Genomic DNA, 60,948 nt, shown 5'->3' with positions numbered 1-60,948 from the left:
GGGTGAAAAGTATGTTTGTTGTACGGTGTGTTGCCTAGTGTGGTGTAACCGTAATTGTATTTTGAAAGTTGAATATGGCAACTGTAACTGTAATTAACTGAGCCAATCATGTATAATGGGTAACTTGATTGATGTAGTCAATTTACCCGAGCAAGGAATGGTTATAATATCGTTAGGACCCAAAGACATGTTTTGACTGTCTGTGCTGGTTTGGTCACTTGATTTTCCAACAGATAGCCGACGTTGGGTCAATGCCGAACGTGACGAGTCGCAACTGTCTGCACACTTGTTTATACAACTACGCCGAGCAAACTAAAATTGGCCAAAGTTTGAACGAAACAACAGTTTCCCCATGTAATTGAATAGTCTGTTTACAATGCGCGCAACTTCGCATCTCCTTTCTCCATTGTGTTTGCCTGGCGCGAAAAAGGTAGCAGCTTGATGGTTGGAAACTCTTGTTTCGCCCGACTCGCAAACCAGTAATGTTTTTGCAATTCCTGTTGCAACAGCTGCATTAAGATTGAGAAATATTTAAGTTAAGTTAGGTGTATGTGGTTACATAGCTAATGCTTTATTTGCACTGTGGTGCTTTAGGTATACGGCAACTGAGAGTTTGTGCAGTTTAACTTAAGTATATATTTTGACTGATACTAAAGGGAGATGTGGAATCAAACATTAAAAGAAGTGGACGCGAGTCAAGTAAAGGTAAAGTGCAGTTTCGAAATACTCGCGTATTCTAAATACTTGTTTATGATCATAGCACTGTGACCACTGTTTTCACCCACTTCCAGATGTTACTGCTAATAGCGTTTGTATAAGTTGTGTGAAAATATCCCAAAAAATATGTGTCACTAGTTTGTCAAGTCTTTTAGAGCTGGCAGCGGAATGCAACATAAAATCAAACATTCAACACCAATTATTAACCAGCAGTTTGTACACTGGAAAAAATATTGTTTTATTATAAGTACAAAACTACATTACTTTAAGTCAGACTAAAATATTTTTTTTAGTCGCCTAACTATTAGTTCACCTTTAAGTGCACTTAGTATAATGCATTTTTTAGAACATTAGACTTCTTAATATAGACATACTAAATTTAAGACTAAAATAATGATATTAATGCTCTGTAACTGCTCATTGACATGACACATTGCCACATTTCCCCAAATTTATTCACAGCAAATCAAATCGCTTTTGCAATGAAAGTACCAGTTTGGAAGTTGTAGTTGTTCCTAACAACAAACACTCCAAAAAGCCATACAAAACTTTTGCCTCCCTGGGGTATTGAACATCCAGAATGTAATATACAGCAAGAAGGGACAAAAGTGAATAGAATAGATCACCTCTGTCAACATAACAAAATACCCACTTGTCCACCGCGACTACACCGTTTCCGGGAGCACATGGTGATCCTGGGTATGCTAGTATAGGCTGTTTAGACCGTACATGCTCCACATTTCCATTAAACTCAATTACATACATTTTGGAGCAAAATGCCCTGTGCGAACACATATTTTTTAACACATCGCTAAACAGCATAAATTCAGTGTCAAATGTTCCTTTTGCCTTTCCAATCAGTTGTTCATAAGAACTTTTACTGAACTTTATTAACTCTCCCTCAGGCTTTTCCATGATATAGGACAGTTCTTTAATACACTGCAACACATATAAGCATGTCAGATACAGCCAAGCATAATATATATATTGCCTTCAATGTGACAGCAGGAAAATCATAATGCAAAAATGTTGCAACATTAATTTGACAAATTATTTATTTCCTATTGTTTGTTTTGCATCATGTTGAAAAGTGACCTTCTGACTGACATTGTGTTTTGTCTAAACATGCTACAAGAATTTATTGGGGCTTTGACCTATGATGAAGCAATTTAAAAAGATACCAAAATGAACTCACTAACACCACTTGCAGCCCCTTGTTGGGGGCAGAATGCTGTGAAGCAAAAAGTTTACAAGTTTTTGTAAACTACACAAAACCCTGATAAAGGTTTGTCATATGACAGTCAAAATGGTTAATACATTTTATAATGCTTTTTTGCCGCAAGGTAAGTTTCTGATTTTTTTGCCTATTTTTAGCAAACTTTACATGATATTTGTGTCTTAGTTTTTTATAAAAGACCCAAATAAATTTTACCACACAACAATATCCGAAGACTAATTGTAAATGTTTGTACATACCTCTGAAGCTTTACAATATGGAGGAAATGTTTCAAGAATAGTTTGTGCCCGGTCCTTTCCTGAAATTGATTTTATTAGTGATCGACGTTCATCATAGGGCATACTTTCAGCCATCAATTGTGTTTCTTCATCATCTAAACTGGGTTCTTCTTCATTAAACAAAGTGTCATTATCATGTTCCAAAATGCTTTGAGGCTCATTGGATTCATCTGAAACATTCTTTATTGGTGAGCTATGAAGCCATTGTAGAAGACTGCTACTTTCATCATTTTTGCTATCAGTATTTTTTGTTTTTTTCAGGTTGTTTTTTTTGCAAGCCAAAGATAAATGTTGCCGATTCTGTGTGGCCATGTTATTAAAACGCCTCCTTAAAGACTGACTTAGATAGCTATGGGCAGGAAACCCAGCTCCAAGATTTTCATATTCCTTTGTTAAGCTAATGGATATCATCTCACGCTCTTTCGAAGTTGGTTTTCTTCTAAGGTATGTCTCTATAGACACCGCAACAAATCGTATAATTGCCAAAAAGGCAGAATAGTTTTTTATGAACTCCTTTCTTGGGGTTGCCAGCAAATAATTTTTAAAATCAGTTGACAAAGGAAAAGGTTTAGGTATTCCTTCAGGATAACATACTGGAATTAATTTGGTTGTGCTGTCTAAAACGGGTTCTTGCTTATAACGACAGAAAAATGTCATATGTCGCCTGTTTTCAGGCTTAAAGTTATCGGTTTCATTTGATGTTTCTTCTGAAGAGTTATCATCTGTTTGTGAGGTTGTTGGTGTGCTTGTAGAATAACTTGAGATTGGAGAGCAACTTGACGGGGTAAAACACTACAAAATAATAAATAAAGTTTATTGAAAGAATGAGAATTTACCAAATAACTGTTTTATAGTGCAAACAAAACTTCACAAAAAAACAGTTATTCAGATATAAACTTTCACTAATTCTGTTCTCTGAACTAAAACTGCCAGCACATGTAAACTAAATTTCTTTTCACTCACTTTTTTGCCCATTTCTAAAAAAAACTTTTTTTTGTCTTCTAACAGCAAAATTTGTCTTCTAACAGCAAATGGTACCTGGTGAAATTCAATGGCCAATTCTTTTTCGTTTACTGGCAAGTCTTCCATATTTATACCTGACGCTGCAAAGTGCAAACAACAGACCTCATTGAAAAAGCCTACTTCAGAACTTAAAAAACACACACTTGCCTGTAATTGCAGCTTCAACGGCAGGACCGTACCCAAGGCGGACGGCTTCTTTTGCTAGGTCTGCCATTTATATTTCGTAAAAACGCGTGACGCAAGTCTCAACCAAAACCGAAACGAAAGGACGACGCGAGTATTCGCGCCCACGTGAATACATTGCCACGTGATACTGTCGCGGATGAAATACCTGACGTAATAAGACAAAATTATTGCCAAATTAAATTGCAAACAATATTGCGGTTAGCTACATATTTTTGGAGTGCAATTACCCCAAAAAACGAGTACACTGACAAACATTGGTGCGTAACGATTGCCGCAATTGCGTCAAACACTTGTTCACTACACACTTTGGGGTGACCAAAATTAAACATTAAAGAAACAACGGCTGAGGCCCCTAAGAAATAAATATGTGACACACGTGGTGCTCCAAACAAACTTTCTTACATGGTTATCGTAATCTTGTGACACACGTTTATGTATTGGATGCTGATTTGATCTTGCAACAACACATTTTTTTAATAGGCTAACTTTCAAATTACATTTTTGTCTCAAAGGGGCATAGCAGCTGTTATAAGATTCCAAAACATACTCTGACACCATGTTTAAGTGTCCAATCTGTTCCACACAGTCTCCAAATTTAAGGATTTTTTTGTGCCATCTGAAGTGTCACAATACTGCTCAGTTCAAAAAAACACCAATTACTTGTCAATATAAAAACTATCCAGCCAGTTTTGCAAGTTTTGTTGAGTTTAAAAACCACAGTCAAACTCACAGCCAACTTAAACGAGTTGCTGATACTGTGCTGTCAAGTGGGTCATCAATGGAAGAAAGAATTTTAGAACAAGATACTAGTTTAGATCAAGAAAACCAAACTCTATCTTCTGAAGATGACTCTCAAGAAATTCAAAAACACTTTAACATTGTTTCTGAAGTTATGCAGATCAAGGAGAAACACCATTTAACACAGGTTTGTATTTTTTCATTGTTTTTGTATCAACAAGATTGTTTGAAACATGTTTTAATTACTTTTTTCTGTAGGTTGCAGCCAATGACATCATTTGCTGCATTAAAAAAGCACAAATTAGTTTGTGGGAAGAAATGTGCAATGCTCTTCCACATGACATTGCTGACCAAGCAAAATCTTCAATGTATAAATCTGTCCAAAATACATTTACCCAGCACAGTCAAATGTCTACTTATTTTCAGTCCAAGACATTTTCAAATGATATGCAGCAAATTAAAGTTGTAAAACTGACAGTAGGGCACAGTACAGGGGTGAAGAAAGTGCAAAAGAAACAAGAATTTTACAGGGTCTCACACAAAGCACACTATATCCCATTAGAGTCAACAATAGTGGCTCTTTATGACAATACCAATTTACCAAATAAACTTTCCAATTATGCCAAGCAAACAGCAGGTGAATCATTGTGTAACTTTGATGATGGCAATTTTGCAGGAAACCATCCATTATTTTCTTTGGATAAGAAAGCTTTGAGGATAATTCTGTACTATGATGAAGTGGAACTTTGCAATCCATTGGGAAGCAAAGGTAATAAAAACAAGCTTGGATTATTTTATTTTGCAATTGGCAACATTGAAACAAAGTATAGGTCAAAAACCAGCAGTGTGTTTTTGCTATGTGCTGCCCTTTCCACTGACATAAAAAAGTTTGGGATGTCTTTAATACTTAAACAGTTTGTTTCAGAGATAAAGCAGTTGCAAACAATTGGATTTAAGTCTAAAAGTGGTGCCATTATAAAAGGTGATCTGTCTGGAATAGTTGGGGACACTTTAGCTGTACATCAAATGCTTGGATTTAAAGAAGGTGTAGGTTTCGCAAAGCGAAAATGTAGACATTGCATGGCAGATTCCTTGTCAACACAAACTTACTTTACAGAAGAACAGTTTCAACTGAGAAACGCAAGGACACACATTGATGTCCATTGTCAAAGTGTTGGACACCAATGCTTTCTGAAGGATTCCATTGAGTTTGGTGTAAACAGTTTCAGTCCTCTATTCACTATACCAAACTTCAATCCCTTTTTTGCAGCACCTCATGACATAATGCATATTTTGCTTGAAGGTTGTCTGCCCCAATGTTTAAGAATTATTCTTTCAAAGTTTGTACTCGAAAGAAAATTGTTGTCTCTTGAGCAACTTAATCAGAAAATTTATAGTTTTCCTTACACATATCTGCATATCAAGGACAAACCAAGCAAAATAAATCGAGAATACATATCTGCAAATGGTAAACTTCGCCAATCTGCTTCACAAATGTGGCTCCTTGCCAGACTGTTGCCATTTTTTATCTATGAATATCTGTTGCTTCCTGATGACCAATACACTTGTTACATACAGCTACTTAACATAGCTTCAATATGCTACCAACAAGAAATCAACAAAGATGATATTAATACTTTAAAAAATCTAATTGAAGAACACTTGAAATTGTTCAAAAACTGTTTCCCAACAACACACCTCATCCCAAAACAGCACTATTTGTACACCTTCCATCAAACATTCTACAGGTAGGACCAGTCGTACACATGTCAAGCATGCGGTTTGAAGCAAAGCATAAGTATTTCAAAAGTTTAGGACACAGTGCAAGCTTCAAAAACATTCTACAGTACTTAACAGACCGTTATGTTAAAAAGTTTAGCTTTGAAAAATGATATTTTTGTTGATAAGTTAGAAGTTGGACCACATATTGCAGATAAAGCAAACATTAATGTGCCATCTTCCCATTACAATGCCATGGAAATCTTTGTAAAATGGATCAATGCTAATGGTGTCCTGTATAAACCAAGTTGTTTTGTGAAGCATTCTCTCAATAACAATCTGCCTTTGTTTGGCAAAGTGTGTTCTATTTCATACTGCAACAAATTGTGCTGGGAAAACATAGTACTTGATTTGGAATTGTTTAATACCCTATGCTGGTGTAAAGATCTGAATGCATTTGAAATTACATCCACAAAACAACATAAAGTTTTGAAACTAGCCAATTGCTATGGCCTACCACGCTCCATGTATTGCATTGATTGCAAATATTACATCCTGTAATGCACTTGACGACCCTTTTCAAATAGAAAACAATGAATGCATCTGTGTTGTGTAAATGTAAAATCAGAGTTAAAGCTACCCTGTTTATTTTCAACACACTTATAATAAGTTTAATATTGTCTAGTAACATAGTCACATAAATTAAATATCAACATACTTAAACATATAACAGTAAAAGCTTTATTTAAGAACATTTGTAAATTATATTTAGTAGTTAACTGCCTTAAGACAAGCATACCTAAATTAAGTAAGCCAGCGATATCGAATTTAGCGCATTTCAAATAAGTACATTAAAATTAAGTCCAAAACATGCCAAGTGTACTTGTTATTAGATTGGGTTCTTCTCCTGTTCTTAAAATAAGACAACATTTTTTCCAGTGTACAATACAAAGTACACATACGAATATGTGGATTGAATAATGGTCATTAAAAGTTTATAAAATCAAGGTTTTGTATTTGAAAGATTCGAGACAAAGTAGGTTCCGGATCCTTTGGAAACGTAAAATGGGCAAAAATGGAAGGTATTGGAAGGGTCGCACTCAAAACAGCGAGACGACAACAGGAAGAGAAATGGTAAATTGTCGGCGTGATAATCATATGCAATAAAGCTAGAGGTTGTTTTACTACCAGTTTTTGTGCTATCATAATTTGCGCGATCGATTTGATTAGATTCCACCAATGTCTAATTATTACATGCGTAAATATATTTAACGGAATGAGCGGCATATTTTTTGTTTTTATCTTTCCTTGTACATAGGTTAAGAAATGAAGCATTGGTTCAACAGGAGGCCAGCCATGAACGTGTAGTAAGTGTTTACGGGTGTGAAGCTGTTGGTGGAGAATGGACATTGATCATGGAATACCTTCCCGGGCCAAATCTAGAGCAGTTACTCTTGATGCAAAATCAAAGTTTATCCTTTGTTCGGCGCATTCTTATGTGCTATGACATCGTTTTGGGATTGAATTACTTGCACAACCTTCCTTCAGGTCGTTACATCATTCACAATGACCTCACACCTGATAATATTTTGATCACCGCCAATAAGAGGTGCAAAATTGCAGACTTTGGCTGTAGTAGGTTGTATGACGAAAGCGGGAAATGTTTAGAAGGATGCCCAGAGGATCTATTTTGCATTCCATACGCGGCTCCTGAGGTATTGAAAGCCGATCTACAGGCCTATATGCCGTCTAAAGATATGGAAAACAAAGAGGTTTATTACACTTACAACAGCGATAATTCGTCCAAGTGTCAAATTCCAATCCCTCATTGTAGCTCAGACATATACAGTCTTGCGTTGGTCATTCACATGTTTCTTTACCGTCGACTACCATGGGGTGAAATGACTGCCTCTGACATAATATCAATGGTTTTGGATGGATATCGACCAGCAGATAAGAAACATATTTCTGCCACCCATGAGGAATTACAGCACGCGCGGTTTCTGTGGCAAGTCATGGTAAAATGCTGGCATCAGGATCCGAATAGCCGTCCTAAAGCCTGTGATCTGAGCGAAATGTTTGGTTTGTGGCTCAGCTGCCACGGTTTGGTGGAATATGAAGATTATTTGAATGAAGCTGATTAGATGCCTAGCCGTAGGCCTATTTCTTCAGATTTCGTACATGTTACGGACAGTTTAATAATTTATTAACATTTCTATGTTGCTTGAACCCTTGTGTGTATATGTGCACATTGGCATTACATCATCGCATTCCTTTGTCTCACAAAGCGTGCTCGCATGGTTTCCTGGCGGGAAATAGCCACAGTAATCGTTAACATTAATGTAGATTAGACCTTGTTGAGATTCTAGTAGTACTTTCCATATTTGTGACAAGTGTTATGTAGACTTAAAGGCCTGCCATGTGCCTCTTTCAGTGTTTTGTAAGCCAGTTGACTATGTAGCAAATTTGTGACTTTGTTTGTATGTTTTAGACGCTAAGATAACTCCACAGTGCCTTTAGAAACGTGGTACTGTGACCTTCAGAAATCTCAATCGTGCCCTGTTTGTACTGTCTACCCCGATGCTGTCTCGTTGCTGATGTATTGTGTTGTGTCTCACCCATTCTACACTGCTGTCATCCCGAATCTGTGAACAATTTAGCGTACTGATTCGTTGTTCTTTCACTGCACAATATATTCACTGAAAACCAAGAGACTGGGGTGCGATTGCGAATTTCTGACTCATCGTACCTGACGTTGGTACCTACGAAGACCCGGTATAGGCAGACCGATAGCGTAGGCCTATGCGTGACATTCAACCAATAAATTTTGGCCGTCACAGTACATATATATTTTATTATTGGAAATTTTATTGTATAAAATCGAATATTTACCTGATGGATTACAATGAAATTTCTCATTGAATGTTTTCAAACTTAATTGTATATTTATGCTTCAAAAGTTTGGTTTGTGATATAGGGTCTATTGTTTGAATGGTGTTTTCAATTTATTTGCAAATTCTACTTCTTTGGGCCGAAAAGTTCTCTACGCCGGCAAATGATCAAATATATACTTTTGTCCCATGTGCCGCATTTGTGGGGGTGTCTAGGTACATAAATGGTGTCCAAACTTCATTTTGTTGATATGGACCGATTTTTAATCATGTAGCATATTAAGGACGCTACCGGGTCAACGTTTTTACGTAGTTATTTCGTGTAAAACACCTAACTGTGTAACCATGTTTATGTGATAATTGTCGTATTGTTTCCAAACTGTAAAGAATAGTCCTCTATCTCAGAAACTTCAGTTTCAGGCTGAAATCAGTCAGACTTTTTAAGTTAGACAAATATATTTCGCTTTGTTAAAATCATCATAAAAAAAGCAAGGCAAGAATTAGGTTAAAATACAAAGACTCTCCACTACCTCACAACACGCCCTTCACACAACTAAAAATCTGCCACGTGCAACGGGTGGAAGCGTTGAGAAACGCGTAAAAAATAAGGAGACAGGAAAAATGAAAAACACGGTGAAGATAAAACAAGGGAAAGCCACTTGCAACAGAATGATTCCCAGAATCAATTCACGAGCATGTAAAGAATAGTAACATAATTTACCCTGGTACTAAACAGAAGACCCACTGTGAATGTCGCCATACTTAACACGCCCACCCCATGCAAAGAAGTTTGCTTTAACACGATCATTGTGAAAATGCCGTCATAAAATTATTGTATTTTATGAAGCTCGAAAGGTAATTAAATATAGGCCTACGATATGCTCAGGTTTTGGGAGTTGTATTGCGTTGCATATAGTGCCACGCACAGTTTCTTCATGTTGGTAAAGTTCCATAAAAGGCTTTCGCTTGAAGTCGCAAGTCCTAACCCAAAGCCACAATTTAAAACGTCAGACGCGTGCCACACTTTGGACACCCCCGGCCTACGTGGAATGTTCATGGTATGCAACGAAGGACAATAGGTGGCGCCTTTTTTTCAGCAGGTGATAATGGTTGATCGTATAATGTTGGTTGGTAAACTTACTTTAGAGTGTGTATTGTTTCTTATGTTTTGGAGAAACATTCTTTGGAGTCAAAAGACCCTGTCTCCAATCTTCTCTTTCATTAATATGATGTTCTCAGTGGTTTGTTTCTGTTGATGCATGCCTTTTTTTCTTTTTTTGCAGTACCGGTATATATTTCTATGAACAAAAAAATCCCTTTCGGTAAAGTTCCCAAAGAAAGAATGTTAACCTTCGTCGGTTGATTCAAACAAACATACTGGTTTACCAATACTTTTTTTTCATACTGCTTCTTGTTTGATTTAGCTGACTGTTCGCTAGCACTTTCTAATTTTGCGGGCTGTTCGCTAGCATTTCAGATTAGCCCTGAATGAAATGCATTTAAATCCTGCAAAATGTACAAACATTTATTGAGGCTAAATCCAAATTGGCCGAGTTTTTATTTTCTATTTGATTTTTTGGAATGAGACACTAAATGAATATGTTGTCTACCAAATTTTTTTTTAATTTCACAATATCACTTTTGTTCATGAAACAGGTAGGCTATGTTCATTTAAAATGGAAGTGTTTTTAAAACAAAAATTGTTTTATTGTGTGTGTTGTGTATGTCTAACTGACGTTTAGGTGGTGTAAAATGGACAAAATTTATGATGGTACAAGCATTACAAATGAATATTTTATGTATCGTCCCAAATATTCGGATGATGTCCGAGATGCTATCATGGACTATTTGTTACCGGAGTGGAGATGTAAAAATAAACCTGAATTAATGGTTGAAGTTGGTTGTGCAAGCGGTCAAGCAACTGACCTTTTTGCCCCATTGTTTGAGAAAGTTTATGCGACAGACGCAAGTCAACTACAAGTCCAATTGGCCAAAAAACGGAATGTGTTTTCCAATGTCATTTACGAATGTAGCAAGGCAGAAAATTTGCAAGCTGTAAAAGACGGCACTGTTGATTTACTGCTAACTGCAGAAAGTGCTCACTGGTTTAACTTACCAAGGTTTTTCACTGAGGTATCTAGAGTGTTGAAGCCCAATGGATGTCTGGCAATAATGGGTTATTGCTACCCAAAAGTTTTTGCATGTGGAGGTGACAAGAAATATGTAACAATGGATTTAACTAACTTTTTGGAGCAATATCTTCATCTTGAAAAGGAGCATGATCATGTTTGGTTAGAATTAAAGAATCAATTTCCCAATATCTACAATGCTATTCCATGCAAAGCAAAGAAGAGACTCAATATTAAGGTAAACCTCAATATTAAGGTTTTTTATAAGATTAAGGTGTAATTATTTTTTTTATAACACTGATATGGTGGTAAAGATCCCCTACATATATGTGGAGGTTGCCTGGCAAGTTGTGCACTTGCACACCAGTGTACCTTGGTCACAATATACCCCATGAAACCACTGAGCTCCTGTAGCTCAGTTGGTAGAGCGTTTGGCCTGGTTAGCCCAGAGTTCAAACCTCACTGGAAGCTTGATTTTTTAAATCCTGCTTCGACTTGTCAGGAAAAAGTAGCTGATCCAGCTAGGCTGCAATGCCAGGGCTGCCAAGACTGCAAACCTTAAGGCGTACAAGTGCAAATATTGCTTTTAAATATTGACATTAAAATTATATGAGTTTGAGTAGAAAACAACCCTGCATGTTTACATTGTGATGGAAAACATTTGTATTATTTTGAATAAAATTATTCAACTTGCAATAATATTGATGCAATGTGCAATCTACGTAAAACAAAACAATTGAAGACAACCAAATTCTTGTCTGTTGACAAACATGTGTCTCCGCAAACAATAATTTGAAGTTTGAAACAAAAATTGAAAGAGTTTATATTTTTCTTTTTATGTTAGTGGGTTTAAAAGTTTTATCAAATTTAACATTTCAGGTTGTTTACAATGATTGGACCTTCAGCACAATCAAGGGTTTTATTCGATCAACAGAAGCATATCAGTTTGAAATGGAGCGCCTGCAAAATTCCCAAATAGGAACAACTGACAATGAAACACTTTCTCATCTTGACCCAACTGAAGTTTTTCAAAATGAGATAATGGCTTTGTTGAAGGAAAGAAACTCAGAAAGTGATGAGATTGAGTTTCGTGTTGAATTTGATGTTTTTCTTTTGCTTGCAAAAAAGTTTTAAACCATGGTTTTATACTAAAAGATTTTAATCACTTAAAAGTGTTATTTGTTAAAGCTCATCAGTGTGAATTTACACATTTCCTCTTGTGATTTATTTTTTACATATAGGTGTGTTTTGCTGTACTTTTGACCATGAATTAAAAAGCTTGTGAAGTGACGGTGAGTGATGCAAATATGAACCAAATAGCAATCCACTACCCTATGTAGGTTTGCAGCAACTGAAATTAACCTTTTTCTTATGTTTTAGGTTTGCTCTATGCAATTTGTTTATAGTGTAAAACAGTGGAATATTTTGTACAGATTTTTTTGGTAAAAATCATGACTAGCCTAGTGGTGTAATGAATAATAAAAAATGTTGTGATGTCACCTGCGTTTTGCCTTTTGTTTCTCAACTAGATTCAACCAGCAGAGGTTGTATGAAAAAATCTGCGCTTGGTGAAGTAACCTAATATCTTCACTTGAATAAAACTTAAAATCCCACGTAAAATGTGCACCCGACACAAATTATGTTGCAACCCGATTTTCGAACATGTCATGTTATTACAAATGTGGAATAGTCAGCTTCTTGGTAATAGTTGTGGAAAAGTAACATTGAATAAGCGATATGGGTGAGGTAGTACGCACTCAAATCAGAGTCGAGTCGATTGGTGAGGTCGCTTGCCGAGCGAAGTCACTTAGTGAAGTGTGTCCACCGAAACACGGCTTAGGTGAAGCAACTTCGCCGACTACTTTTTACTGATATGATACTTGTGTACACAAATGTGCACTAAAGAGCCTTCAGAGGAAATTAAGAGAAACGCAAACTTAACAACAGGCTATCTAAATTCAATTTATACATGTGAAAGCAAAAGTTTGTATATTGTCAAAAGAATTGCAAATAAAAGCCACCATGATCTCTCTAATCAAGAGTTTTGGTCGCCGTTATTTAAACGACTTGGAAATTAAACTGAAAACTTTGAACATTGCAAACTTCACTTTCGCTTCCGGAATTCCAAGAACTTTTGTTTTGCTTTATTCGCGAAAATTGCAGGATGAAAGTTTGCTATTTAAGCAAAAATGCAATAGTTGTATATTGTATAGCTGTATACAGAAAAAATGTGTAAGAGCCTAAACGGTGTGTTATTATGTCCACTGTTTCTTTAACAATGCGGCGCTTTGCGATCTAATATGACGTCGATAAAATGTGTGCTTCCGTTGTGGACTTTCTGGATACTGAAGAGTGCAAAGCATTGACTTTGCTGCAAAATCATATTCAAAACAGACATATATCGAACTAATATACAATACTTTTGACCGAAGAACTACATTATTTTAGGCTTCATATTCCAACGGCCTGAACCCATGCGACCAGTAACCGAAGCAATATAAACAAATAGCATATATACACTGTACGAAGCAACCACCCATAAAAAGTCTGGTATACAACAGCGTGGCACCAGCAAGATATTTAATAATCATGTGAATCCCCGAACAATGAATTGAATGCTGGTTTAAACAAAGCAAACAACTTTTACAAGACATGCACATGTGGTGGCCTATGCATCGAAACGGACGGGTTGGAATTTTACGTGACTCTTTTATCTTCAAAACTTTCACTAGTGTGCATGTGCTTGCGTAATATTGCAACTCTCTATGTTTACCAACATTTGTTCGCATATGAGTGACAAAAAAATAAATATGAGAAATAGTAGAAGTGATTGAATCCCAAATTGTGTACTGCAGTACTTGAAGCATTACGCAACTTTCATGTTGACGCCGATAAAAAGGTTGCTATACCAGCGAATGGACCCCGAATCGACAATATGCATAGACTAAACCACAATTACGTAGTTGTCTTCTGCAACTTACTGGCAGCCTAAAACCATTAAATACGCTTGCTATATATGTTTCTTGGTATTGTGCAGATTGTGAAAAGTTGACGGTGTATTTTGATAAAAAAAACGCTTTAAGGAATTTTCCAAAAAAATGACAAACATGTCATATGCGCAAAAGAGTCATAATAATCAATGAGATGAGCTCATGACAGTAATGCTTATTAAAACAGTTTTGTAAATTGTTTGCTTAACCCTTTAGAGCCCCAGGGGTCACCGGTGACCCCATGACTTTAAAGACCCATACAAGAAAGGTTTTTGCTTTTTCAATTTTTTTTACCTTTAAAGCCCAGAGTCCCCCCTTTGCCCTGATCTACATAAAATTATAAAGCCGGCAGATGTCGCTATAGGGATTTTTTGATTGACACAGCAAGCACACCGGAAGGAAACGCAAAAGTGCTTTATATGCTACATGTACATATGTAAAAAATATCAATCAATTGGTGAACAATTTGAAAATAAAGTCGGTAATCCTTTAGCTAAGACATTGTATAGTATCTATAAAAAAGTTACGTATTCGTAGCACGTATTTTTAAGAAGTGGCACACCTTATAATTTCATGGGGTCGTATGTGGGACATAGGGCATTGGTGACAAGTACGATACTATTTTTTGAATCGTGCTTTCAAGCTTTTCAATGAATTAATTATTACAAATAAATAATACGTGCATCATCTATTGTCTCGATATCGGGCCAGTATTTTATTTTACGCATGGTAATATAGCTATTTATATAGTTTTTTTTCATATTTTATTGGTATAAATAATCATTGACCAGCAAAAGTTGTCAAATATCGCTGTTACAACTTGTGCAGCATCAACACGGACCTAAATAAGGCGTTGTTTAGCTTCAAATACTGAAAAACAAAGTTTTCTGCCCATATGAACCTGTGAAACACGGAAATCACACGTAGTGGGGGTCTAAAAATTAGTTGTTTGACCAAACATAGTAAAATATTACATCGATTTCATTCAGGTTGTTACTTGTACTACTAAAGAAATGCTTAGCTACACTACGGTTTCAACAAAATCAGAAAGTTAAATTTTTTCATTGGTCATTCGCCAGAGCCGAATGGGTCACAGTTGACCCCACCAGAAAATGGGGGTTAACGGTCAAACATCTCAAATTTTTTTTATGAAATGTGTTATTGGACCCATCAATGCAACAAAACGCTATACATTAATTTTTTTCTGTCACTCAGTATACCCTTGGGCTCTAAAGTGTTAACAAAAAAAGGTTTTCTTAAAAAGTTTGTTAAAATATTGTATAAATCTGCAGCAAATAAGACCGCATATCAGTTGCAAATCAACAAATTGAAGTTTCGAAGGTCATCTACATTATTACACACACTTTGCTCGTCCTTAAACGATTTCTGTGGCTTTTATGACATAAGTGGCCACTTATAACATTGAAGCTACATTAGAAAATTGAAGCATTTCTGAAGCCATAGGGAAGATTTCATGTCCCATGGAGTGGGGAAAACAGCCCTATGGGGCTGCTATGAGCAGTAATTGCTATAATCATCTAGCATCAAATTTTGTTTTCAGTGCGTACACAGGGGTTAATTGGGACCGATTTCCCCCGGAAAGCAGCTGAGGGAATTTGTCGCGGAGATCATTTTACTTGTGTGGAGATTTTGCCACTTTTTAAACCCAAGTTTCAACAACATCCAACACCAATCAACTAGCTCAGTGCTAACGGTCAGGTGTGAACAATCAACCACATGTTAATTGTCCATGTACTACTGACTTATATGTGGATCGCGAATGACCACCTGGCTGTGATGTTTCAGCATTTTTTCTGGGGTGATCGTCACTAGAGTGCAGGAAGGACATTACCCGGCGTCGAAACTTACTTGGCACACAAGAAGAAAACTTATCGGGATTCGTGGCCAGGATATCCAGGGTTCAAATCCCGTTGTGGAAAAAAAATATTGCCCAGTATTTAGTTGCATAACTTTCATTACATTTTTCTTGCTCTTGCAACATATTTTTTCAGTCAAACATGCTTTTTTTCGAAATAATATATGCAATATATATGCAACGCAGAAGTGTAACCATGCTCTCGCATATGGAGGCAGGATCCCTTTGTATTTGACGATCTCAGCGTATTTCGATGTCAAACTTCACTGACATCACAGCCAGCCGTATGTATATATTTTGGACTTGACCTAACCAGAAGTATCTCAATAAGCTTTTCATTGGGTTATACCTACAGTGAAATAACCTTATTCCACATACTGTCTGCAAGTTGTATGATGAGTAGGTCCAATGCCAAAACTAATGTTCCTAATAATGTTTTGTCAACACCTCGGCCATTAAAACGACACATTTTTTTGCAAAATCGTGTTTGCGAGGACGGTATGAAGGCACTGCTGCGCCATCGTGTGGCAAGAAGAAAATAAGCGAGAGAAGCAAATGTGTGTAATAATTTCCACGATTATAAAATCTTCGGAGTACCGCGCACACCGCGCCCGCTTACTGTGGAATAAACCCGGTTGGCAAACTCGACGTACGGATATTTATACAAAAACGGACAGCAGTTAGATCAGTCTCGATTTACGAAGAAACGAAATGAGAAGTTTGTAAACGAAGTTATACTGCGAGAAGGTTTGGACGATGTGCATTCTCTGCTGCCTCAGTAACGTAAGCATTCCAACGATGCTCGTGTCCTGTTGAAAGCAAGTATTATCGATAAACGAAACTGTTAAATTGGGCGAAAGTGATTATTAAGTGTTGGACATAATCTTACAAGCCAGTTTACTCTCGTATGATATTTAAAGCGACAAATTAAGACTTTTTCTGCTTGAATGCAGCCATGTTTTGGAGCAAATACCTCCTGCCTGACGATCAACGTTTGACAAAAGTTGCTTGAAATTGGTTAATTTTGATGAAATTAAACCAAAATCCTACGAATCCTACATTTAAATAAAAACACCAACACATACCAAAGCAATCCGTCAACTCAATCATTATACATAATTAAACAGATAGTTAGTATTAGGAGATTGGGCTGCGATAAATATACCTGGTTGTGTTCGAGGCATTGCACCATCAACTCGGCGAGTATTAAAACTCCACTTCGACCAGCTCCAGAGGTACATTGAACCACCACCGGAGGCGGCAGAGAGTCGGGATTTGTGCTGTTTTCTTGAGCTAATCTCCTCACTGATGTCAGTTGCTCCATAAACACTGGAAGGAAGAAAGAGTTTGTTTGGTTGAATTCGTATTATTGATCTCATCTGTTTGACTAAAAGACATCATTCCGTTGAAACAGAGGCATTACGGTGTTATATTACCCCAGGTTTTACACACTTTATTTATCGTAGTTGAAACGTAAAATGATGAGAGACGTGGGACAGTATGCACCCCATCTGTTTACACATAACTTAATCTCAAAAAATGTATGTTTAAAAATAAACAATTAGCCTTTGTGAATCCTATTAAATTAGAATTATGAAAAATAACAGTTTATGTTACAACACAAACATAAAACAAAAACTACAAAATTAAGAGCAGATCATGGTTCAACTCTAAATTAGATTTTGTGCTCTGCTGTAATCAACAAGGTCATGTAGAAATTAAAACGTAGAAATATAAGAGATGAGGGCCAAGCCTCTGTGCTCCACGTTACAGTGCCACTTACATGTCCAAAACCCTTATAAAACAAACAACTTACCAAGGAAATCAGTTGGGTCTTTGGGAACCCCTGTTTCGGGCCAGCCGATGTATTGCAACATCCATATAGTCCTCTTTTCGCTGCTGTCTGCCTTTTCAAGCACAAGGTTACGAGTGATGCTGCTTTCAAGGTCATAAGCTGGGGGGCAGTTATCAAACCGACACATAACCTGCAACACAAAATTGCACATTTACAACGAGAATCCATAGCGTTGGGGTCTTACTTTAAAATGAGTTTATTGTTAAAATATGATTAACCTGCTAGGTGATCAAGATTATTGTATGGGGTTATTGGCCTAATTTTTGAAAATGTAGAAAAATATAAATTTGCATAGCCTGTATTTCATCAAAAATAAAGGCCATCACAAGTTGGGAAAGCATTTTGCTTGTTTGTAGATTACAAATGCTCAGGTTGAAATGTTTGGCAACTTGTTTCTACGAAACTGCAGAACTTATACCTGAAACAGTGCCACAAAAAAGCTCTGCATCTTATTGGCAGCCTAAAAACTATTACACTCGCAGACTAATCGTGTTCATGGGAAACAAACAGAAAAAAATACAAAATTCAGCATTATTTACTTTAAAATCTCCGAACACAGCAGAAGGTATGTCCTGGTTTTCGTCAGAATTAGGCCAGTACCTTGCACATCTAGGCTTTCCATGCTCCTGGAAGGAAATTTGATAAAAATGGTAAAATTTGTTGTAATTTCAGATACTTTTGCTTCACATTTGGAAAAACCAAGCCTTTATAAATCGAGAAGGCCATGAAACATTTTTTTATAAAGTTCACACTAAGATAAAATGAAATACACTTACAACTTCTTTGGAAATAAGTACGATGATCGTGCAGTTATTTCTCCAAACAACTTCCCAGAATTCATGTTCTTGTCCATGGTTTGGACTCTTTGTTGCAATATAATGCCAACACTGACCAGACACTGTGGCCTGAAAGCAGAGCATGAATGTGAGTTGGTTTTCATGTGAACATGACATTTCTTTTGTACCTTTAAGTGAGATGCGTTGTAAAATCCTTGTGGATTTTCATGCGAAGGTGATATTTCCACACAGTTGTCACTGTACGGCACAATTTCTTTGATATTTATAATTTCCTCTTTGCTAACATCTGTTCTCATTCTAGGAATCTTGTCGTATTCATTCAGTACATGGCCTTCTTCCACTTGAGCTTCAAGGTTGATGACCTAACAAGGAGAAATAAGGAGTTACACAATTATCCCAAGCTCATGTGAAAATCTGAAAGTTTTTTTTACTCTTGACATTTTTTTCTTCTGATAGTGAATGTATTTTTTGTGGTTAACCTTCAATATTTGTTACAACCAAATGCAGTTGTTTTATTTTTTGAATTGAAACCAGCGTGAGACTCACCCTTTCATCGGGTTCACCTTTGACCGGGGAAGACGATCTTCGCGAAACATTTAAACCATTTGCAGAGGCAAACTTCATCGGGGGCATTTTACGGAAAGTACTCCGCCTCGCGTTAGTGAACGAACCGCTGGAACAAAACACAAAACACACATACTTTATACCACATTACATTGCATCAATATGCAATTTGCATAATTAGTTCTTTCCATGTCTTTAATTACTGATAACAATACAGACAGAAATGCAAATACCTGTCATGATCTACAGCAGTTTCATCATCACTAGCTTCTCCTTCATAAACCAATGCTGAAACCAAAAAAAAAGACATTTTACAAGGTTAAAAAACAAAATAACATTAAGTGTTTAAACTTACAACCGCTTTCCCCTTCAACACCCAGGTCATATGGTTGGGAAACCCCCACAGAAGGGTCAGGCAGCAGGGGATTTCCCATCACAAATTCTTCAGGATAGGGAGGTGGTGGTTTGGTGTTTAGGGCCGGTTCATTCATGTTCAAGTGCTGCAGGGACTGCACCAGTGGTTGCTGCGGCGCCTCCTGGTGTTGTACTATGTGCTCCGCACTCAAAAATTCCTTGCTGCGAGTGACTCGTTGAGCTTGGTTACGTGCTGTGTAGAGAAAAATTGCTCTAGTTTGGTAAAAATGCTAAATAATTTGTTGTTGTATGCAACTTTAAAATAATAAGTTTCACCAAACACCAAACATAGAATTTACAAAAATCTTGCTCAAAAAAATATTATGTGCATGCACCACAAACTAAATAGATATTTATTTGGAATGGGAAACAAAACAAATAAGTTGTTTATAAAAAAAACACAATTTAAAAGAAAACAAAAATTTATTGCCAAATAAAGGAAAACTCATGTAATAACATATATCTTAAATCTATTACCGGCTTGTTCCTGTAATTGTTGAGACAGGAGATAATCCTCAGTAACATCATCACTGTCACTGTCGTACACCAACATGGTGGCAGTGGAAGGCTCTTGTGAGTGATGATAACGAACCCCACTTCCCTGAAACATTATAACTCCGAGCTCACTTTATGTATTTATAAATAGATGGACATTTACCACACTATTATTTTGCACGACTGCCAAATCAATTATTAAATTTTCTAATGTTACTTTCTTATCACCGTGTCAATGCCTGACTTTATATGGAGGAGACAGAAAATGATCTTGTGCATATACAAACAAAAATTTTGCAACTATCCGTTTTTCAGTGAACTATTCTTACTTACTGCTAATAAAAACAGTTAAAATCGGTGGGAAAAGTATTTACTTACGTATTGTTGAAAGGAATTGTTTGCTGCAGATTCTGAGTAACCTGCAAGAAATGTTTGGATTGTGGAAAAGTGTTTTGGGAAAAATAGCAACTTTTATCAGTGTAACATGGCCAGACAGAAGAATGAGTTTAAATACAAATACAGATGCTCTTGTTACCTGACACTGGTGGATTGGCACGAACTTGTTGGGAGACGGCCATTCCCTCATTTAACAATTGTTCTCTGCTGCCCACTTGTGGCAAATGTGCTGTATATGGTGTGCTCTGTTCTGCTGGAGAAAAGCGATGCTCCACACTTGTAACTTGCTGCAAATATGCCTGAACCTGCAAAACATTTATATTATTTTGAAGAAAAAGTTAGGACAAGATTAAATGTTAGCTGTTGTTTTAATGCATGTTGGATCTTTGTCGGACTCACATTTTGTTCTGGAGTTTGTTGTTGGTTCTTTTTTCTGTGATGATGCTCAGCGTGATCAAAACTGGATGAGCCGTGAGGCTGCATTTAAACCATTGTTTGTTTGTTTTATAATCTAACATTTCTTCTCAACCAGGTTTTTAAACAAATCAACACATTGAGTCCTTCATTACAATTTAATGCTACTTTTGTAATTAGGTTCTTTGTCACAAATTATTGGTATTTATACTTTTTAGAACTGGTTCTACCTGATTGGTGTAGTTATCTTCTGTGTATGAATCTACAGTTGGCAGTGGTTGGCGATGTCGATGTTCGGGGACAACATGTAATTCTGGAGTGCTTGCTGATACAGCGCCATTGTAACGATGGTGGGTAAGGTCCGGGGTGCTGGCGCTTCCTGCTCCCCCCTGCTGGACAGGAGGGTGGCTTGGGAAGTGTCGATACAGTTGTAGTTCAGACACGAAGTAAGACTTTCCTTGTTGCTATAAGTAAACATAACTTTGTGGTTTCTGAAGAATTCGATTTTACAACATAAGTTATTCAATTTGTGAAAGGAAACTGGGAGCAAACTATAACACCATCTTTGTTTGGTGTTTTAAGAAATAATTAAATCAATATCGAACCAGGAAAACATAAACCAAAACAATGCAAATTACAATGTCCCATTAGCAAAGTATTTTTTAAGCAATTTATTTGCAGGAAAAGTGGTATGTTTATCAGTTATCTTGAAGTCATGAACCTCAAGAAATTAATGCAATTCACTGTAATATAGAAGCACCTACACACAAAACAGGCAAAGCAACCTACCATCATAAGGGAGTTGGCCAGCTCTGGTGTGCTGCCTGTCAAAGCTGGGTTAACCATTTGTCCTTCATGTGCCACAACCGATCTCGATAACTGTTGTCCACCTCCATTAGGTGGCGACATAGATTCAACAGATTGTTCTCGAGCCCGATGGCGATACACATTTGCAGGGTTCGCTTCAGAAAGGGGGTGAGAATGGGTGGGGTACAATGGGGCATGTTGCTGTGAGTAATGGGGGTATTGGGGTCCGTTGGCCACTTGGTGGAGGAGTTCGGGAGAGTAGATCATAGAGTGAGGACGTGGTTTTGCTTGTGAATGACCCATGTCTGTAATTTACCAAAGAATTTGTCAACAATATTCTCCAATAAGTTTAGGTCATGTCAAAACAGACATACTTGGATGTTGGTGATTGGTTATCTGGTTGCCATGGACAACGGCAGGATTATTTTCGAGGTAGCTACTATAGCGACGGCGTTGTTGTGTTGCAATGTCATAGTCGGGTGAGGGGCGGTAAACAGGTAATCCAGCTCTACTTACACCTGGGGCTAGTCGTCGATCTGAGCTGTTGATACTCAGATTGCTGCATGTCAATAAACAAAGTATTTAGGACTGGTTTGTAAAATCCAAGCTAAAACTATTTCGTAAATTGAGCCTTAAGGTCGGGAATTTCTTGTTTTGAGGTAAGAACATAAGTGTTAATACCCACTTAAATAAACCAACTGGCAGGACAACTGCTGTTTTAGCATATTCAAAAATGTTCATAGTCTGACCTTGTAGAAATAAGGGCCAAAATAGAATAACCAATTTTATTGTTCTTTTCTCAACCTTTTACAAGACAACTTAAAAATAGACATTATGGCAAAATCACACCAGTCTATGTGTGACTTTCATCTAGGTGTCACTAAAATGACACCTTCACTTCACAAATTACAATGGGCAGTACAAAATGCCATTAAACACAACACATACCTTGTAGCAGGGGAGGGTCGACCCATTTGTGATTGTGATAACGAGTTAATACTTGGAGAACTGTACATGCTTCCTCCCATGATGTAACCATTGGAATGGCTAAAAAAAATGTGGGTTCATTTTCCCCTTGTAATTGAAATATTTTAAATCAGCAGTTTCAAGGAACAGCAAAAATTCCAAAAAACTTTTACATTTTCACATTTTTTTTAAAATCAAAACTGCAAAAAAAGGACAGAATGTACTAATGAGTAAGGGAAAATAATGCCCTTTATCCCACAAAAATGGAATATACACAGAAAAACAATTACTACTGACTGGTGGTTCAGAAATACTGTTACAAATTAAAACAATTTTAACAATGAGATAAACATGTGTAAATCAATAGCCAATACAAAAACTACAGACCAGCATTTAAACAACCAAAAGCAAAGTTAAGCAAATATTTGCAGTTAAGGCTTTGACGCAACATCGCATTCCTATCGATCCACCCACTGATACACCCTCGCAAAAGGAACTTGTTGAAAACAAATACCTTACACCAACTTACCTAAAATCTTGCTGACCAAACTGGTTTAAACTGGTTTGTGACACAAATGCTTGGTCATCACTTGTCTCAGATGAATAGAACTGACTGCCATACATTTGCAGGTTTTCTACCAACAAATATTTTATTTTAGGGTACAAATATGACCAAATCTAATTGTATGGAAAGTTTCTCAAATATTACATACACCAGTACCAAGGTCCATTAATTCATTAAAAGTTTTCATTGAAAGGTCAAATACTACAAACTAAGTTAAAACTAATTGTATGGTAAAAGAAATATCTTACGTGACAAAACATTAAGTGCTCCTGAACTACCATAATTCAACCATACCTTGTGAAGAGACGAAGTCAGTGCTGTGACCTTTGTGTATTGGCACGACATGTTCACTGCCCTCATTGTCGCTCTTAAAAAAATATAGCTGTTATAATATAAAAACTATTATACACGCTTACATTTAAAAACTACCCATAGACAGTATATACACAACAAAGTTTTGAATTTTTATCCAGCTTGCAGACATTACTATTAGGGCAAGGATTTTTCTTATATTTCTTCGAATTTACTATCAAGGTAAAGATGTCGTAAGCAAAATTTTTTTGTCATTAATAGAAGTGATCTTGTACAGCATTGTTGGTCAAAGAAGCACAGATTTTTTTCATTGTAATTACTATTTACCTGATTATAAATATAAAACACATGAAAGGAAGGATTTATTTAGCTGTGGAACCAATAATGAGTTGTATTTATAAACAGTGAATCTTTTAACCACAGAGTTATGTAGAAATGGCCCAGGGCTGAAGGATTATGTACAGATTAAAGACAGCTTACTGAATCTAGATGTCTTCGTAGAGTTGGGCGACGTTGGATCACTGATGTACTTTCCACTGCCATTTTTCGCCTGCAAATATATTGGAATGTTATTTATACACTTTTTGCTGATGATAAAGGAGATACTTAAACAGGCCTCATACCAGGAACAAAGCATTTTCCATGCGCGTAATTGTTTTAAAGTTATTTTATTATAACATAAGTTACATACATTTCTTTTATATGTAACATAAATATCATTTATGACAAAACTTTCAGAAAAGAAGAATTTAATACTTAATTGTTATTAAAGAAAGTATTTTGCACTTGTGAAATCAATGCACAACAGTACAATACAGCAGAACAATAATTTAAGAGCTGAAAGTGAAAGTGGAGGAATTGCCCCTTGGGTATTCAACTACAAATAAATTTAAGTGCTTAAAGACACAGGGGACTTGCAGAGCTGAATATTGGAATGTGGTTGTGACACCACAGGCCATATATTATTTGCTCGTTAAATGTACATTTATTGAATGGAACATGCACAAATTGTAATATGTATATAAGTGTAGTTATTTACGATCCATGCAGAACACAAAATTCTGCCACAAACTTACTTCAAGGAATCTTTATTCTGTTGGTAAAACTTTCTTTTAAGTTCAAGCATTCTGTAAGCATACTTTGCTGTGTCCACATCATCCTGAATTTAATAAAAATACCTTGTATATATAGAAATAATGATTTTTATGTAACATAAGCATATTTACACTGGTGACTAAATTAAAACAGGAACATAATTTCAAAAAGATTGGGGATTTTGTTTTGAGTCAAATGGTTGTCACTTCCTTCACAAAACAACTTTTTAGGAATTGAACTAAATTATATGTGCATACCCTTTAAAGATTACCACATCACAGTAATACAAAAGGTTTTGTTATTGCCAACTATAAAATTGGAACAAAAAGCTAAAATGTTAGGTTAATGCAAAACACAACCCCAAACACTATGTTCTGCTTCATAGCTTTGTTTACATTTCAATTACATTCTTTGCATTGACAAAGTGATCAACCCACATTAAAAGAGGGATGTACATTCAATGCAATAAACTAAAAAATTGTACCAAGGATCTCAATATATCCTAAATGGCCCAAAACATATGTATTTACAATCTCTAAACAATACAACAGCAAAATCATACCATATAGAAGTGCAGTGATGACAATGAAGAATCTGTGTGTCGTATATCGATCAACAAACACGACTTGGAATGGGATATTTGTTCCACAACCGGCCACTCGTGACATACAACGTTGTTGGATCCATTTGTTGATTTTGGTTTGATGATGACACCAGCAAAAGATGACCCCACTGTCACGTCGTGATTTGATTCATTCTAAATTAAACAAACAATAAAATTCCAATGACTGTTTTTAACAAGATGTTTAAGACCCATAAAACACTGAGGGTTTCACAGTTGATTGACATACTGTGGCTCATGCAAAGTGAAAAATGAAACAGGGAGAAGTTCCCAGGTTGTTATGTGGACAAGTTATTTAAACACAATATTCCATGATTCTTATGGTTAAAACACAGAGTATGGTTAAAAAAAAACTGTGCATACTTTGGCAAATTGAAGGTCTTCACTGAAGCCATCCAAATGAATACTTTTGAGAATGTAGTTGTACTCAGCATCTGATGCACTTAATCCCCTTTATATATTAAACATATTAGTGATGCAAAAACTTTGTGAAACATGGACAATGTGTTTTAATAAAAGAGATAAAAGAGTCTTGCTTTAAACATTTTTCCGTTTTTTTGAAAATCAACCTTCAGCAATAAACTAAGCATTAGTTTTAATTAGTTTTAATCTTCAGATAATTCAGATCCATACTGTAATAATGTGAACAGGTAATGTTTCATTTGGAACATGTGGATGCCTTGTGTTGTGGCAAGCAGCTCTTTAATAGGTACAAGCCGCATGTACAACCACGCTGGTTCCAGTCCAGCTTTTGTACAAGTATTTTATTATGACACATAAGCATACCGCAAAGCGCGTATGACTAATCTGCAATAAAGCCCCACCCTATCACCGTGTAATAAACAAACATTTTATATGTAACAGCAAACTACACACATATGAAAGTGTAGCAATCAAAGTGAGTCAGCACCAGGAATTCCAAGAGGTTGTAGTGCAAATATAAGGCCATTGTGGGTGCACTGCGCAAATATTTAAACTATTACGACATAAAGTAAGTGAACCTGATCAAATCCACAATGTCGTCATTTTACACCAACGTGTTGTTAAAAAATGTTCCTTAAATAGCTTTAAGGGTGCATCTTAACACACCCACATTGTGGAGGCTCAAGTTAAACACATCTTGCCTACCTGTGCTTTCTGTGATGTCCGATGGTTTGTAAAGTTAGCTTGTCTAGTGTTGTTTCATCTGGTGTAAGAGCCTGTAAAATAAACTTATGCCTTGTATCTTTAAAACAGAATCTAATTTTTATTTTCAATACAACAATCTTCATTTTAAAATTTCTAAATATATATACTGTGTAGTAAAGAGGCTCTGACAGGGAGTAATTACAAGCTACATATATGTACCAACTTAATTTGTTTGACACAAAAACAAGATTTTTACTTCAGGAAAAAGGATGAAGTCACGGAAATACTCGACATTGTGTGTAGTTTCATCATGATCTCCAAATTCAGCTGCAAAGAAACAGAATAAGTTGACTTTGAATAAATTTACAAAAAGCAATTAGTTTTGATGGAATATATTTTAAAAATTAAATCAGGTTACAATTAAGATGGTTTAAAACTGTGATAGACACACTTGAGACCCACACCATGTAAAGAGAAACTACATTTCACATGACTTCCCCTTTCTCAGGAAACAATAAGATTTCAACAAGCTTCCCACTTCCTCTTTCATATTCATGAATAAATTACAAATAAACACACATGAAAAAACACATCTTTATGATAAGTGCATGTCTATCACAAAAAATGGTTTGAGATTCTGACACACCATGTCACACATGTTTTTAGATATCTAATAATCTTCCAAACTTCTGAATTCTACAGGCCATAAAATAAAATAGACATTAACTTTACTGCACTTTGCTTTTGACGATTGGTATAAAGATGTTTTGTAAAAATGTTAATCATATTTAACAATGAAGTATCAGACCTTGCAAAACATAACTTGCAAGTTCCACAGCTTCGCTGACGTTACATCTTAGACTTCCATCTATCACATTGTTTTTCATTTGCAAGTAATAAAGATACCTAAAATCCAAAAATTATCAGTTAAAATTATGCCAATACCTAACAGTAGATAAATAGAAAGAGATGTTAGAAATACACACATTGTACCAAAACTTGATGGTAAACCATTGGGTTTTTGACAGAAGAGAAAAACAGAAGCTACAGCAAATGAAACATTTACATAAATCGATAAAATGCAGTGTAATTTTACCTGGCTATCTCTTGTTGCAGACGATCAATATTTGCAATGTAGAACATAATCCCAAAAAATAAGTATGGGTCACGAGCATTTTTGTCAACTTGTTTCTTGAGTGGTTTGTCCAGTTCAACCCACCTTTCTTTTGACAGTTTGTTTACATATTTCAGGCCAAAATACCTTGTCTGGAATGCACACAATATATTAAAAACATAAAACTAAAACCGTTGCACCAATTACAATAGTGAGGTATAGACAACACATATTAATTGCAAATTTAATACTATGAGCATGCCAAAGAGTTCGCACATACAAGATCTGTCAGGTTAAAAACACATGTACCACACCTCTCGGAGTTCAAGCCTATGAGCAACAGCATTCAGGCAATCACTGCCTGTATTTTCAACAGTGAGAGTACATTCCATCACTGTATTGTCAAGAAGTTGCACTCGTATCTATGCAAAAAATGATAATGACTATTAAGTGTATAAATTTATATTTAAAAAAAAAACAATTTACTGAAAACAGGCTTCTATAAAGAAGTTGATTAGCTATAATGTTTAAACAATCACTTACCAGGAAAGAATTCTTGTGTGAAAGAATGTACCTTCCTGTTCGTTTTAGTTTAATTCCAAACGGCATGATTACCGTGTTAATTGCCTTATCCAGCATCGGATAATAAAACTCATTTAAAAGCAGAGTATGTACAGAAAATTTAGGCCTACTTTTAAAATAAACTTAAAACAAAAACCTGTAAAAAACAAAATAACACTTATTACCATTTTAGTTTTTTTATCTCTCTGGCACACAAATGGATAAAAACGTTATTCATACTTGTCTGAAATCATGAAACTTAATTCCACAGGAAACTTATTTACATAAAAAAAATCGCTTCGTGCAGATTACATAAAGGCTAGGTTATATTAATACTTATTTTTTTAGCTTTATACTACGGAGAACTTAAATAGAAACATGAACAAACGCATTGCACACTTTCTTGCTTAAAATAGATACTACAAAACAAAACATTACTGTTTCCATTTCTCTTCCACTTCACCAACTTCACGCAATTGTTGTGAAGCACAAAAATGGAAAACCTGGCGTTAAATGCGAGCGACCCAAATCGGATGATAGGTAAGTAAATATACGGTGGGCTTAGACCGTTTTTGCATTGCTTCCAGCGCGGATGAATATGCAAAGGAATGTGAGGAATGTGATTCCGTGAACTGATTACTCTTTAGCGACATCGTCGGGATGAAATATGGATGAGAAAACCACACTAGAGTTTCTTGAATCAATGCTTTTGAACAATATACAAAGCAAGCAATTGGCAACATAAAACAACTTGAAGCAAAAGTTGTCGCCCTCTGGGAAAGGTCATCATCCAGACGTAATCAACAAAAGCCTTTAAAAATTGTGTACCATGACAGAAATATCCATCCACACGAACCCCAAATTTCTCCATTGATAAAAAAGAGCTACTTTTCACATTCATCAGCACACCCGGTACTTTGGTTTGTTGCGTAGTTGGATCTCCACTATACGCTGATATTTTAATTGTTTTTTGCCAGCATGTTTATTCAGACATGCCTGCAAAATGTACATTGTGTCCTACGTGTCAAAGTTAAAAAATGTAGAAAAAACACAAGTTTAAACAAATAAAAGATAAAGATATTAATTGCGTGACGTCATAGAAGGCGCTTCGGTCGTGCGCGAGCGCTGGCAGCAAACCTTATGCGTAGGAATGGAAAACATTGTAAAGCTGGTTTAGCATAATATTGCATTAAACAGGGGACAAAAAGTGAACTAGTGCAATAAACGGATTTTTGTGTTAATTTAAGCTGAAGACAGATGGCCGCTGTTCGACCTATTATGACTTGTTTAGTTGTGTAATAATAAAACAGTTACTGGAGCAGGGTGTTCTTGTTGTTACAGCATTTATGATCGCTAACGTGATGCATGAACTTTTGAAAACACGCCAGAGACAAACCGTTAGTTTAGCACTGTCGTTTTGTCCACTCACAGCAAAAAATAGAAGTAGATTAATTGAATTTTGGCCGCCCAAATTAGCTGATTATGCAACACTGTTATTCTGTCATAATACCACTTTTTGCCCGACAGCAGCGTTGCCTACGAGTTCGCGTCATAAATGATTTATTTAATTCGCCACAATCAACCACTAATGTATTTTCGCAATGTAGTTCGTAACTAGAAATGCTGGAATCATCAAATTAAATTTAACACAAAAGGGAGGTTAAAATTATGACATCACATCGAAAATGGCGTCATGTAATGTCACTCAGCAAAGAAACGCACCATTCCCGTCTTATCGAAGTACAGAGTTACGTCGTTTCTGTTATACCCTATGGTCTTCCGTTAATTAGGGACAAATAAGCCTTTGATTTGTGACGTCACATTGACATATTTTTGTGTGATGCAAAACCCTGTCCTGACCTTTAAGGTAACCTAATCGGTGGATTCTCTTATGTTTGAAACTATTCGATATCCGCAAAAAAGGCGCCTTCTCCTATCCAAACAATGCATTTTTTAGACGCAAGCGCCTTGTGTGATGTCCTTTTCTCCTCAGCGCAAAAGGCGATTTTTGGTCGCCGCTACTTTTCGTGCAGTTTTCTACATTTTTTAGTTGACGTAGAACCGTAAAACTTTGGATATATGTTTGTTGTACATGTACCTTTAGTTTTACGCAGAGTTGCCATGGCCGTGCCATATGAACTTTAACTAATAGTGTATACTATCGTTTATTCTTTTTAATTTCACTTCGATTTATAACCTCTGTGCTAACTACTTTTTTTCTTTCAAAGACTTGTAGGTTTACAAGAAAAGTTTTAAAATTACAAGGTCTGCTTCTGCTCAGATAAAAATTACGTGGACACCACATTTTTTTTGTCAGATCACATTTGAAATGCTTTTGAAAAACTTTGGCTTTGCAAATATATGCAATACATTTAAGTTGAATCAACAACAGTAAGCGAAATAATTTAACAGCCCCAAAACCTTGAAGACAATTTGGTTTACAAATGCGACACTGCACATTTAATTTTATTTTTCAAATACCGGTGATAAACAACGCTTTTCATCGTAAAACACTTGAAAACATTGCATTCAAAAAAAGTGCAGCAATCGGCAAAAAAACAATCAGAATAGGAATGTTCAACTAAATGAAACCAATGGTTCATTCAAAACAGTTTATTTTGCTAGAAATTTTCATTAAGAGGTATTTCTACATTTATTCAAAAATCGAAACTTGTGTCACTTGAGTAAATGAACTTTGAGTAACTTGAGTACTTTGAGCAACAAAAACGTGAGTTTGGTTACGTCGATTGGTCGTGCCATCGAAACACGTCGTACCTATGACGTGATGCTTAGTTTTAAATATTGCGCCGCAGTTCCGGCAACAACCTTTGTGATATCGGATATTGTGGCGTTGTGCAAAATGGACTCGTTGTCAGTCATCTTATGCCATTCTTGAGGAAAAGGAACTGATATGAGGTGAAGGACTGGGACGCCTGTAATGAAATGGGATTGATCAGAAATTACGAATATTACCAAATCGACAAATGTAATATAAATTGAAACAGACGTTTTGGGAATGATAAGCATCAAAACTAAGTCTTGTTGCAAAAGGCGCAGAAGCAGAAGTCGCATTAGTAAGGCCTGTCCCAAATTACAGGAAAATCCCAATCAAGCAAATCTCGGTGTGTCTTAGCTAAACTCTAGTTATCGACCAGCAATAACACAGTTGAATGAATGCGGATAGGAACAAACGGTAATCACGTGGCACGCCGTGGCACGAACACGGAAGAGAAAATGCACAATGTCCTTGTCAAACGCAACATGGCGGACAAAGACAGAACATACATGGAAAGCGGTATATAACAACCAATTGGGCATTTTCGGCTGCAGATTCAAGTCAAGTTTAAACGCTTTAACTCCAAATTGCACGACAGAATTTCAGTGGCATTGGAAGATAAACTGGTAATTAAACACTTATACATCGTATATCCGGATCCCAGTGGTCTCTAATATCCGGACGCAACGCGTTAATGATTTTTCTCCCCATTTGTTGCGGTGATTTCATTAGAATTTAAGTCGAGCGTTTGTCAACAATTACGAATTGCCCTTATTGCGCGTATTAAAAGTTAAACTTTTGAAGTTGCGTCATCGGCAGCATTATAGATTAACGGTAGCATATAATGAGCAACCAACGTGATATTGATTTACAAAAAATATACACAAAGTAACAGATAACAAGAATGCGTTAAAAGCATTGGTTTGTGTAGATAGTTTTGAAATAGTTTTTCTTGCTTGCGTACCCGGTTAAAGCAGCCATCTTTTGGATAACTTTTAAAATATTTTTAAATCTTGTATGATTCTAAATTGTATTGTTTTTTTATCGCCGGTAAATGTAAACGAAATACAAACGAAAAAGCAATCAAATCCACACCATAAACCATGTATACTCTTCTAAAGAGTCATAAACATAGAATCATACAAATATCTGACTTTACCCTTTTCAAGAAAAGGAATGTGATCATCTTCCACTTTGTAACTTTCATGAATGCGTCTGAGGGGAAATCGGGTGTGAGAGGTTTGTAGCAATCTGTGCCTGCTCATCCGTTGTTCTTTATCAGATTAAAATTGATTATTACCGGGATGGTCGCGGATTAAGGGATTATTGATATTCTAAACCACACTGCTAAGACCGTTTTACATCCACAACGTTTATGATATGCAAGTATTACATGCTTATGTTTGTGAATTGCATCCGTGCGATTTACAATTACCCTCTATGCATCGGAACAATGCTATAAAAATAAGAATACTGTTTAAGGTACAAGTAAAATGATAAAAAATTGATAATGACGAAAGTATATGACAACAAACTACCATTTGTTTTCAAATAATTTAATAGCTGAGTCCCATTTTCTACAATAGACTCAATTCGTTTTGTCACTTAACCCTCTATACAACGTGCTATATACAAAGTAACGGTGCAACGGCGGGGTCGTAACCGCACGACTCCGAACCATTTACATATTGTAGCATTATGGCATTTAATTATAAATATATAAAATGTAAAGGATATTGTATACCCCACAGTCGTAGCACTATAGGCTATTTAAAAACAAATCTTTAAACCAGAAAATCACATCACTACAATTACTGAAGAAATACTACTAAACAAAATAAAATGGTTTAGACTTAAAAACTATGGTTCAGGTTTGTTAGAGAGAAACTTGGTTGAATAGTGTGTGAATGGCATGAGAAAATATGTAATTCGACCTGTTCGTAGGCGTCGTGGTATAGGAAACAAGTACGTACCTACAGCGGCTGCACGTTCATACCAAACAGTGGGAGAAAATTGAAAGTTACGAAATGTTGTATCAGGTGTTCCGATCAAGTCGAGAAGAACCAACAGATCCTGCACATTATTTAAACATGACGTTTATACTCTAGATGGACAAACGATACCAAGAATTTAAATCAGGTACACATGCCACTTAGGTGCCGAACTACAGCTACCTAGCAAACAATGTAGTGACCTAGCAGAAATTTGTATTCTCACTATTTTGTCGAGGTGAGTTAAGCCCTGCCCCAATGAGCGACTGTGCCAAACATCTGCTAGGTGCCGTGATCCGTATAAGGAGTCCTTATTTGTCCATTTCACAAAAGCTTCCTCGCCGTCAAAGAAAATCAACTGCAGAGTCAAATCCTAAAGAAAATCCAACATTCATTGCTTGGTTAAAAGTGGTTCTGAGTTTGTAATTACAAAATATAGTAAAGGCAATTATTGTGAAACATGTGCACAACGAATTATTACCACTTACTGATGGTATAAAATGCTGGATTAATTCATGACTTGAATAGCACTTATTTCAGTTTAACATATGTCATTGAACAAATCTTTTATCTAGTTGAGAGATTCATTACACTTCTATGTGAGGTCCAAATAACAATCATACAGACATCCGGATGATGTTTGAAAAATTATATTTTGCCTGCATCAAGTCATCATCAGTTTCCACATACAAGTAAAACTTTCTGTTTCAAAATTGTGGCAGTTAAGTCAACTGAAGATGTCACATTATAAGCTAAATATATTTTTCTATATACAGTGAACACTATTTTGGAAATTCATATGCCCCCAGGCATTAAATATGTTCTGGAAATGACGGCCATAATTTGTAATGTTTAAAATAGTCCAAAAAACAATTAGATTCAACAGGTGTTTTAAAGATCATTTAAGGTAGTCAATATCACACAGAAACAAACAAGCTATAATTTTCATATTGCATGTTCTGTACAAAATTACCTCCTAAAACCACTTTTAAAATCACAAAAAGTAAATGGTCTACCAAGGACCATTCTTATTGTTATCAAATTACAACCAAACCAGTCCAATATATTTCAAACAAATGTAACAGGAACTCATGCATTAATCATACTGAGGCTCTGGTGACTAATTTTAAAGGTGTTCCATTACCGATTGTATCTGGTTTTCAAGAAAAGGTTTGAGAATAGTTGCTATTTCTATAATCATTGCACAAGGACAGGCAGAATCAGTGGCTCCAATGAATCCCTTTGGGGTTACCTGTCAAATCAATGATGCATGAAAACCTTTAAAGCATTCCTTAAATGAGAAATATGCATGTTACACACATGGGAATTATTGCTATCAGAGGAGAATTAAATTTTCGATAATGTCACAATGAGGAAAATAAATTTGTATTGATTTTAAATTGCTACTGAATCCCATATTATACCTTTTTAAATTCGTGGAGTAAAAGAACACTATTTGCAAACGCTTTCATTGTTTTAGAGAAAATAAAATTGACAAAAAGTGAAAAGCATAATCCAAAGAGCTTTAGAAAATTTGAATGTTGACAAACATTTTAATTTTTTAATCAATGAGTTGTAAAAAAAACTTTAAAAAATACCTTGGAGTCATAGTGACAAGCGAGAACCAATTTTCTCTTTGCCTGGGAATTCCATGTTGCAACAATGTTTGTAAATTCTGTGTCGCCGAAGGGTGCTGGAACCTTATCAATGAACCGATCCGTTTGCACAAAGTAACCCAGGGTTTGCAATGTAACAACAATATGCTGAACAGAAGAAAAAGTTTAATTATTTTGGATACTTAAAATACAACAATAAATTATTTTCACATTAGTCACTTAAGATTACACTTATTCACATCTTCTCTCCCCCTGCTACTATGCCTAAACAGATAGTTCTGTTATGTCGCCAAACCATTGTTTTTACAATAAAATTACATAAAGATTTTTTTAAAATAGATTCAAAAATTACAATGCCAATGAATGTGGTTAAAACTCCTCATTTAGGAATTCAAAAAAAAGGAATAATATTGTCCATTATTACTTGAGCAACTTGACGGATTGCTGGGGTTCCTGGCACTCTTGGAACTAAGATGGGACGCATGACTCTCCATAATCTTTCTATGTCAAATCTCCTACTCAGTCGAGTTAATTCAGCAGTATTGAGTAAAGGAGGTTCCCAATTTTCCTGGAAAACAAAACAAAGTAAAATATCCAAATCATGCATTGCCACATGTAAGAAACTTGTGAGAGCATGGTGGTAAAAATTGCCTGTTTTTTTTTACATACAAATTTTGTACCGCAATAAAATTATATTGTCACAAACTTTGCATACTTATGTGTGTAAATGCAATAATAGAGCAAATAATAGTGACATCAAAATTCTCAGTATGAAACCCAATTTTTATAGACATGTACTTTTTGGTATAAAATGCCTAAGCAAAAGGTCTATTTTTTTGTTATAGACCTACCTTAAGTTTGTGCCACAGTGCTGTAGTTGATTTAGCTTCAACTTTGCTAGTTTCTGGTGATGTGGCCTGCGACAGCAATACAAAGGCAACTGCCAGTGACACTGTAACACCTGAGAACAATAAAAAAAACAAATCAAAAATATTACATAAATAGTGTAGGCCTTGTCTTTAGTAAATCAGAAAGTACCGTAAACATACCAACAGCAATTATTGTAATCCTTGGAACACGAGAAGTTTCTCTAATAGGTTCTTCATCAATTGTTTGATATTCGTGCATGCGTCGCCGATTCTTCCGATAACGAGACATGATGTCCCAAAAACTTAGATTCATCTGCTTATCTGTCATTTTAAAACAGACCATTACTCATTGCACTACAAGAAACATTGACACGATAAGGACACCGCCATATACTTAAGTTGAACGTCCAAGAAAAAATGCATTCTTTTCCCTCAGGGCCTGGGGCAATGCATTGCACCGTTTTAGCTTACCAACGGATATACGTACTAAGGTCAATCCCAAGCACCATTATTTTAAGAAAATTGTTACACTCACCGTTACATGGATTTTTCTGAATTTGATGTTAAGTTGGATTATAAAAGCCAAGCGACAAATGTGTAAACATTTTACTACGTTTGTCGTAATTTGTCAACGTAGATGCTTTTGGTAGGTGATTCCCCTATTTTACGTCAAAACAAATGTGAATAATACATTTGCACACAAATGGACAAACTCCGAAAGATAAGCCGTGAAAACAAAATGAACTGGACTAACTTTTAATTTATGATTTACAACATTAATTTCAAACCAACTAATCTCTCAGGTTGATTAATTTGTTTTGATGTGACGAAAAGGTTTGCCAACTGGACGTGGTTTTGGTTGATGCAAATTTATGTTTTTTATTCAACATGGCTATGATTCTTCCATTGAAGGAAAATGTGATCTGCGAACGTTTTTATGATACAAAGAACAATAAAAAAAAACTTGTCACGAGGAAAATGTTAACTAAAATAGTTTAATGACGTCATAATCAGGTGGTCCAGCTGATAAACATTGGAAAAAATCCTCGGCCGTCTGGCAGAATCGTAACAAATAATATTTTCAACTCTTATTTTTTCAAAAAATATTAAACTAAATTTTATTTTTAATTAAAATGTTTGCTGTCTTTGGTTGTAATACGTAATTAATACCACAATGTGCCAACTGATTTCAGAAGTATTGGTCAGGATTATATTAGTGCTACTTATAATAGGAACTGAAAGAGAATTTCCATCCCCACCTTTTAGTGAAGATTGACATACTAAAAACAGCGGGTTGCATGTTATGTTTTGGCAAACAGCTGTAGTGTAAATTTTTATTCACTTGCAAGGCAGGAAAATACCACTATAGTCGTTGTGCAATCTCGAGCGATTGACTTTATAAACAAATTGTTTTTTCGTTTTTTGTGGTGTTTTGGTTGAACTCCGGCTCAGCAATTGCAGCACTGTACTACTTTCACTTTCAGGCCATTTAAGTTTATTTTTGTTTAACAATGGCCTATGGACATTCCTCGTCCGGTCACTTGTCATTGGATGGGGTGCAGTTCAAGTTGTCAGAAGTTTTTACTTCCAAACCAAAAGTGCTGTTTGCTGGTGATTTTGATATCAAAGATCCAGATGTTCTGTTAGAGGATTTACAGGTAGCTATTCAAAGAAGTTTTAGAATTAAAAATTAGTAGCTCTTATGGCCAATTTTGCTTTTCTGTAGTATAATTTTGAGCTTGAGGAAGAACTCCTTGCTGAAATCAAGCGGAAACAACAAGAGGATGATGAGAAAAGAAGACTGGAACAGGAGCAAAGGGAACGTGAAAAGAAGGAGCTGGAGGAAAAACATCGGCAATTCATGTTGGAAAAACAAAAAGAAGCAGAGTTAAAAGAGCAGTTGGAAAAGGTCAAGGAGGATGAAAAGCACCAAGAAGCAAGAGCTAGAAAACTGTCGCCTAGCAACCCTTTTTTTAATGACTTGATGGGAAAAGACATTTTAAAACCACAGCCAGCTTCCCCAGACAAAGGTTAGAAAATGTGCATATATATAATATATACATGGGCATATTCATGGGGGTCCGACCCCCCCCTTTTGTGAAATATTTTGGTCTGTTTTTATAGTTAAACAAACGCCACTGTATTTTTTTGACAAAATCAGCGTGAAAACCAGAAATTTTCTTTAAAGTTGACCTAAAAACCGCATCGTGCTTGCATTCGCCATTGTCGTCGTTTTTTAGTGGTCATGTTGTTGTAATGGCAAGCAGTTTACTTGCATAAAAGTCAATTAGTTTAGTTGTTAAACACGTTGCCAATATTACGCATGTTAAAAACAACTGTTGGTGCTCGCATAGTTGCAAGGACGAATATAAGGCTACTGCTTGAAAAATAGTTCTTATTTGTTTGGCACGGACACTGGCATTCATATTTTGCTATTCTTGACCACAATTAACCTTTCTTTACACCTGAAAATCAGGGAATTTCCCAAAAAATTTGAACACCCCTTTAAAATTTCCTGGATACGCCTATATATATATATACTAGCTATCTGGGATGGGCTTTTTCCATTATGTGTTACTCTATATTAACTATTGAATGCACATTGTCACAGTATATACCATCTTAAAATAGCAACCTTGATGTATCTCAGAAAAACTGTAATTTGGCTGATATGTAGTATGGTATTAATCATGTATTTGGTTAAGATGCAAACGCTTCAGAAACTACTTGCATAATTTGTAGAAAGCAACTGTGCACTGTTGAAAAATATGTTTTTTTAAGTGTGGGTTTTATTAAGTTAGATTAAGGGTGTGGATGGACGTCTATCTAGGAATTAATCTGGGAACTAGGTTTCTCAGCAGGCAAGGTCTCTTTTCAATCAGGTCTATTGGTACAATATTAAAATAACTTATCACATCTGCCTTTCTCACATTGCCATGGCATATTCACACATATCTTAATTATGCTCCACTTCCAATAAAAGGCACCAGTGCACAAAAAGAGTATTGGTATATAACCTTTTTTTGGAAAATATCATCATGCCTACTCCCATTAGTTTTAGCCCCCTGAAAAGTTTAAATGAAAACGACTGTGTATTATGTATATAAAGGTTTGTCTGGCACAAAGCAGTCAACAACAGTGAACATCCATGAGTTCGAAACCGAAGCACCCGACCCCTTTAGTGACATGGAGTTAAAAACCATCGACGATCTGGAGGAACTAAAGGATGTTTTACAAATTGTCTCATCAAACAGTAAGCAATTATGTTGATTTTAATAACATCTATACATTTCAAAGTATCATGCACATACTGTCATCATGATCCCATTTTTATGAAGGTTTTCTCAGGTAGTCACTTGTACACCACTCATTGGCAATAACAAGCTGCCATTTCTCAGTCTATCATGGCTAAGGTCTAATGGTCAATACTTTGAAATAAAACTATATTTTGTACCTCACATGTGCCCGGAAAAAGTTGCTTTACAAAGAGCAAAGCACATCTGCCATTAAATGTGATTTAATTACAAATTGCCTTGGTTGATACAGTGTTTTATTTCAATGAAATGTGCCCCCATACATCATTAGGTGGAAAACAAAGTCCAGATGAAGCTGGATCGACTTCCAACGGCATCATATGTACGGAAACTATTTCTCCTGTGAATGGTTTGTCTCACAAACCACCTGACGCAGAAACAAAAAAGAAGTCCATGATTATTGACCAACTCACAGACTTTCTTACTGATGATGTGAAAGCAGTTGATGACCCCCAGGCTTCTCCTTTGGCCATGCCAAGAGCCAAGAAGAACAAAAATGTGGTACCACAGCACCCTACCCAAAATCCACCAGGGTTTCTTCCACCAATTACAGCCTCCCAGAAAATTTCGGGTAGCTCATCTCCTACTTCATCGAAGGGATTAATGACAACTACCGTCAGTAATTTTAACACACATGTTGACACTGCTGGGCAAACTACCTACATTCAAAACATAAATAACTTCACTCGGAGCAGCAATGTTAGCAGCAGTCGTCAAGTTCCTGTGTCCTCTCCAGCTCAAACTAAAACCGAAAACATTTATGAAAATATTCCAAGTCAAATTACTCCTCCTCCAGTAAAGCCCAGAATTGCTCCACGAAAAGTAACAAAGCCTGTACCCGACAAAGCAAGTTCGAATAACATTAAAGAACCAAACCCAAACTCATACGGTGCTGTTAAAAATAAGGTACTAGCCAACAAAAGTGCAACCGAGAGAGCAAAGTTTGAAGACACAATTAACAAAGCTTTGACAAGTCTTCCCCAACTGCCAATTCGAAATTCTAAACCACTGCCGGTAAGTGATGAATATGCAGCATGTAGTCAGAACTGAAATATTGCGGATATTGTCACATTTCATTGGTTAGATCAGTGTTTCTCAACCTACCCCTCAAATGCTCTATGCTTTGTGTGGCAAAAATTAAATGGCTAAATTTCTTATTAGCTTGCTATGTTATTGAAACATATTTTTCACTCCAAAACAGCCAGTAGTACTGTATTGGTGTGGGCCACGGAGCTAAGTAGAACTAATGATTTCTATCGCCCACTGGTTGAGAAAAACTGGGTAGATGTTATTTGTCCTTTTTTTGGCTGAAGTTGCAGCTTTGCTTTTAACCAAATTTGATTTGCTGACATTTTAATGATTTTTGTTTTCCAAAATAATAGTTTGAAAATGTATTTGCTCTTTACCATGAATACACACGTGCATGGGCGTATCCAGGGGGGGGTCCGAGGGGTCCGGACCCCCCCCTTTTGTAAAATATTTTGGTCTGTTTTGATAACTAAACAAACGCCACTGTATTTTTTTGTCAAAATCCGCTTGAAAACCAGAAATTTTCTTTGACGTTGATCTAAAAACCGCCTCGTGTTGCATTTGCCATTGTTTCCAAACAGGGAGCATTGTTACCGAACACTTGGCATTGTTACCAAACATGTTGCATTGTTACGAAACAAGTGTCATTTTTCGTCAGTTCAAGGACGAAACGTCGTATTTTAGTGGCCACGTTGTAATGACAAGCGGTTTACTTGCGTGAAAGTCAATTAGTTTAGTTGTTAAACTTTCCATAACGTTACACAATTGCGCAAGGCAGAAAGCCACCGTTTATGTGACGATTGGCGTGAACACCGGTGTTCGTATTTTGCGATTCTTGCCCACAATAGTTTATACCTGAAAATCGGGGAATTCCCTAAAAAAATTTGGACCCCCCCCTTTAAAAATTCCTGGATACGCCCCTGCACACGTGTGTTAGCTTTTACAAGACTGTATCTGCTAAAAGTATATATTTTTTTATTTAATCTTTGAGGATGAACTCTAGGACACTAATGGGACAACATGTTATTATGATGGATTAATGTTGCTTGTCTTGAATATTACTTAGGGTGTTTAGTTGTAGCTTTTTTCCAGCTCAATGGTGTTTAGTAATGACTTTGTTATGCATGCTTGCAGCTGGAAGCAAATGACCAACAATCAGTAGAAGAGGTAGTTATGCATGTTTGTGTTTGTTAAACTTGCATGTTGTGCGTGACTGAACATACATAATAACAAATGGTTAGCATAGCATGATGAATTGGTGAAAGCATTAGTTGTAGTGTGAACATAACCACATTGCTATTTATCCAACTACAAACTTTGTTTGATGACCTGTGTAAGCCTGTTTAACAATTTGTGCAACGTTCATGCAAAAAGTGATTGTGGTGGCCGAGTCTTTTGAATATATATAGTATCTGCATGAAATCTTCAAAATATTATATTTTTTATTTCCTAATTTGTTTTTTGCAGCAAATCAAGCCAAGATCTACATCACAAACACCAAGTCCCCAACCACTGGTAAGTTTAGGTGCAGTTCGGAAAGTCTCAATGAGATGGTTCTGTTTTTTATCATATTATCATTCTGGCTTGCAGAGCCCTGGTTTATTGAGTGGTTTAAGTGAAAATGAAAGAGAGTTTGCCCAGTCCTTCACATCAATGGGATTTAAGGAACAGGATGTGGTGAGAACGATGGAAAAACATGGAACTGACCATAAAGAGGTAAATATATCTTTTTTGTCTGCTGTGTTATTGACCATTACATCATTGTCTTTGGACTCCATATCCACTTTACATGTTTCTGTTGCCAGCTGTGCTATTCTTTTGCAATATTGATTATGAAATTAGTAATAGGATAGTATTGTATGCAAATAGTGATTGTGCTGTAGTCCAATATGTGAACAGGTGTTAAGTGCCAAGTGTATAATTGTTTGTAAATCAATACACAACTGTGTTAATTAAAACATATACATTGGAAAACACTTTTTTTCCATAAAGCTGTCATTGTGTACCTGGTGTATTTTTAGGTGCATTTGTACATGGCATGCAAATAGCAATTTGAAAGTTGTATATCAAGACACAACTGTCCTAAAACATATTTGCAGTCGTATTTGCATTGTTGTCTGATTATTTTTTATGCTTAGTATCATCATTTTTTTTCACTGTAATCAAAGTTTATTTTGTCACATAATCAGCATTCATGTTTGTCTAAACTTGCTTAAAAATTCTCCTCATATCGTTGGACAGAAATCCATAGGTGCTAGAAGCAATGGTGATAAATAATACCTTAAATATTGAATTCGGTCAAAAAATCTTAACAATCATCATTGATTTCAGCTATTTCAAGCATTCTAAAGGCAAGCAGTGATGCTGAAATAACAATGTTATGGACAGATTAAATTTCATGGTCCAATGGTTGTTAATGGGTGCTGTTGGTCAAACAAAACATCCCAGCTCACCAGCAAAGCATTTCTTTCCAAAAACAGCATTTGTCTGCTTTATATTATTTAACAAAATTGTTGTATTTACGTATATACAGAACGGTCCATCAAAAGTTGTTTTGTCACAATGCTACAATTTTAGGTTATCGAGCACCTTATTGTGCTTCAACGCTTGGTGGAACAACGATTTGGAATGAAAAACATTGAAGAAGCTCTAGACATTTTTAATGGTGATGAAAAAGAGGTAAACATATCTAAGATGTCTCTTTTACGGTTAGCAACCCCTGGCATGGTGTACCAAGTAATTTAGGAAATCATATTTTAATAGTTTTTATTGTGGTTTAGATATTTGTAACAACATCATTTTTGTTCAGTTTGTTATAATAAACATTTCAGGCATTGCTAGTATTGTTTTTTGAAATTTACTTAAGTCAGTCACTACACAAAAATGTTGGTGTATATACTGTAATTTGTAAATGGGCACACTGTTTAAAGGTGCTGGAATAGAGTTATACTGTAAAACAGGGGTCCCAAAACGTGGCCAGTGGGCCGCATACAGCCCTCGGCGCATTTTAAAAAAACATTTATTTGTTTTATTCCGAACCGATTAAATTGCCTGTGGTCTGTTTATTGTAATGTTTGTAGAGAGAAAGCTGTGGCCTTTCTTGCTATTGCTCTTGTTGAGTCAATTACTATTGTTTCATCACTGGATGCCATTGTTCCTTTATAAGTTAATCTTCAAAGAAGCACAGCTTATTTGTCCGCCCTGCTATTATTCCGTTTTTTCACCTATTCGGCAAACAATTTCAACTACAGTTTATTCCTAAAATGGATTATTTTTATTGACATTTTATCATTGTAACTTTGTAACAGTAGCATAGTTCTATTAGTGCCACCCACGAGTTACTTTATAATTTCTAATTTGGCCCTCCGAAAGTTTGAGATTGAGACCCCTGCTGTAAAATGTGTTCCACTTTGCTGCTCCGCCATTTCAGAAACATAGAATTGATGATATACCTGACTAAAATGTTTGGTAACTCCACTCTGTGGGCAGCAAACTTACATCATGTGATACATATGTGTATTAGTTAAGTCACAAGACAATAATTCTCATTGGAATATATATGTGAATAAATATAAGCTTCACATCAATCAGCTTGTTCCATGGCATGTGGTGAATGACTGTTTGTTGTTTACAATTAACCCCATTGAGTAATCTGTTTAGTGTTGCTAAATAGCATTTTTGATTGATTTAATATTATGCCTGGTAGAGTCAGCAACAAATGTTTGTTGGACAGTGGTGTTAGAAACAATGTGACTAACATAACTATGATTTTGTGTTTTTGAATCAGTTTTGAAACTAAGCTCTTGTGCTACCTAATTGACGTGATTGCCCACAAACACATAACCAAAAAATGTGTGTAAGTGATATGTGAGGTAACCCCCAGCATGTGTTTTTATTTCAGGCTGTTAAATTCCTTCAACTGGAAAGGTTGTTTATTGACATGGGATTCTCAAGTGAAAAGATCAAGGAAGCCTTGTTGCTGACCGACCGTAACCAAGAAAAAGCTTTGGGAATTCTGATGGGAGAGTCCTGACACACGAAAATAATTTTTCTTATCGTTTTATCACAGTATTACAGTAGTTCCAAGGTCTGCTCCGGTCAAGGTTATTCTGGTTCCAGCTGGGAGAGAGGGTGTATGTTGTTTCATGTATGGTAATGTTTTGTGACTTTGCACATGGATTGTTCACTAGTTCATTGCGTGAGACAACGTTTTTCGTTATCGCTAAGCCCGGGATGCATGTGGATTTATGATAAAATTTAGATTTTTTTGGGAGAGCAAAGTTTCTGAAACTGCCGGAACAACACATAGTTATCTTACCTACATAGCGTAGCCATGGCACAAAAATCGAACTTTCTAAATTTTGAAATATATGCGAGTTCGCTTGGTGATGTGATTTGTACCATTTGTATGTTGGTAGCTTGCCGTGCGAATATTATACAATCACCTTGTGCAGAAACTTATGTAGAGGAATTTAAACTGACACCATTAACAACACCGCCAAAGCCTAACATGTAAAGTAAAGACAAGCCTCTGCTTTATTGGTTGTTACGTCACTATGACAAACACGCATCATAATACTGTGACGTGAGAATGCTTGTGTCGTTGGATAGAATGTGCAGAGATTATGATATAAAAAATTGGTAGTTACGTGTGCAAGTCATCGTGGCGATGTGTATATTGTTTCTATGATACTGTTATTATTCTTTTCTTTTTCACATCTTCAAACTTCTTGTACAGCTCGCTTATCTCAAATAAATGGCGGTTTGTGAACGATGTGGTGAAGTTACCGCGTTTGAACTTTGGTCCAAAATTGTTTTGCTTGTTTGGGTATAAGTTTAACGGAACATAAAGTTAAAAACAGCTACGCATTGAACTCATTTGTTCGAGATGAGCATTGTTATTTCTTTCTGTGCTTTACATTGTGGCTACAGTTGCCAATAATACGCCGCTTTGCCAGGTACCTTCTTATTACCCGTTTATGCATTTAGTGTTCTTTCATGCGCCACACAACAATACAAACTTATGTACTCATCTTCATTGTAAACAAACTGAAGAAGCTAGGTTAAGCTCGCGTAAGTAAAGTTTTTAATTGGTCAGTCTGTCAAATACAGTGCACCAGCAACTACGCTAGGCCTAATTATAGAACAGGCTAACACGGCGTGTTTCAGGTATATCATGCAAAATACGCGATTATGGATATTTACGTCACAAAAGTACATCACCAAGTCCAAACCAAAGTAGCAAATGTCGAAATGCTCAAAAGAAGCTGGAACTACATGGGTGTGGTTTAGTCCTTAAAAATCAAAACGCAGTTGCAATAGGGTTGATCTTTTATTTCTAATGGCATATAATCTTGTTCAACAGCACGTTTACTAACATCGTAAGTCAACTTGTAATATTTTTTCTTTCTTCATAAAATCTTTGCTAAACACATCGACTAAAATAACTTCGCATTCTTGAGGTTTGTAGATTTTTAAGCATCTTCTTAATACTACTTTGCAAGGCTTAAGCTTGTATCTGAGCAGATTTTGCCGCCGCCTCGCCTGCCTCAATTTGCGCAAGTGAAGCGCGTAAATTAAATCGGTTCGTGGACACTTGTTGCTGCTTTTCATCTTTATTCGGGCGTTCTTAGGTTTATCTTCGTCATAATCATCACTTGTGACGCAAGATTGAAGATTATTGCTTGTAAATGCGCCGCTTTGTGGTTTAAAAATGTCAATAGATTTACACATTTTCTGTGAGTTATTTATATGTTTCGTGCAGGCATGATCAGAATCATCATCTAATCTTCGTTTTTCAACGACGTCATTATTTTCTTTCAAACGCACAAATGGTTTTAGTGGTGGCTCCACTTGTATTAGAGTTTGTTTTAACTGAAACTTGTCAACGTCATTTTGTTCACCAGATCCGCTTTTGATGTGTTTCAAGAGAGCTGAGTTATTATTAATTTCTTTCACAGCTCTTTCTGCCAAACTTGTGCAGGAAACTATGACAATGTCGTCCACAGTGTAATTTTCTCGATAGTTGGCATTCCTTTTTTTCATAATTGGCTTTGGGTCTTTGGGTTTTTTTCTGCTAGCTAAGGATTGAGTTGAAGTAATGACAATATCATCGACTGTGTAACGCGGTTTATGGTGGGTCTTGCCACGAGCTACTGGTTTCACGAACTTGGAACATCTTGTATTAGGCTGCGGCCACTGGTTCGAAACTGTTGGAAAACTTCCAAAAACATGCGGCAAGGAATGCATTCCAAACGGTCGATCGCCTGTAGAAACCTTGTTGTAAATTCGGTCAGTGGGAGCAGAGTGATGGTAGTTGTGGGTTTGCCAATTATATTGAATTGCGTGATTTTCAGGCAATTGTGATAGGTTTCTTACAGGTGGCTGGCAACTGCGCTCCAGGACTGGGTTTGGATGCAGCAAATTACCCGGCATGTTAATCTGCGGGAGCGAATGAATGGCTCCGTTTGTATTGAGCATGCCTTCGTAGAATGTGGTAGGTTGAAAAAATGTGTGATGTGCTGGTATGTTGTTCATTTGACATTCTGTGGAAAAGCATAACAGGTCAAGTGAATGTTAAGTAGCTACGTAAATTTTATTTAAAAATGCTTAAAAAACGCTGTTCATTAAAGTCAAGTAATAAGTTGTAAACTGTGAAACGTTGTTTAAAATCATGCAGTAAACGTATAAAGGTATGACGATTTGATCACATCATTTAAAGATAAGTTAATGGTTGCCAACATTTATGACGCACAGACATTTTGTTTCAAAAAATATTTCAGAATTACATGCTCACTGTGAGAAAAGATAAATTAATTAAAATATATTTGCTATCAGGCTATTAAACAAATAACAGCTATAGCTGGCCCAAATCAACATTGTGTAGTTTGTACTTTGTCTCAGACAGAAAATAACACATTTTAGCGTGTAACACTAAGTTTACACTGAAATTATAGATGCAGTTGGTGCTAGCAGCCCCCAGAGGTAAACATCTCTTTTGTAATTGGCAAATTAATATCCACCTGATATAAGTTTACTTGTGGGTTGGGGCACTAGCGCGTCCAACTGCTCCTAACGTTAAAATATTTCACAAATACAGAGAAACACATAACTTCACTTGCAACCTAAACTGAAAAAAGTTCACATATCTGCTATAACTTACTGGTTGTCATAGAAACATGACCACGGAAAGTTGTGTCTTGTCCGTGCAGAGAAAAGTGATCGACCGGACGAAAAGACGTTTTTAATCCGTTATACATTTGATCTTGATATCGAAACATTTTACACGTGTCTGAAAAAATAGATTTTTAAACCCCATATTTTACTTAACTCATATTTAGTTGAAATTAAAAGCAACCGCCTGTCGGCTAAGTTAATCCCGTGCAAAGTTCACAAACATGTAGTTTATGGATTTAAATATCAAAAACAAAACTCTGTTCATTTTATATTATAACCGGTGCTTGTTTCAACTTTCGCAGTGCTGAACAAACTGCCTTCATCGAACCACTTCAAATGTTTGAAAGCAATGATGATTAAAGGTGAATTACTGTTGTGTTCGCTGCGTTTTTTCAATTATTACCAAACGAATTCGTGCACTTTGCGCCGGAGGAATAGTTTTACCTGTGAATAAACGCATTTGGGTGATTGGTTTCTTTCCAACGAGGGTCTGTCGCATTCACATTGATTGGTGGTGATTATATTGAGCCCTAAAGCGCCCGTGTGCTCGTTGTGAGTAACATAGTTTTGAGTCATTATAATTTTACGTATAAATTGTGCGTTCCTGCGTTTTGCTAAGATCATACTTACGTTAATCGCCTGCAATCTGTTTGAGTTTCCTGGATACTGACATAAAAATTTTATTCCTCCTAATCTTATCCCGTTTGTAAGTTATTTCCATCACAAAGTTTAGAGATGTATTCAACCAATAAAATATGGAAATTTAGATTTTATTTGAATATTCACGAGGAACATCAAAAATCGATTATAATTGCAATTGCAATATGTTACCATCAGTGAAACCGCATGATTAACTCGACACAGCAACAATTTATACCAGGAATATGGCTTTCATTTTTTTAAAGGTGTGTTGTGCGAATCATCAAACAAAATGTGTGCCCAATGTCGTGAAGGAGCTCCCTCATTTGTGATTTTGTCATCATCATACTTTATTGCTTAATAATTGCCTCTAGGACTGTTTATCACCCCTTTAAGTAGTCCAGAAGGGACTACAATATCTCCTGCGATCAGCTTCAAACATTTTTAACCCCAGCAATGGCTTCTAACAAACCAGCAAAACAATCGGCCGTTGCAATAATACAGGTTTTCTTCTATTTCATTTCCAGATAAGTTGATCTTAAATTCTAACGAACCCAGATGCTCAGGCAGTTTTATTCTAGGCGTTTTGTAACAGTAGGTTAATTAGTGTCGCGGGGTAAAAAAACAAGAAAATATTTTGGATATATTAATAACACAATAACTGTGCTTGGTGAATGACAATTTTCTGTATGTTCCAAGTGTGAAAATAAAGATTTTGGAAGTAACATTGAGCCCAATAACGACTTTGGTTTATATATAAATAAAAAACACAAATGATATGTTGGTTCGTAGGCACGTACTGATGTAGCCTATAATACAGTCAAAACAGGATTTGATGATATCTACACTGCAGACGCTCATGGACTGTTTGTAACAGGATACTAGATCATTTCCTCACAAAGCAACTTTTCTCACAAAAGGCCTCACTTTATATCGCTTTTGGGAACTCTAGTACACGAGCTCTTACGTTGGCTAACTACACGCGGTTTATGCAAATTGCCAGCAGTTGAGAGGTTGTGACTCCATAATATGAGTTATTATTTACCAAACGTAAAGCAGAGATCGTTAGCAATAATGGAGCGAGGTTAGTTTGTTAAATGTGCGAAGCAATTCATCTGTGTGTTATGCTAAGTTCATAGATGCAGAAAGGCAACTTACATTTTTTCCATAGTTGCTACTTGCGCGGTGCAATGCACTGACAAATGCAGTCTGTGGCAGAAATTTAAAAATGTTTTTTTATCTTTTGACGACTTTTTTGATTTAGTCCAGTGTTCGATTAAGCTTAGGTATATGCAGTAATTCTAATCCAACGCGATGCCTAATTTTTAACACCACTCGGCGCAAAAAGATGACGGAATTCGCAAGAACTGACAAGTTGATCTTGCTTTAACTTTGACACAACACTGGTTGTTTTTCCTTTCACGAAACTATTTTCGGAATAGTCGTTTCTCTTATTGGACTGATTCATGACAGTATAGTTAAAGACAGATGACGTTCATTGTTGCGTGGAAGACAAACTTAACTCTTTAATGAATACATATGATAGTTATTGCAAATTTACAAGGTTTGTGACCAGTCTGTTTGTCAGTTCTTGGTTTTGAAAGTGTTGTGGAATGCAACAAATTACTAATTTTGCACCCTGTGTTGTCAGTGTGTATCGTACCCTGCGGTGTAAACGCGTGCAAAGCGTTATTCTTTTGCCGGAATGCTGATTGCATTTCTTGCTGCAAGCTTCATATTATTCTATGGTTGTTGCGTTGGTCGAAAATACTACAAGAAATATCGTTGAAGAAAAAATCCAATTTGCAATTTGCGCGGTCTGTTAATGAAGCTGCTTTGCAATTAGAACATTAATGATAATCTCCCCCTTCTTAATGGCATAGAAATTTACGAGAATATTGCTGCCTAGGTGTCAGGCAATATTCCGCAAAATTGTCTGATCAACATTTCAAAAGTGTAAAAAAATCTTACTGGGTGACACACGATAAAATAAAGACTGGTTTCATAAAACACATGACGTTTCTTGTGAAACAGGATTACACGGAAAAGATCATAAAATGTGTAACAATACATCAGTCAAATTCCTCCAACAGTGCACAATCAGTGAAATCGTCCAACAAGATTTCCCAACACGGTTTCAAGTTTCCTTGCTGCACTCACGAAAAACAGATGACTTCGTGTAAACAAGTTCAATTTGATCCACCAGCTACGATACACCTAAAAAAAGTGCAAACCATAAAAATCAAACAATTAGCAACTGAAAAAGAAAGCATTGATAAGGATGGGAAAACGATTGCGCAATTGTCACATGCAGAAAAATGCAATTCAGACGAGAATTTCTTGTATTCAAAGCGGATAAATCAAAAGAACCTTCCTTCTCTACCTAGCCCACATGTCGTTCTAGTTCCCTTGTCGCAGTTACTGACCAAGACCCAAGGGGTGAACAATCCAGCAACTCTACCAGCACCAAATAATACTTCCCATTCACTCTTACTTTCCAAGGATATACATAATAAAATGAGGTTGGGAAAGGGAAAATTTCTATTCGCTGAAGATTATTTGGTTTCACCGGAAAAAAGGATGTCGAAGAAAAAGTTGCCTCATTTAAAAAAAACTCGTTCTTTCCCAAAGGCAGATACAATTATTTCAAAAAGCACAACTTTCAACATTGAAACCATTTCTGCTATGCAATCGAACTCTTCGAAAGGAAACAAAAGCATGCACCTGAGGAAACTTTTCGTACGCTTGACGAGAGATCCGAAAGTAGAAGAAATGTTTCACTGTTTTAGCTCAAGAAAACGCAAACTAGAGTCTCAACATTTGCTTATTGAAAAGTTCATGCACTCTATGCCAAAAGCTTTGACGCAGAAAACTATTGATCGTATTGTTACAAAGTTGCAACAAAGTAAATACCGTCGGGCAACAGTGACCAAGGTAACTCAAGCTCTAAAGTTGAAATACAAACAAACTGTCCAGAAGATGGATAAATCACGAAAATGTAATGAGGGGCACCCAGGTAAAATACCAACATCTTTTCAGAAGTTTACAGACAGTTGTCTGTTGAAAAAAGAGTTTGAACTCACATTCGCACGCCAAAAGCAAATCAAAGCGCAAAAACAAGCAATTGATATGGTGGAAATGGGTTTACCAAACATGGATGGTTACGAGCAAAAGGTTAATACGGTAAAATGAATTAGGAAGCATGGAAACCATTTCATCCGGAGGTCTGCTGAAAAAAGTCTGATGACAAATTCTTGTCAATGCAACCAAGTTTTGAAACAAAAGGCGAAAATAACAATCGGAAAAATTCAGAGAGATGCGAATGGATTTAGTATACGAATCCCACTTACATAAGTTGCACAGACCAACGAGAACAGCAACATGCTCTGTAAAACAACTGAGTGATATTGCTGGTTTTAAAGTAATCCTGCGAAAAGTGTCGCTGAGGATTACAAGCACACCTTCTAAACGTATTTGTATTGCATTTTATTGCTAATCAGTTTGATATGCTTTCGTTACACCTTTGCGAATGAATTTTCAATCATCAAGCAAAAATGTTTGGTTATCTCAACAATTTGTAAAAATCGTAATGGTGTATTGGGTGTATCCTGGGGTATCGTTTACACAAAATAAAATAGACCACTCGCATTTTAAAAAGTAGGAAATTTACAGTTATTGAAGAGAGGTGTACAAAGTCTAAACCAATTTTTTTATGACTGGTCATTTTGCCTTAGAATGTTGCGGTTATTGTCAAAGTGGATAACACCAGCGACCATTACAATAAACAAAAAACATACCGCCTACGACTACATATGTTTGCGTTCAATTAATGTCCTGATGAGTTCTCAAAGATATCAAACGGTTTAAAATAATACAATGAGAATATAAAGAAAAAGTTCCCACTTGCAAACAAAGAAAGAAAGGAATTAGAGAATGAATATAACATAAAAATAATCTTACAACAAATTTCCACTTTGCAGACTATTTTAAAACATTTTTCCACCACGCTCGGAAAGAATATCAGTAAGTGGCACACTATAAGGCCTGACAAGAAATTCATCTTTCAAGGTTTTATACGTGGACCTTGTCCAATACCGCTTCTTGATTCGCAGTCTTTAGTTGCTGTTGGTAAACTAAGTCCATTCTTGGCAACTTGCTCATGGAAATCGACAACCGAGCAGAACGTCGCGTCGACCTTTGCGAAGCTCGGGGGAAAGAATTTTCTTGTTTTTCTTCTTTTACAAAGGCCAAGAATAACTTGTTAGGAGTTAAAGATCTTTTCTTTAACCGACCACGTTTTGCTGTTTGCTTGGTGGGAAAGTTCTCACCAGTTATTTCCAGTTTGATTGCTTTGCGTTTGCTTTCCCGAACCGATTTCACAAATTTGTAATCCGGTTTTCCCATTTCAAGAAGAGCATCAACTTCATTCCGGATTTTTTCGATCAGTTCATCACCAGGAGTATCAATCACACTCGAAAGTTGCTCCCTTTTGAGAGGTGTATTATTCTTGACGAGTTCAGTGTTAGCGTTATTTGCATTTTTACCAGTCTGGTCCGTACGGTTAGTTATGTTTTCACAAACATAATTTTTCTCGAGATCTGAATGCGAGGTAGTCAAATTGTAGGTGTTCACGTTAATATTTTTGTCGTTTCTTTTGGTCGAAGGATTTGCATAAACCGATTCACTATTTGGTATCGAACAACTTGTGTCTCTTTTCTTCAGTTTCTTTCCATTCTGGGTTTTATCAGTTGAAGAGCCTGCATGGTTCTTTTGTGTATGTAAAGGTTTTGTCGAGTCCATCAGCAGAGTTTTACAGGGATTGGAAATTGGAGCTGCCTTAGTTGGTAAGCATATAGCAATTGGTACAGAGGGTGGGACAAACTGATAGTGGTACGTGTGGTCTTGCCCCTTCCTTCTAGATATAAGTAACCCATTTCGAAAAGTAGCCCAAGAGGTATCTTCATCCAAACCAGTCCAGTCCATCGTGGAAGTAGTTGGAGATATTTGTGCTTCATCCATGGAATTTAACCTAGGTGTAGTCGTAGCACTGTTGTTTCCATTTCCTGATACTGCATTGTCCTTTGTTATTGTTATATCAACAAACGGCTTTTCCTGATGCGAAGTCAGCGTTAGTTCTTCATGTTTTTCCATGACTCTTGAACCTTCTTCCCTTGCTAATATTTCCGATTGATGAAAAGCTGATGAACACAGAAGAACTTTGTTGTCGTTTCAGGGCAATGCAGGAGACCGTAATGTTCTTCCCTGTTGTGATATCTCTGTGATTGACGGCGAAATTTGCTTCTCTAAAACCTTAATTGTCTGTGTTTTCGTCCTTTGACAACGGGATTTCGTAAATCTAATCGTATTCAAAGACTTGCTGCGTGGTTCTGCAAGTTGTTGTCTTCATTACATTTAAAGCAAGATGGATCTATACAAACTCAAAACTATCTGACTATACCGGCGCACAAAGACCAATATCCTGACAATTGTATCAGTGAATATTAATTGTTTAATTTACGTCACCAAAATATTGTAAACTGTTATCTAACCTTGCTGATGGATGTTAGAGATAAACCAAAAATCACACTGTACCAACGTAATCATAAAACAAGCGTCTTTGTTACGTCACATGCTATTCTTAAAGGCATTGCGCAGCATGAGGTCTGAGTATCTCGGTTATAATGGGACAATGATATTAAAGATGTGCTACGAAGAACAAAATCAACTAGATGTGCTCGCCAAACTCCACGCTTGACTGATGCTGGTAGTGTTTTTTTTGCTCTGTGTCACGACAGTTGTCTCGCATGGAGTGATTTTTGTAACAAGCTTTCGCATGTAATATACACAGATAGGAGTCATGTACCAGTGACGGAAGGACTTTGGAAAACGGAAACAATAACAAAGCGTTTGTTGACTGATACTAACCCGGCCCTACATAAATAATGCGCAAAAACTATGTTAACATCTCCGCTGGAAGTGGACTGCGTACACCTCAAAGGTTGTTGAACATTAATTTTAATTCCCTGCATGACTCACATGTCCTTTCGGCGCAATTGGTAGTTATCCTATGCTTAATTGTGCATTATTCGCTTAAGGCGAAAAAAAACAGCACGATCTCTGGACATATTTTCAACTCAACTGCATATGTGAATCAAATCGACTTAGCCAAAAGCCACAACACGTCACGTACATAACGGGAGAGCCTATTTCGTCGACTAACACGCTTGATTGGTCAACCAGAATAATCAAGTGACTGTTTTGCAACAAGAAACATTCTCTCCTTGGTTCGCGACATACAAATACCAACGCACATATATCTTGATTACAAGCATGTATTTGAACAATTTCTTTGTAATCCAGTATCTTTCGATTTGACATGCCTGAGTGACTTTGTAGGCGTGACAGATATATGGCTTGCTGATTGGTGAAATTGCTGGCGATACAAAACGGTTGATGGTGGCTGTGCACAGGATCCGTTTCGGTGCGTTATCGTCCGTATGCGTATACGCGCGTAAAAACTTCGCCTTCCGACGGCGTCTTTACACAGAGTGCGTAACGTCCGAAACTTTCGAACCATGCGTTAACGCAAGGCCATCTGACGCGATCGAACATGCTTGATTTTACGCACGTACGCATGGAATTTTGTTGATGATATAACATGGCTGTTACAGCGAGAATTAACGTTCACCCTTAACTAGTAAAGCTCTTGGTATTCATCCGCACATGTGCTTGTCTTTAGGACGACGTATTTGTAGGGTGAAAGGATGAAATTGTACTGTAGTTAAACTTTTGTTGTGTTAAGAAACAACTAAATTTTATCCTGATTCTATTTGAATAAGTTGAATAAGATGCCAGTAAAGCCCGATGCACACATACACCCTTGCGGGTACGGCGCGGCTTGCGGCCGAACTTACGGCGGTTGATGCACACTGCGACGGTCGCGCGTCTGTGCGACGATGTGCGGTTGCGAGGACTTGGTCTTGCGGCGTCTGCGGCAAAGTAGAAAATTTTCTTCTACTTTGCCGCACAGCCGCACATCGCCGCGAACGGCTCGAAGTTGAAAAATTTGATATAAAATGACATTTTGGGTCACAGTTTCGTTTGATGTGACAGTTTTGACAAATTACTGGGTTTTGTGCGTGAGAAAATGGTGCCTTGAAAGCAACAAAGCTCCCATGTGGACGTTACAGCAGCGGGATACTGCTATGCTGACCAAATTAAAATGACCTTTTTTCTGCCTGGGCTAGCTATATATTACAGCTCATTTTCCATGCACCCAGTAGCAGGTATTAAATTATTGTAGCCCTATACTTAAAAAGATTGAAGTTTGTAACAAGTGTGCTGCAATGGATGACGTTTGCTTTGAAACCTTGCTTAATCTACATTCCACAATTGAAGCATATGTTCTGTATGAAAGTTTATCTGGGAGTGAAAGGTAGTGATTAAGTGAGAGTAACCTATATATATCTTATTTAAGTATTTATAAAGCTATCATTTTAATGTTCAGAAATATTTGGGTGCATGGAATGCTAAAAGAAAGTATTTACTTCTTTCCTTAATTCAAGCTGGCAGTTTTTGCTAAATTGCAGTGCCTTAACCATCAATTTATGATTTGACAGTTTCTATTTCTTTTCACATCAAGTTATTCTAGGAAGTAGTGCAGTACAATGGATATTGAACAAAGTTTTAATATGAAGCTTATTGACCTTGTGTCTCAAGCTAATCTAATTTTCAACCCATGTCACCCAGACCACAAAATTAGAGGCAAAACAGATTCTGCATGGAGAAACATTGCCCAGGAATTAAACTCTACTGGTAAGTTTGCATCTTATTACAAAAATAATTACTAAATTGATTTTTACTTTCAGTTGACCAGTGTCAAAAGCGTTGGCGTACGCTGCGAACAGCATATGGTAAAAAACACAAAAAAAACACTGGAGCTCCAAGTGGGTCTGGTACCCTCCCGCCAGAGAGATGGCCATATTACAACCAACTATCATTTTTGGATAGTTATATCAAGCATAGAGGGTATGTGGATGGTATGTAGTAATAAAAAGGATTTATTGTTCTTCCTGTTTATGTAGATCTGTAGACAACTTTGCTGATGACAGTAGTTCTCCCCAGTCTTTTTTCGACAACCCTGGTCAGTATGTTAAATGTTTATGCTTATAATGTTCAAGTGTGTCTTTCATTATTGCAGCACTTTTGCTCATTACCATGAAAGAAGTTATATTTTTGGTTTATAATATTTAAAGAGGATTGAAAGTACCAGAGAAGATAATTCATTTTCTTCTGATGCTGCTACTGCAGACATGCCTGCAAATGCAACTCAACCAGAAGAACCAAGTTGCAAAAGAAAAAAAACAGACAAACAGAAAGTACAGGTATGCTCAAGCCTATGCTTTAGTTCATGATATTATGAATAAAAACTAAAATCAGTAATGTTTCTGTTTTGCAGACAGAGATGCTAAATTATTTAAGGCAAAGCTCAAGTCATCTTGCAGAACTCCAGGAAAGGAAATTAGATCGACGAGACCACTTCGGTAAATTTGTGGTGGCACAATTAAGAGAAAAACCTGCAGAGCTTGTGGAGGTGTACATGAAGGAAATAAACAGTGTATTATTTGCGAATTTTGCCATGGAGTTTAATGTTGCACAACAGTCCAGTTAGACTAATTTCGTTACTTTCTTTCAATGTTCAGTATTTCTTTCAATGTTCTTTTTAATAAAATTTAAAAATGATAAAACAAAACTACATGAAGTTGGTTTTTTGTGAGGAATTGTTTGAGGTGATACAAAACAAAGAGTTAAGCCTTTATGTGTGTAGGCGTGCTAATAACAATGACGTAGTGTGTTTTTGTATTGTCTAGCCGTTATGAGTAGGTTGGCTAAGTTGTGTGACCAGAAAGCAAAAATTTGACTTGAAAAGTTATAGGTCGAAGGCAGACGATTACATGCCTTGAAAATGACAATGCACTAGTTGGTTGATAATGTGCTTATTGGAGTGTTTTGGCTAAGGGCATTTTACACACTTGTATATTTGAGGAACTTGGTCCAGTTCTTAACTTATAAAAAAAGTGATGTGGAATCCTTTTTGTCATGACATAAGAAAAACTGATGCACGAGAACAATTGTAATAAAACATAGCAATTACATTGCAATGTGTTTGTGTATTATAATTATAACAAAAATGATGAGAAATCAGTATTTGTCAACTGTAAATCTGCCGCTGCATATTTTGGTACTGGGTTTTCTGCCTTTAGGTGGACGTTTTTCCCAAAACTATTTTGCTTTCCGTGATTTATTATCCTCTATTTGCAGTGCTTTTTCATTTTTGCAGATTTTTTAGAATCATTTTGTATTATTTTTATTGTTGTAAAACTGACAGTTTAACATTTACTATTATTCTGAATCTAATGTCTACTATACTTGGGCAAAGATAACAATTGGTTTTACAAATACGCACGGAAAACAATCATGCAGTTAGTGTCACTTCCTGTGCTGTGATCACAAAGATCTTTGCTAAAAACGCACCAAGAATGCAGCATGGTTCTGAATCATCCAACCTGCAACACTGTCCAGGTGCTGGTTAGCATTTGTTTGCAAGAAAGAGCACATTTTACAAATTTACAAGTCTGTTTTTCTCCAGATTCAAATATGTGATGGTACTGCTGAATACTGCTCTTCTGGCAAATTTTATTTTATCGACGCTTCTCGACGTTTCGGCTGTTATGCAACAGCCTCATCGGGAGGTATGAACAACAAAGTAAAAACGCTACACCAGAAAAGAAGAAGTGAAAGAGCGATAAGAAAGGACGAACACACCTGCACTATACAATTGTCAGTAACAACACGGGTTATCATCGTTTTTGGAGTGCGCGAGGTTTAACGGCGGAATTTCTTGGCAGGTGTCGGTACACTGGGGGCGTTTTGTCATTGAGTGATGACGCATGCGTATTAATGTTCAATGGCTCCAAACAATCCTCTTGTGCCTATCGGACTCGCGTTCTTTAAACCTCGTTTTTGGCGCACGGCCAGTTTCCCCAATGTACACGCTTGGTACAATAAATCCATTTGATCATAAAATAAGAAGCATTTCGTAGTTATCAAATATTCTCAGGCTTTCTTCTTTTCAATAGTTGACCAACATGTAATAGAGAGTAATTAAAATCACAGTTTTGGAACTGTTCACACACTCAGCATTTTGATTTGGTCTCCCACCGACCTGCGCAACCAAGCGTAACTTCCGTACGATAACGGATTCTGAGTATAGTGCCTTTTCATGGATGGTTCGGGACGAAAGTCCGTTTCGTTTACGTATGTAATCTGTCCGGTCAGTTTTCGCATGCGATTTACGCACTCGTTAACGCAATACGCATTCTGTGTACAGCCACCTGGCTGACAGTCCTCTGGGGAGGTGGCATCTGGCAACATTAAACACTGGTCGACACAACTTCAAACACACGTAGCTTTGTCGTTTCTCAATGGATTTCGGTAATTTTTGCATATGATGCACAGAATTGTATGTATTTTTCCTGCGAATGAAAAGACAAGTGTGGAAAGGTTTTTCAATGAGCTTCGCATTGGTGGTGGAATTATTTTCCCCGTTGTGCCAAGAAAAGAGAGCGAAAAACCGTTTTTGGGCCGTGTTTATGGACAGCATTCGGCCAGTAAACATATAGTCACCGCAACTTGAAAGACAAGTTTGATATCGTAGGAAAGGTTTTGTTTGAGCTTTGCAATGATGGTAGAATTGTCTTTCCCTTAGAACTGTAGCCAAAGTGAAAGACTGATTTCTGTCATGATTATTATTCGACTTGACGATGTCTTTATGGGTAATTTTGGATATTTGACCAGTGAATACTGATCCATCGCCACCCCTTTATACAACAGTCTGATTCCTGTGGTCCTTGTGACGTTTTCCCTGTTTGAAACGATTAATCATATTATCCCCTATTATTGGTGACCAGGTTGGTCTGTAAGTTTGCAACACTTTATTTAATAGCACACATTCTTTTGACAATAGATTCGCAAAGTTTGATGAACAAATTCATCGAAATATTTTATTCTTTGTCGGAAGACACGACCTTGAAAACAGCAAAAAATAACACATCGCCAGATGCGGTCATTGTAAGAACATAAGCAATTAGAGAATGTGATGTATGTAACCAATTCTCACTGGTGCAACAATGACAGAGTTAAGCTTTACATTTAAATACTCGTTTCTATAGAACCTACATTTCTTAAAAGGATTAATTTAAGTGATGAGCGTCGACTTTATTTTTTGCTGAATTCGTTGACGATCTGGAAATCCCATTCGTAAAAGGATCTCTACGTCTTCCTGAATCTTTTTCAACCTCTCCTTGTTTTCGCAGGCCTTATCCGGTACAGCTTTTTTCAACAACATACAGCAGTGTTCACTTTTTTGCATTGCAGATGCGACACACTCGTCGGATTTTCTTTTTAGAATCCGGTTTGTACTCAGCGGTTCATGTCTATAGCTAACTTTAGTGTTATTACTGATGTTCTGGGGAGGAATAATGGTAGAACCATGATCGTCCAACAAGATTTTTTCTTTACCGCCGCTTGCACTGAACCTCTCCACATGTTTGTGAAAGAAATGCATTTTCTGATGCTGTTCGTTGGCTAGTTCTGGTTTAGACTGGTTGACCTTTTCTCTCATAGAACCAGAAGTTGGAAAAGTTGCGTCCGCAATGTATGATCGACGAAACAGACGTTCGACTGAGTCAAAAACTTTCACATGTTTTGGAAAGTCTTCATTAGACCTCTGTATCTCCCGAGGTATTTCATCAGTAAACTTTTTCACTTTAAAAAGTTCATGTGAGGTTTCATGTAAACACCCTGTTGAAATTATCGGTTCATGAATTTCACACGCTTCTAAAAGATGGTTCCTCGTATCATCGACTTCCCTTACGAAAACCGGGCGTTCTTTTGGCAATATCATGTTTGAGAAGTGATGATTTTCCGTATACTTTCCACAGGTAAACGTGGAATTATTTGTCAAAGAAGAATGCGAACATGGATTGAAATTTGTGTGAACTTGATCTTGCAGAAAAGATTTGCTTTCACATGCAAATGGTTGTCTTACGTCCTTGTGGTGTGAAATATCGTATACATTCGTTCCTTTGTGTGTTTCAGGGTGCCATGAAACAATAGGTCCTTTTGTCGAACATTTTACTTGTGTTATGATTTCTTCAGCTTGTTTAACTTTGTTGAAATCGACGAAAGGTTTCAGTTCTGTTGGTGAAAGTGGTCTTGAATCTTTTAACGATGTTTTTGTATTTTGAACAGTGGTTTGAAAGTTTCCAACCTCGGGCAAATTCGTGAGAACTACGTTTCCGAAATCCCTCAAACTGGATTCGGCCTTCTCGTCCAGATGTGTAGCGGTTTCCTTTTGACGGAGCCGAGGATGGACAGAAACGTGTCTATTTTCTCTTGTCGTCACCTCTTGTGGTGTTTCCAAGCAGGTCTTTTTAAACAGTTTTTCAGGGAAATTTATCTCTTTTGAAGACATTTCTTCGACGCGAGTTTTGCTCCTTAACTGCGTATCTTCAACTTGTTTTTTTGACAAAGATTTTTGAGATAATGTATCGTAAAAGCCTGCAACGTCCTGTTTTTTTGACAGAAGTGTGATCAATTGTTCACAATCGTTGAGTCGCTTTTGTACATCATGTAAAGCTTCTATGGCTTGGGATCTTGAAACTTGCGTGTGGTTTATTTGTACTTGAGACATGGTAGAGAATGACGTAAGCACACAACAAAGTGCCACCAACAAGCTATTGCTACACGCGTGGTCGACCTTCAACAAAAAGATTTCAGCATTATGTTCTGTAAACAACTAGTGGTGTTCCCCGTTGTGAATTACTCGTCGGCTTGGGTTGAATTGGACAATTATTGGTCAATGCCGGAAGGTAATTTGGATGCAGCAGTTTGTCAGCCGCAGTTAAATGGTAGGATTACAATATGGCAAAAATAATTGATACCTCACGAATGTACAATGTTGTGGTTAGCTTATCATAAACCCAACACGTTAAAGTGGCTCTATCAGAATTACTGTAATTATATTTAAAAAAAAACCTTTACCAGCCATCGGTTTCGCTGACATGTATAGGGCAACCAAATACAGCACATTTTCAAAGTGCATCCAATGCATATAATGTATCAAAACTCATTCCTAGTCAACTGTTAATCTCGTTTGCCAAGTGTGCCGTGTTGCACGCATGTTTCCGGAGTTGATTCACAATCAACTATAGAATGCAGACGGAGTTAGACTTTTCTGCAGAACTCCCACACCCTTCTGGCATCCTTCTCGATGACAAACCTTTAATACCCACTATGTTATCTGTATACACACCTTTTGATCTTCATAACTCGCTCTGTCACGTGCGTTCGCTTGGCCACATTAATTCATGCCGACTGATATTGTAACGTGTCCTTCTGTTTAATTAAATAAGTCTGATTCGCGGAGTCAAATTATTACCATAAAGTAAAGATCATGCCTTGCTGGTGACCTCGGCGTAATCTTGGCAAAAGTTTTCCCAAATAAAAATGCGTTTCTATGCCTAATACTACATCAATTACGCGTCAAAATCAGGTTCATCCGGTCATGTCCGAGTAACCGGTTTCGC

At 36.6% G+C, this 60,948-nt stretch overlaps 7 protein-coding genes across 11 annotated transcripts; 4 read left to right on the top strand and 3 right to left on the bottom strand.

Moving 5' to 3' along the window:
- The first annotated feature begins 499 nt into the window (after positions 1 to 499).
- Positions 500 to 8,608, top strand: LOC145888744 (ephrin type-A receptor 5-like). Of its 4 annotated transcripts, XM_082979569.1 has the most exons (5): positions 3,175 to 4,948; positions 5,105 to 5,224; positions 5,297 to 5,927; positions 6,923 to 7,032; positions 7,217 to 7,358. In XM_082979569.1, the coding sequence occupies exons 1-4, from the start codon at positions 4,498 to 4,500 to the stop codon at positions 6,936 to 6,938; spliced, it is 1,218 nt and encodes a 405-aa protein (XP_082835695.1). In that variant the 5' UTR covers positions 3,175 to 4,497; the 3' UTR covers positions 6,939 to 7,032; positions 7,217 to 7,358. The 4 variants fall into 4 exon arrangements, with proteins under 4 accessions (XP_082835697.1, XP_082835696.1, XP_082835695.1 ...); XM_082979571.1 differs by lacking the exons at positions 5,105 to 5,224; positions 5,297 to 5,927 and adding an exon at positions 500 to 705 and having other exon boundaries at positions 4,856 to 4,948; positions 7,217 to 8,608; XM_082979568.1 differs by having other exon boundaries at positions 5,105 to 5,927.
- Positions 717 to 3,097, bottom strand: LOC145888745 (uncharacterized). Its single transcript, XM_082979573.1, has 2 exons — positions 2,194 to 3,097; positions 717 to 1,656 (listed from the first exon to the last, which is right to left on the bottom strand). Exons 1-2 carry the CDS (start codon positions 2,887 to 2,889, stop codon positions 1,174 to 1,176), a joined length of 1,179 nt encoding a protein of 392 aa, XP_082835699.1. The 5' UTR covers positions 2,890 to 3,097; the 3' UTR covers positions 717 to 1,173.
- Positions 8,609 to 10,398: 1,790 nt separating the features above from the next.
- On the top strand, positions 10,399 to 12,341 carry LOC145888746 (uncharacterized). Its single transcript, XM_082979574.1, has 2 exons — positions 10,399 to 11,156; positions 11,798 to 12,341. Exons 1-2 carry the CDS (start codon positions 10,542 to 10,544, stop codon positions 12,050 to 12,052), a joined length of 870 nt encoding a protein of 289 aa, XP_082835700.1. The 5' UTR covers positions 10,399 to 10,541; the 3' UTR covers positions 12,053 to 12,341.
- Positions 12,342 to 16,262: 3,921 nt separating this feature from the next.
- LOC145888592 (tyrosine-protein phosphatase non-receptor type 14-like) lies at positions 16,263 to 28,042 on the bottom strand. Its single transcript, XM_082979369.1, has 29 exons — positions 27,872 to 28,042; positions 27,643 to 27,750; positions 27,311 to 27,480; positions 27,023 to 27,120; positions 26,471 to 26,541; positions 26,215 to 26,285; positions 25,450 to 25,537; positions 25,027 to 25,221; positions 24,446 to 24,528; positions 23,850 to 23,919; positions 23,352 to 23,424; positions 23,022 to 23,127; positions 22,475 to 22,573; positions 21,901 to 22,085; positions 21,509 to 21,831; positions 20,950 to 21,183; positions 20,705 to 20,782; positions 20,445 to 20,610; positions 20,288 to 20,328; positions 19,892 to 20,015; positions 19,356 to 19,607; positions 19,234 to 19,288; positions 18,983 to 19,109; positions 18,604 to 18,798; positions 18,416 to 18,544; positions 18,179 to 18,265; positions 17,601 to 17,769; positions 16,950 to 17,113; positions 16,263 to 16,593 (listed from the first exon to the last, which is right to left on the bottom strand). Exons 1-29 carry the CDS (start codon positions 27,965 to 27,967, stop codon positions 16,465 to 16,467), a joined length of 3,786 nt encoding a protein of 1,261 aa, XP_082835495.1. The 5' UTR covers positions 27,968 to 28,042; the 3' UTR covers positions 16,263 to 16,464.
- Positions 28,043 to 30,348: 2,306 nt separating this feature from the next.
- LOC145889110 (glutaminyl-peptide cyclotransferase-like) lies at positions 30,349 to 35,469 on the bottom strand. Its single transcript, XM_082979994.1, has 9 exons — positions 35,322 to 35,469; positions 35,124 to 35,233; positions 34,697 to 34,840; positions 34,255 to 34,419; positions 33,801 to 33,908; positions 32,883 to 33,029; positions 32,639 to 32,738; positions 31,825 to 31,938; positions 30,349 to 30,822 (listed from the first exon to the last, which is right to left on the bottom strand). Exons 1-9 carry the CDS (start codon positions 35,467 to 35,469, stop codon positions 30,665 to 30,667), a joined length of 1,194 nt encoding a protein of 397 aa, XP_082836120.1. The 3' UTR covers positions 30,349 to 30,664.
- Positions 35,470 to 36,629: 1,160 nt separating this feature from the next.
- LOC145889109 (uncharacterized) lies at positions 36,630 to 44,510 on the top strand. 2 transcript variants are annotated; one of them, XM_082979992.1, is made up of 9 exons: positions 36,630 to 36,799; positions 36,868 to 37,171; positions 38,251 to 38,394; positions 38,727 to 39,469; positions 40,619 to 40,651; positions 40,952 to 40,999; positions 41,075 to 41,200; positions 42,062 to 42,163; positions 43,386 to 44,510. In XM_082979992.1, the coding sequence occupies exons 1-9, from the start codon at positions 36,653 to 36,655 to the stop codon at positions 43,515 to 43,517; spliced, it is 1,779 nt and encodes a 592-aa protein (XP_082836118.1). In that variant the 5' UTR covers positions 36,630 to 36,652; the 3' UTR covers positions 43,518 to 44,510. The 2 variants fall into 2 exon arrangements, with proteins under 2 accessions (XP_082836118.1, XP_082836119.1); XM_082979993.1 differs by lacking the exon at positions 40,619 to 40,651.
- A 10,456-nt stretch (positions 44,511 to 54,966) lies between these two features.
- Positions 54,967 to 55,970, top strand: LOC145890353 (uncharacterized). Its single transcript, XM_082981342.1, has 5 exons — positions 54,967 to 55,114; positions 55,168 to 55,327; positions 55,384 to 55,450; positions 55,555 to 55,683; positions 55,758 to 55,970. Exons 1-5 carry the CDS (start codon positions 54,967 to 54,969, stop codon positions 55,968 to 55,970), a joined length of 717 nt encoding a protein of 238 aa, XP_082837468.1.
- The last annotated feature ends 4,978 nt before the right edge of the window (positions 55,971 to 60,948 follow it).

The sequence above is a fragment of the Ascidia mentula genome, chromosome 2, assembly GCF_947561715.1.
Source record: "Ascidia mentula chromosome 2, kaAscMent1.1, whole genome shotgun sequence".
In the NCBI taxonomy this organism is placed as follows: Eukaryota; Metazoa; Chordata; class Ascidiacea; order Phlebobranchia; family Ascidiidae; genus Ascidia; species Ascidia mentula.
Note: the sequence above shows the minus strand (reverse complement) of the source record. Positions and strands in the feature narration are given on the sequence as shown.

Coding starts and splice junctions, on each gene's coding strand:
- LOC145888745 (XM_082979573.1), bottom strand. CDS start 2,889: ATGACATTTTTCTGTCGTTATAAGCAAGAACCCGTTTTAGACAGCACA. Junction 1,657..2,193: donor CATATTGTAAAGCTTCAGAG/GTATGTACAAAC, acceptor TATGTGTTGCAG/TGTATTAAAGAACTGTCCTA.
- LOC145888744 (XM_082979568.1), top strand. CDS start 4,498: ATGTGCAATGCTCTTCCACATGACATTGCTGACCAAGCAAAATCTTCA. Junction 4,949..5,104: donor CAATCCATTGGGAAGCAAAG/GTAATAAAAACA, acceptor AGTTTGTTTCAG/AGATAAAGCAGTTGCAAACA.
- LOC145888746 (XM_082979574.1), top strand. CDS start 10,542: ATGGACAAAATTTATGATGGTACAAGCATTACAAATGAATATTTTATG. Junction 11,157..11,797: donor AGAAGAGACTCAATATTAAG/GTAAACCTCAAT, acceptor TTAACATTTCAG/GTTGTTTACAATGATTGGAC.
- LOC145888592 (XM_082979369.1), bottom strand. CDS start 27,967: ATGCTGGATAAGGCAATTAACACGGTAATCATGCCGTTTGGAATTAAA. Junction 23,128..23,351: donor TGACTTCGTCTCTTCACAAG/GTATGGTTGAAT, acceptor ATTTGTTGGTAG/AAAACCTGCAAATGTATGGC. Junction 17,114..17,600: donor AGACCCAACTGATTTCCTTG/GTAAGTTGTTTG, acceptor TCTTCCTTCCAG/TGTTTATGGAGCAACTGACA.
- LOC145889110 (XM_082979994.1), bottom strand. CDS start 35,469: ATGACAGATAAGCAGATGAATCTAAGTTTTTGGGACATCATGTCTCGT. Junction 35,234..35,321: donor GATTACAATAATTGCTGTTG/GTATGTTTACGG, acceptor TATTGTTCTCAG/GTGTTACAGTGTCACTGGCA. Junction 33,030..33,800: donor TTGAAAACCAGATACAATCG/GTAATGGAACAC, acceptor GATTTTCTTTAG/GATTTGACTCTGCAGTTGAT.
- LOC145889109 (XM_082979992.1), top strand. CDS start 36,653: ATGGCCTATGGACATTCCTCGTCCGGTCACTTGTCATTGGATGGGGTG. Junction 41,201..42,061: donor ATGGAACTGACCATAAAGAG/GTAAATATATCT, acceptor CTACAATTTTAG/GTTATCGAGCACCTTATTGT. Junction 42,164..43,385: donor TTAATGGTGATGAAAAAGAG/GTAAACATATCT, acceptor TTTTTATTTCAG/GCTGTTAAATTCCTTCAACT.
- LOC145890353 (XM_082981342.1), top strand. CDS start 54,967: ATGGATATTGAACAAAGTTTTAATATGAAGCTTATTGACCTTGTGTCT. Junction 55,115..55,167: donor CCAGGAATTAAACTCTACTG/GTAAGTTTGCAT, acceptor TTTTACTTTCAG/TTGACCAGTGTCAAAAGCGT. Junction 55,684..55,757: donor CAGACAAACAGAAAGTACAG/GTATGCTCAAGC, acceptor TCTGTTTTGCAG/ACAGAGATGCTAAATTATTT.